The following is a 72,089-nucleotide window of genomic DNA, read 5'->3' on the forward strand; positions in this document are numbered from 1 at the left end:
TTTTCGAAAATCGAGTTTTCATCAGATGTCGACGTTTTGAGGTCCTAGGAAGCTATTCTGACTAATCTCAGAATGATGTCCGAGTGTGTGTATGTATGTGTGTGTGTGTGTGTGTGTGTGTGTGTGTGTGTGTGTGTGTGTGTGTGTGTGTGTGTGTGTGTGTGTGTGTGTATGTGTATGTGTGTGTGTGTGTGTATGTGTGTGTATGTGTGTGTGTGTGTGTGTGTGTGTGTGTGTGTGTGTGTGTGTGTATGTATGTAAACTCTTTGTAACTTTTGAACTAATGAATCGATTTGGATGGTTGAGGTGGCAATCGAAAGAGCTTGTTGGCCGTCAACTTTCCTTAGAATTTCAGATTATTTGATAGAATAGACTCGAAAATATTTGCGAATTACGAAAAAAAAAAAATTTTTTTTTTTAGTTTTTTATTGATTTCTCAAAAACGACTTATACGATCGACTTCAAAATCTAATCAGCTCTAGTACTCAATAAAACGCGTTGAGTGCCATGTCAACTATCAAAATCGATTTATTAGTTCAAAAGATATCGGCGTTGGAAAGTTAAACAAATAACATTTTATGTTATTTTTTCCGGATAAATCATAATATAACGTTCTAAAATGTGCCTGATATCATACCAACTCATCTTTTTTATGGTTTCTTTTGATCATATAATGTCATCGGAATTGATTTTTAGTTTAAATCATATTATCAACAAAAAAATCGATAAAACGTAGTTTTTAATATTTTTATCGGATATTTCATATTTTATTGTTTCTTACATGAGTCAAAACTTAATTAAATCTTGATTTTGATCCCTGACATTGATTTCTGCCTCAACACACTTATTTTACTGAACATAATCAGGAACTAAATTTTAAAAACCGCTTCATTGATGATTTTCGATTCTTAAATTTTCAAACTTCTGCATAACAGGTAACTTGTTAGAGCTTGAAAAGATCGTAAAAAAACAATTGCATGTGATAGCATTTTCGAGCTCGAAGAGCTCGAAAATATATCCACACTAATGTTTTCGAGCTCTTTGAGGTCGAAAACAGCGGGAAGTTTTGGGGCTGGCCCGCAGGGTCAACCGACGCCCAGATTTTTTTTTTCTTTCTTTCTTACTTTAAGAAAAAACTCAAACTATTGATTGAAAATAGTTATTTTAAAAAAAATATTTGAGTATCCATTGGGTAAAATAAATATTCATTTAAACACAAAGGACAGACAAAATAAACATAAATAAAAAAAAATTTGGGACTTACTAAAATTCGATGGATTTAAAAGAGTTGAAAAACCTTCTAAGTCCAGAATAGTTTTACAATTTTATTTTAGACTTCGGAAAATTTAGTCTGCTGACAGAAGTTGAAAAATTTATGTCCAGCAAAATACAGTCTTAACTTAAATTTTGGGCTTTGGAAAATAAAATCGCAGTTTTAAAATCACTTTGAAAGTATGATTTTACTCTCCCAATGCTACTTTGAGGGCATGGAAATTAAAATTACAGTTCAACTATGAGCGACAAGCCTGTTAACAAAAGAATTGAGGGTATCTAGGCTAAAACCACATTTCAGATTTCAACTCGGGTAATTGTGTTCGACTAATTTTTTCCTATGAAATAAGAACAATGATTGCTCTTAGGTTGTTGGGCAAAAATAATTCGGATATCAACGTTTGTTTGCTATTTGAATTACTATTTTTTTTTTTTCAATTTTCTCTCATTAAAAACGTTCAGAAGTTCGGGTCTATTCTACATGTATTGAATATATTCAAATTTACAAATATATAGATTGAGACAATGTGAATTGTCTTCGTTGTCCTCAGCCTCGCGGTTCCCAATTTTCTCCGTCTCGTTGCCACCTGAATTTAGTACGTCATAGTGCCATGGTCACATGACTTAATTTTCACGTCGACGCATGTTTGTAAGGGTGAAGAGGGGACAGAATCAGAGGCGAGTCCCAGACCCTCAATTATCGGTCCATCACTTCGATCCTGGATCACTTAGTACTTATACGTACCTTTGTTATCAATTTGCTATACTTATTAATTAATCAATTAATTAATCAATTAATAAACAATGTAATTACATTGCTATATTTTCTATTATTACTCTGGAAATTTTACTTGCAATCTTATTTTATTACTTTCATAAATTGTTATAAATATTCTAAATCAAGTTTTAATAAAATTATTAATATTGTACGTTACCGGTGATTCACTCGCGATACTAAATATTATAATATTAAATAAAAAAAAAGTTCTGTGTAAAACTGCGTCATTCCACGTGGAGGAATATTGTATCCGGCATCTACGAGGGTATTCTATACATTGTTAAGTGCAGAGCGTTTATTGTAAGTAGCTGAACTTTATTATAATTGGCAGTAAAACTTGCATCTTTCTAATTAATTCATTTCACTATATCTTTCACTCATATTATTTATTTTCCTATTTTACTGGTAAGAATTATTAAATCGTCTATTAAGAATATTATTAAGTAAGAATTAATAAATCTATTCATTATAAGAAATCTATTGATAAATCATAAGCCGTGAGGTGAGTTGATAAATTTTACATACGTTGCTGAGTTTGAATAAATGCGGGTCTTTGCTGTGCAAGAACCCTAGCCTACTGCTCTGTCGTAAAATTAAATATTGTTAGAGGCCAGCCTAAGCCAGGGTTCAACCCTTGAATTCTGGTCGCTGCTGGTTAAAATCGCAAAGAGAAAAAGTGATTTGTCTCGAAATATACACTTTCCATGCATTGAATCTTTTCTTTTTCTTCTATTAGAGTAGCATAAAATTATAAAGGGGGAAGGGGAGGTAGTGTAAACCTCAGATTCTTTGTCTGTTATACATATATTCCTAATAGGGTCATTAGGACTGCTTAGCATGCTAAAGTTGGGGAGAACATTTTCAACAAATCATTTATTTCGAAGGCTAACCTGTTTCTTTGATTTGACATTTTTTCAGTCAGGGTTAGCATTATTATTATTTTTTTTTAATTCTGTTACTGCAATCAGTTTACTATAAAAAACAAGTTAATAAAGAATTTTCATTAACCAATCAGAGCGCTTGGCCCCGCCTATCTTTTTTCTCTGTCTTTTAAATTAAATTAAAATATTAAAAATGATAAACATTTGTGCGAAAATGTTCTTGTCCAGAAAAAGGTATTCTTTTATTTATATTCGACTGTTCGAGTGTTTTGACTTTTTCTTAATATTTAAAAAATTGTCTGTCTCTCAGGTTATGGAGAAATAGAGCAAGAGAACTATAGATCTGTTTAACAGATAATAAATCAGCTAGAGATACTTAGTTTCTGGCCAGCACTATTGAATCGATCAAAAATTACATTGCAAACAATGTCTAGAATTGCTATTTCTAAATGCTGCAATTTTCACTGCAATGTCATAGATTCAGATCGTGTAATTGTTTGTTGGTTTGTCATCTCCGCGTTCAGTAAAATATTCCAGTGCATCGGTTATTGCAGACCATTCTTTTTCTAATGCGTAACAAGCATCATGTTGAGCAAACCAACGAGTTTGAAGAAGACTCTTAACTCTCAAATATGTACGCTGCACCAAGTTTTCCCAACGATGAGTGAATACAGTGAAGAAATGTTATAGTTATTGCAAGATAGAAAAATTCCTCCTTTTCTGTGACGGACTTAACTGTAAGACCACCAGAAAGATCACCAACAAAACCTTCAGCAAGACCACAAAAAAAAATCGCCAGCAAAATCTTCAGCAAGACTTTTAGCAAGAGTACCAGAAAGATTACCAGAAAGATCACCGGGAAGACAACCAGATAGATCACTGGCAACAATCATTAATACTCAATACTAGATAGTTTTATATTTATCTGCGATTCTACAATTATACCAGTGTATTATAAATTCATAGATTCTTAGTGGTCGTTTGTTTGAAGCAATTATGCTTTTCTTGACATCAAAAAACTTTTTCAATACACTTCTCGTCCGGGGTGTCCAACTCAAATATCGGATCTGTGCAATACGAAAAAAAAGTTGATTTTAAGCGAGAATTGCCTCTTGCTATATCTCTGTTCATATGAAGCAATATACTGGCTAGGTCAGGCGAAGGTTTGTTTGCTTCATTTGCCATTTTTTTTAGGTTCACAAACTTGCAAGCATATCCAACAAATGTCTGGCAAGACGTTCACTGAGCCGATAAGCCAGACGTTCAGCGAGATGTCCCATGGGGCAAATAGCGAAATGCTGCAAAAATTGACCTACAAGACCATCCGCAAAACCACAATCAAGACCATCAGCCATATGGTTAGCCAGATCACCAGCAAAATTATAAGAAAGATCACTAGCAAGACCATTAGCAAGATAGTCAGATAGCTAATCGCCGAGAAAGATCACTTGGAAAATGTTTAACAAGACAATCTGCAAGATCTTTAGAAATATGTTTAGTATGACGTATAATGAGCACTTAGCAAAGTCTCGAGCTTATTTCAAATTGCTTTTATCCTGGTAAGACAATTCAATTAGTTTTCAAATTTCTTTTTTAACTTCCCGCTAAGAAAGTCGACGATTTTCAAAAATTTCGGGAAGTTATTGTTTTCACCCCGATTTTCGAAAATCGAGTTTTCATCAGATGTCCGAGTGTGTGTATGTATGTGTGTGTGTGTGTGTGTGTGTGTGTGTGTGTGTGTGTGTGTGTGTGTGTGTGTGTGTGTGTGTGTGTGTGTGTGTGTGTGTGTGTATGTAAACTCTTTGTAACTTTTGAACTAATGAATCGATTTGGATGGTTGAGGTGGCAATCGAAAGAGCTTGTTGGCCGTCAACTTTCCTAAAAATTTCAGATTATTTGATCGAATAGACTCGAAAATATTTGCGAATTACAAAAAAAAAAAATTTTTTTTTTTTAGTTTTTTATTGATTTCTCAAAAACGACTTATACGATCGACTTCAAAATCTAATCAGCTCTAGTACTCAATAAAACGCGTCGATTGCCACCTCAAACATCAAAATCGGATGATCAGTTCAAAAGATATCGGCGTTTAAATATTAAAAAAATAACATTTTATGTTATTTTTTCCGGATAAATCATAATATAACTTACTAAAATGTGCCTGATATCATACCAAATCATCTTTTTTATGGTTTCTTTTGATCATATAATGTCATCGAACTTGGTTTTCAGTTTAAATCATATTATCAACAAAAAAATCGATAGAACGTAGTTTTTAATATTTTTATCGGATATTTCATATTTTATTGTTCCTTACATGAGTCAAAACTTATTTAAATCTTGATTTTGATCCCTGACATTGATTTCTGCCACAATACACTTATTTTACTGAACATAATCAGGAACTCAATTTTAAATACCGCTTCATTGATGATTTTCGATTCTTAAATTTTCAAACTTCGGCATAACAGGTAACTTGTTAGAGATTGAAAAGATCGTAAAAAAACAATTGCATGTGATAGCATTTTCGAGCTCGAAAATATATCTACACTAATGTTTTCCAGCTCTTTGAGGTTGAAAACAGCGGGAAGTTTTGGGGCTGGCTCGCAGGGTCAACCGACGCCCAGATTTTTTAATCTGAGTTGCTTATTATATAATTAAAAATCGGTTATTTTTTATGTCAAATCTCCGAAAGCTTTGATTTCAAAAAAAAAACTTATTTTCCATTTACAATTCTTTCTATAAAAAGAGAAAAGATAATAAAAAATATACAAATATATTCTAGGTTGTAATTGTGTGTTTTGTTACTCTTCTGGCAGAAATCGAACCTTTTCAATTAAATAAATAGTGTATAGCTCGAAGTTTAGTTACGGCGTTGTCAAACTTATTTATTCTTCTTTTGAATTTTTTTCAAATCCTAAAGCATGTCTTCGATTGATAAACTTAGATATAAAATAAGTCAAAAACTATTGAGAATTTTGAAAAATGGCTAATGAACTTTATGTTTCGAATCGTCTTCTCTATTCAAATTTTCCCGCTGTGAAGGTAATTCTGAATCACCCTGTATATATATATATATATATATATATATATATATATATATATATATATATATATATATATATATATATATATATATATATATATATATATATACTGTAGTGCCTGGTATCTTATAATAATATCACTTATACACTACAATGATAATACATTTATATTAGAAATAATAACACCACAATTAACAGCAGTAAAAGAATGGCAAGAGAGATATAGTTTTTTGATGTACAGATGTATGCTGTTATGCTGTCAATATAAGACTGACTGACTCTAGTCACGCATCTGTAAAGCAAGAAAAGAAGGCATTTCTTTTCTAGCTATTCAAATATTATAAAACATCAATTTCACATTTGTTACACTACCCCCTTCTCAATAAATTATCGTCCCGATAAAAATTCAGGTGGGCGAATCGAACTTGAAACTAAAATCATTTACAATTTTTGATCGATTCCGCTATGATCCCAACCCACTCTATCACCCTACAGGGAAAAAAACACTATAGCTAAAAAAACAACCCTGTAGGCTAACGCAAAGATAATAAAAAAATAGTCTATAGTTTAATTGAGATAAGAATTAATAAAAAAAAAGAATGCGTGTATCAGTGTGTACACGCGGAAGAAGTGAAACTTCTCCGGGTCATATTTATTAAATACAATGATAACGTTTTATTTTAAATTAATTTCATGGTAATCTTTAGATAACATATTTATCATTAATATAATTATCATTGTTTTGAACAGTATCTTAAAATGTTATTAGAACAGAAAAAATCAGTACACTGTAAAAAATTTGCAGACTGAACGCAAAGTGAATCCAGAGTGAACGTAGAATTAGTGACTTTTTCTTTATTCACTCCTCTTTGGGGTGAATTACACTCCGAAGGAGGCTTTCAGAAAATATTAATTATGATTAAAAAATTACTAATACACAGTCAGCTCAAGTCTTTGAGATTTTGACATTTATGATGAGTACGGAAATAATTACGAGTTCCCTTTCCATATATTTACACGAAATGATTTTTAAAAATTATAAGCAACGGATAATAAAACTTGCAGAAATATAATTCCACTTGGTCACAAACTGTCGTATGATTTACATGACCATGCCATGAGATAAAATTTCATATTGTTCCGAAATATAAAATATTTCCGTAAAAATTATGTCATTATAGCTATTCGATTATTTAATATTTTCACTATGTATGACATGTACGCAATTATGATTTAGTAAGTTACTAAAATATTTTATAAATTGAAAACGTAATATTTTAGGTTTAATTATTAATATCTGAATAAATTGATTTAAATAATTATGTATCTAATTAACAGCTGTTTCTATTAAATATAATTTTTTTTAAATACTAAAACTGCGGGCCGGAGTGAATGGGGATTGAAATAAAATCCGCTACACTCCGAAATCACTCCATTCATAAAAAAGTCCTTATTCACTCCGAATGCAAAGTGTTTTTTTTAAACTCCGGAACTTCAAGTGACTGTATTCAATCTGGATTTACTTCCGATTTTTACAGGGTATAAACAAAATTTTCTATTTCAATAAATAGTAAATTCTAAATATTTTATTGTCTATCTTTTCAAAAGTATTATTATTATTGCTCTATTTCAGTTATACTTTTGGGTGTTTCGATATGTACATTTGTTATCGAAGGATAACGATAACGAATAAAAAAAATCGGTCTATTGGTTGACCCTGCGGGCCAGCCCCAAAACTTCCTGCTGTTTTCGAGCTCTTTGAGCTCGGAAACATTGTCACGAATACATTGTCGAGCTCTTCGAGCTCGAAAATACTATTGTATGTCATTGTTTTCGGAAAAAACTGTTTTTTAGCATTTTTTTCTCCCACGATATCTTACAAACGAATCAACCGATTGAGATGGCTGCAACGGCAATCGACGAGCTTTCTTGAGTTCTAGAGCTAATCAAATTTTGGAATTGATCGGATAAATCACTTCGAAGACAATCGAAGAAAACCGTTTTTCAACATCTCGTTCTCGATCGATTTCTCTGGAATGAATAAACCGATTGAGATGATTGACGCGGCAATCGACGCGTTTTGTTAACTTATTGTGCTGATTAGATTTTGGAGTTGACCGATCGAGCCATTTCTGAAAAATTTGAAAAAAGCTAAAAAATCAAAATTTTTTTTTGTTTTTCTGCCATATCTTAGAGTATATAAAATCGATCGATTGAAAATTTTCAGAAATGTTGACGGCCAACAAACTCTTTTGATTGCCACCTCGAACATTTTAATCGGTCAGTTCGTTAAAAAGATATTAAGAGTTAACATCCATACACACACACACACACACATACAGACACTCGGACATCCTTCTGAAAATAATCAGAATAGCTTCCTAGGATCTCGACACTTCGATATCTGATGAAAACTCGAATTTTCGAAAATCGGGGTGAAACCAATAACTTCCCGAATATTTGAAAAGTAATAATTTTCTTAGCGGGAAGTTAAAATTATATTTTGCCCTGAATATCATATAAAAATTTCGAGAACACTCCATCGATCGTTGTATTTGAATTCAATGTTGGTATCATCCTGTTATTTCCTAAAGATAGACTCTAAAATCTTTTAAAAATTAAGTCAATTTTAATGAGTTGTGACTTTTTTCGTTAGAAATTTGCTCCTCTTTCAGGGGACATTTCGTCACTGGACTTCTCTCTCACTTTCAAATAAAAAATGGGGATATCTTTGTTGAACTTGTATAGTTAATGAGAATTTTAAAACAATTTTTTGGAGACGAATCAGAATTTTTTAAATCACGAAATTTTGAGCCCTCTACTAAGGTTTCGAAAAACGCTAAGAACTCTCTTCGGGGTTCCAGTGTTTTTCCATGAATTAAATTGAATCGTCAATAAGTTGACATTACCGATTAAGGATCATTTTTTAAAAACTTCAAAAATATTAACAGATTTTGAGCTATTAACAAAAAACTGGGTGCCATTGTTTATTTTCTTAATTTGTAAATAACAATTGAAATTTTTAAGGGGCTAATACATCCTCGAGAATATTTTTTTTAGACGTCATTCCAAATCGAATGAGCTATTGCTCAGATTTCGAGAGCTTTATCAAGAATTTTCGCGTTTTTGAACTTGTTGACTAGCCCAATAATTTCAAAATACAAACTTATAAATCGCTATACCACACTTTGGCTATGATCAAAATTAATTTTATAAACGCGCTAATTTTACCAAGGTGTCCATATGATTTACATACACATAAACAAACTAAATGTCTGGTATATACTGTAATATATATATATATATATATATATATATATATAAATATATATATATATATATATATATATATATATATATATATATTTATATATATGTATGTATATATATATATATATATATATATATATATATATGGGTCCGCCGTTTGTAACGAACATTTTTTTTTCTTCACTCCCCATCGAAAATCTCGTTCTATATGTTAAAATAAACATTTAGTCCATTTTTGAGCTCTTAATATTAATATTAACCACTGGAACAACGTCGTCGAAGTTTTTCCGTGCTAAAAGCACGTAAATTTAGTTTTTTTCCTTTTCAATGAATAAAACTCAGCCCTACATTATGTATCATATCGGTCCAAATTTTTTCTTGAAGAGAATTGTATGCTCTATATAAAAGCCAGTATCTGCTTAGCTCTGAGTTTAACCTTAGCTTTCCTGTGAGTCTCTAATGTCTAATTTTATATCAAATTGATGGATTTTTGCTGTTAACTCATGAACGGTCGAGTTTAGAGAAAAAAAGTGTATGACCTTTTTTGTAGGAAATTCAGTTTTCTATAAAAAAGATTTCATAACTTATGTCTGTAAAACTATTATTTTAAAAAATACATGAACTTAAAGTTTTTAAAATTTTTAATTTTAGCTAAATTTCGAGATCAATTGTAGTATAATTAAATAATATTTATATTTTTAGTAGTTTTTCGTCTAACTTTATTTATTACTTAGCAAAAAAAAAAAAATTTTAAGACATTCAAAATTAAGTATTTGCAATCTATTTTTGTACTGAATTTAGAATAAAATGGGTTTTTAAACTCATTTGGATTAATATTTCAGGGTATTTTTTATATTTTATATATTTATGTATTAATCTTTATCTTTCATAAATTACTGATAGTATATGAATTATTAAATTAAAATAATACATTTTAATTTAATACATACATACATACATACATACATACATACATACATACATACATACATACATACATACATACATACATACATACATACATACATACATACATTTTATTTCAATACATACATTTTTGGCAGTCTAATGATTTTACATAATAAAATATGATTTTTATGTCAATTTTTTAATGATTAAGCAGCGCTTTTTAGCTTTTAAACTATCGCTACAGTTGTATAATAAATGCTAGTCAATCATTAAAAGACTGACAAAAGAATCATATTTTATTATGTAAAATCATTAAACTGCCAAAAATGTATGTAAGTAAGCTATCATTTCCGTTTCAATTGATTATTCGATCCAATCTATACCAATAATTGGAGAGCCGACCTTTTCGTTCTGATATACTGTAAAAACTACTGAATCGATTGGAATAATGCCATAAGATGCAGCGTGTTTCGGTAAAGGTTTTAGTATATGATATGTTGGTGATTACTTATACGGAACATATTTTTTTGACTAAGAAATGATGAATTTTTATTGTACCTAAATTTATTCTATTCGATTGTCATTTGTTTAAAATAAATTTTTTAACTCTATTGGTCATGTTTATTTATTGATTTGACATTTGGTGAATCGAGAACTGTTAAGAATTATTTATATTAATACATTTGCGAGATACCATTACTTTTCATTATTGGTACATCAGGGCTAATCAGTTATATGAGTATGTAATGTTTTTTAATTTTAAAAATAAGGAGGTATTCTAGTAATTAATATACTATCAGTACTTTTTGAAAGATAAGGATTAATACATATATATATATATAAAATATAAAAAATACCCTGAAATTTCCACCTTAATGAGTTTAAAAACCCATTTTATTTCGAGTTCATTACAAAAATAGATTGTATATACTTAATTTTGAATGTCTTAAAAACATTTTTTTTTCTGTGCTAAGTAATAAATAAAATTAGACGAAAAACTACTAAAAATATAAATGTTATTTAATTATAAAACAATTAATCTCGAAATTTTGTTAAAATTTAAAATTTAAATAACTTCAAATTCGTGTATTTTTTAAAATAATAGTTTTACAGACATAAGTTATGAAATCTTTTTTATAGAAAACTGAATTTCCTACAAAAAAGGTCATACACTTTTTTTCTCTAAACTCGACCGTTCATGAGTTAACAGCAAAAATCCATCAATTTGATATAAAATTTGACATTAGAGACTCACAGGAAAGCTAGAGTTAAACTCAGAGCTAAGCAGATACTGGCTTTTTTACAGAACATACAATCCTCTTCAAGAAAAACTTTGGACCGATACGATACATAAATGTAGGGCTGAGTTTTATTCATTGAAAAGGAAAAAAAATAAATTTACGTGCTTTTAGCATGGAAAAACTTCGACGACGTTGTTCCAGTGGTTAATATTAATATCAAGAGCTCAAAATTGGACAAAATATATATATATATATTTATAGATAGATTTATCTTATTTGAGACTGCTCATTAACTATATACTATACGAAGTCCTGGAGTATATATACTCAACTGTACATTGACTCATTTTGGTCTCCTACTAGACCCTCACAGACACTCATACATGCTTATACACACACTCAAATATATACCTTCACGTATACTAGTTACAAGATTCGAGTTACAAGATAAGATCCACTCTAAAGATAAGGAGTTACAGAATTTTTTCCCTACCGCGCCTAAAGAAGTTTCACTTCAAAAATAAAATATTCTGCTAAGAAGTTAATCGACGCGCGTGTCTCCATTTTCTTATTCAACGAATCAAAATAATAAAATTAAAAATTGTAACAGGAACGAGATGGGAACAGAAACTTCTTCCTGTCCTCCTTGAAGGACTAGGAATTGACTCCTCTCCCTTCCCAATGAAATTGGAAATATTATCTGCACATAATAAAGAAAACAAAACGAGTATCTCTAAAATTTTATTAAATTTTATACTTAAACGTATTTTATCGTTACATTTTATTATTTATAAGTTGTTAATTTATTAACTTTCATTATCATGATCAATTCAATAATTTTGATCTTATATGCTTAATGTTCTACCGTTCGATCCATTCAGTCCATATGCCGGTGTGTTATCTATAGCTAACACATCAATAATACTGAAGAATACACGTTGCAACGAATTTCAATTAATTTCTTTTAATTTTTCTATTTAAGTAAGTTCCTCGGAAACTCTCCAGTGTATCCATCTATTTCTCAGAAGTCGTCGCCATTAACAAGAGAGAAATGCTGACGAAGTCAATCCCGGATGGATCCCGAAGCTCCAGTCAGGATACTGTTGACCCATGATAAGTCCTAAGAATTCGGACTTTTAATTCGAGCTGAGCTCACTCAAACCAAATGAAATATCCAGTCTATCATCAAAGGCCCAGGAATCCCGTGAATCCCCTGCAACGATCAATCGTTCCGGGCCCTCAGTCAGATTTCTCTCCAATTAATAATCGAACCCAGAACATTCCCAGTCCTAATAGAATCCCGGGAATTCCCAAATAGCGTTACCACCGAGATCGTTTAGAGCCCCAGCCAGGCCTCTTTCAGTATCTCGGGAACCCTTCAATGACATCTACAGTGTGGCCATTCAGGTTCTACTGCCAGACTTCTTTTATGGACTATACCAGTCTTTAGTAAGTCGTCCAGACAGATCTTTTAATTCTATCAGTTTGAAAGAGATATTCTAGACTTACCAACTGACTACAGAATCCCAGAAAGCCTTTACAACGTCTATGCTGAGATCGTTTAGCGCCCCAGTCGGACTTCTCTTTAAGTTTTCTTATTGATCACGATATGGTGCAAGACGATTTACATGCACGATTTTATATTTTCCATTCGGTATTTTCCTAATTCTGTAAACTACGTTATTTAATTTATTTTTAATTTCATAAGGACCTTCCCAATTACATTGAAGTAAACGAAATTATAAATTATTTCCGTTAATATTGACATTCCTTTTCTTTTTTATTTAAATCATGACAGTAATCTCAGTAGTTTAACAAAATTTCTTATTTATGCGTCTAAATTTATATTCATTGACTCAATAAAATACTTGAGGGATTACACAGCCCCGACAGGACAATAAAAAAATATTTTCAAATTGACTATCTGTACAAAAATTATTTTTCTTTTTTCTTTTTATATATCGTTCTTCAACACAAAATCATTAAATATACCCGGTTTATTAATCACGTTAATCGATTACAAAACAAAAGAGCGGTTGGATATCACGATATTTTTAGTTAATTTGTATCTGATAAAATGACATTTCTTTTATTTTTGATTTCACTTAACTACTATTATTAATAAATAATGGTACATCACCAAAGAATCCTTCCCGAATTTTCAGTTGTCCATAAGTTCAACTCCAACTCCTCAATTGATGCTAAGTAAATATTCTTCCAGCTTCACTGTTTTTTATTTTTTTGAAATAATAACAATATCCGGAATTTGATGTTTCGATCGCTATAATTTTACATTTTTATCACACACGAAATTACGCATACTCGCACGTTAACGTAAATTAATAAAAATATTTTCACAACATTAATTTATTAATCACGAACTTTTTTTTTTATATATGTAGTGTTAAGTCCGACTTTGGAAAAAAAAAAAAAAAATTAATTTAAAAAAATTTTATGCATATATATTTATCAACGCCAAGTTTCTTTGATCTCTTATTCTCTCGATCTTCCTCATGTCCCCACCTAATTCTTTTAAGTAAGTATGATGCGTATACCCACAATTAGCATTGACGTATATTGAATTGTGTCAACGGGACATCTCGTGCAACTTGTTTAATTGATCACTGAATTTATTCTTTAATTTATAATTATTTGCGTCTTTAGTAACATCAAACGAATCATGATCGTTTTCTTTCTAATCTTTGCCTTCCCCGTCACGTCACGATATTTTGACAAATATTTTCATTTTAATTTTATATTTGTAAGTTCACACGACACACGAAAGTTACGCGCACTTATCCTACTTCTGACACCAAATTGTAGTGACTGGTATCTTAAATTAATATCACTTATACACTACAATGATAACACACTTATATTAGAAATAATAACACCACAATTAACAGCAGTAAAAGAATGGCAAGAGAGATATAGTTTTTTGATGTACAGATGTATGCTGTTATGCTGTCAATATAAGACTGACTGACTCTAGTCGCGTATCTATAAAACAAGAGAAGAATGCATTTGTTTTCTAGTTATTCAAATATTTTAAAACATCAATTTCACATTCGTTACAATATATATATATATATATATATATAGATGGGCAGATTAATTAATTCTTGACGAAAGTGTGCGTACTGGAGTCAGCGATTTTAATGGTGATGTTTTCTCGAAAGCCCACCAAAAAAAGAGACGATCCTGAAAATTCGAGCCCGATATGTGCAAATCCGGTCGCTGGAAAATTTTTTTAATTTTTAAAAAAGTTGATTTTTCACTAATTTTTAAATATTTGTATTTCAGCTTTCATATAACTTAAAGACTCCTGTCCAGCGGCATTCTTCTCAGTAAGACTTTTACTTTTATGAAAAAAGTAGATATTAGGTCTTAACTTATATCGGGCTAAGCTAATAGCATTCAACTGAACAACTGTTTTGATTCAATTTTGCGTATTTATAAAACACTGTTATAAGTACCGTATTTGAAGTTGAGAATCGACCAGCAACTAATATCTTTTGTCGAGGTATATTTTACTAGAATCTAGCCATCTTTTGCATGATTGCTCCGATTTTGTAAAGTTAGAGCTATTCAAAACTAATTAAACTTTAGAAAATCGCTGTTTTTAAATAGCAGTAACAGTAATATCACACGCAGTTAGTTGTGTGTTATTCAGACAATTGTACCAGTGTGTGCTTGTTGTGGCAGAACTGATAATTATCAGTTAAATGAATAGTTATTTAGTCAGTAACTGTACCAGTGTTTCAGTGAATTCACCTGATTGTCCAGTCCACCTCCTTATAATTAAGCATAAGTAAAGCAGCACCTGAATACAAGCACCAATGTCCAAGAGGGGTATCCTGGAGAATCATTAATCAGCCAGTTCAAGATCACCAAGAACTACATTACCGAACTCCAGATTAGGCTAAGTACTAGTATTAGTTTCATTTGTACTGCCAGCTCGGGTATAATAAATTACAGACGATTCTTATGGAGAGCTAATAGGGCAGACTCATGAGAAGCTGTACATCGAACATCATAAATACAGTTTGTACGTCAACCCTAACGTAGCAATCTTATACATTAATAGAATCAATATTTATAGTCATGCGAAAAGCATGAGTTGTAAACGCCATGATGCGGAGTGCAACCGAACCACCATATATAAATAGATATATTAGAGTGCTTCATTTTAGAGTATTTTTTTTTATCAAATCCCAATTAAAAATCTTGTAGTCGGTGGAAAAACAAAAATTAATAATCCATTTTTTATTTTCCCCATTTAAATAACATTGAAAAATTACTTTTGATAACTTTTTCTTCCACTCACGGTATTAAATTTTTTTTTGCATTTTGGCTTATAGGCGTTTGTAGAGAACTAAATTTGCTGCAAAAAAAAAACCTTTGAGTCGAGGCCGTAACTCGATTAGATTTCTGCACAGTTCGCTTCTTAAATTAAAATTTCGTAAAAATAACACTAAATCTCATTTAGCGCCCAAACTATTGGTAATGGATAAAAAATGTAGAAAACAATTTTATAGGAAATTTTAAGTCCTACAATTTATGTAATCAAACAATTTGTCCTAAATCTCGAAGTTTAGTACCTACAGCATCTTAAAATATAAAAAAAGGCCATTCGGCAGCCGAAATGGAAGTAGATTTTTCATTATTTATATAATTATTTAAATCTGTAAGGTAGGTGGTGGCGTTTAAAAATCTATCTAAAGCTTATAAGATCAACAATATTTATGCTTATCAATTTTGAAAAAATACTTTATGTATACTTTAATGTTGAGATTTTAAAAGTGTTACACGGCAGGAATCAAAATTGGAACAGTTACATGAATTTATTCAAAAGTGGAAAAACGAATGCAACAGCTAACTTTCAATAAATAAATAGGTTATTTTCGTTGAATATAAAAAAAATACTACTGAAATATGAAGCTCATTCGATAAGCTACATGAAAATATTAACAAGATTCAACTATTATGTATCACTTGAAAGTTATTAAATGAGAACTTAAAAAAAAACTGTTTTTTTCTATTTCCCTGAAAATTTTGAAATTCATCAAAGTATTAGAAAAAATTATCTAAAGAGTAAGCAACATAGTTTAAATTAAAGCAAATCGAATGAGCATAAAGATTCAATCATCAAAAGTAGATTATCTCTTTAGGATCAAAAGTTATTTAAAGATAAATCAAGAAAAGTTAAACTTTTTAAAAAATTAAAAAATCTTTAAATGATTATAACTTTTAAACTTTTCGACCGATTTAGCTCATCTTCGAACTGAACCGAGCTCTGTAGCTAAAGAGTATGCAAAAAAATTTTCATTAAGATCGGTACAGAATTTTAGACACTATCGTGGGAGAACCGCACGTTATATCGTATATATATATATATATATATAAACTTTTTGACCAATAGTATTTTTGGAACCTACTTGACTCAAATAGATAGAAAATGTTAAAATTTTTGTAAAGTTGCGTCATGAGGACAAATACAAAAGTTAGATTTTTATAAAATCTACTAAATAGGGAAAAATTTAGTTTTTACGTCTCCAATAACTAATTTAATAGATCTACGTGAAAAGGTCGAACCGAAAAATTGTGATAGAAATACTGATACTACATAAGTTATGCATGAATTTTAGACCTAGCATAAATAATCAAGTTACTTAAATAGTTTAAAAAAAGTTTCTTAAATATATGGGACTTACAAAACCAATACTAGCTGTCGATTAATTGGTTAGAAAAATTTTACTGCCGTTAGATTTTAATAAGTCCGATGACATACAATGTCTGCGTTCAACTTTTTCACATAGATCCATTAAATTAATTTTGGAGACATAGAAAATAAATTTTTCCATGATTTTATATTTTATGAAGCTGTAGTTACTAAACTTCGAGAGTTAGGAACAATTGCTTGATTACAAAAATTGTAGGACGTAAAATTTCCTATGAAATTGTTTCTTATATTTTTTATCCATTATCAATAGTATGGGCGCTAGATGAGATTTAGCGTTATTTCAACGAAATTATAATCTAAGAAGCGAGTTGTGTAGAAATCTAATCGAGTTATGGACTCGAATCAAAGGACCTTTATTGTAGCAAATGTAATCCTTTACAAAAGCCCATAAGCCAAAATGCAAAAAAAAAATTTTAATACGGTGAGTGGAAGGAAAAAGTTAGAACAATAATTTTTTAATGTTATTTAAATGGAGAAAATGAAAAAGGGATTAGTGACGAATTAAAATCGGAAATAAAAGCTGCCATGCGGCTCAAAATTTTTGTTTTTCCACCAACTACAAGATTTTTAGGTGAGACTTGATAAAAAAAAATGTTGCTCTAAAATCAAGCACCCTAATAAATATATATATATATATATATATATATATATATATATATATATATATATATATATATATACATTGTAACATGATGGAAAATTCAACATCGACTCGTGGTTTGAATTTATTTAACATAATCAATGCTTACCGGATGAGCAATTTCTAGTGACATCTAGAATCGAAAATTTCACCTTAGACCAAGCAATCGATCCACCGCATGGATTGAAACGAGAGATCCGGGATAGACGCCATACTGAACGGCCACGTTTTTTTTTTATTTGAACAATTCGACTCGACTGAACGAACAATTTGGATTCCGAGTTTTGACCGATCCGGTATATGCCGTCACGAACAATCCGAGGTGACCAACGACTAATTCTTGCGTGAAGAAGAATCCGATTATTTCTGTGAGAACTGAGCAAGTGTACGATCGATTGATTTTGTTAATGGACAAGTGAAACGCGATTGGTGTAAATAATAACCCTACCAAAAACAGATTCTCTGTATAACATCGCGCCAAGTACACGTTTAAAATTTTTTACAAATAAGAAAAAATTATTTTTTACAAAAAAAATAAATCAAATCGAAAAAATACCAAGTACTTAAAATCCTACTAAAAACAGATTCTCTGTATAAAGTCGCGCTAAGTACACGTTTAAAATTTTTTAAAAGTAAAAAAAAAATTATTTTTTACAAAAAAAAAGTCGAATCGAAAAAATAGCAAGTACCTAGTATGATGCAAAATCATAACAAACATTTTCATAAAATTTAAAGAAAAAATTGTGTAACAAAATTTCAATGTACTTGGTGTGCTTACAAAAGAGTAAACAAAAACATGTTTGATTTTATTAGAAATTAATTTTGCTTGAGTACATGTAGTAACGCACACCAAGTACATTGAAATTTTGTTATACAATTTTTTTTTCAAATTTTATGAAAATGTTTGTTATGATTTTGCATCATACTAGGTACTTGGTATTTTTTCGATTTGACTTTTTTTTTGTAAAAAATAATTTTTTTTTTACTTTTAAAAAATTTTAAACGTGTACTTAGCGCGACTTTATACAGAGAATCTGTTATTGGTAGGATTTTAAGTACTTGGTATTTTTTCTATTTGATTTATTTTTTTTGTAAAAAATAATTTTTTCTTATTTGTAAAAAATTTTAAACGTGTACTTGGCGCGATGTTATACAGAGAATCTGTTTTTGGTAGGATTTGTTTTCTTTTTGTCGTGTTGATTGCGAATAGTTTTAATGTATTTTATTAGAGTTCGACTTCCAAACTAAACTCAAAAAATTCGTCTTAAAGTAATGCGTAGTCGTGATATATAACACGTGAGGGTATGCTGTTTATTGTATTATTTTTTAGAAACAATATAATAGTACCAACTAATAATTTAGTACTGCCAAACATTATAACGTGCTTGATCTATTTTTATAAGATAAATAGTTCCAGTTGTTTAACGACAGTTCTTATTAAAATTAACGTCAAAGATATTCATCAACGTCGGGCTTTTCTGTTAATAATTTTGAATATCAAATCGTTTAGTGGTTTGACCCCTCTTCCAGCATCTTTCACCTATTACAACTAGCAAATGGTGCTAAGTACTTATCCTCCCTCTCCTTTGACCCAAGGGTATGCTTTTCTTTTTTTTCAGAATTTCCATGGACATATAAATATATACATATATATATATATATATATATATATGCATTAGCTATTGCTTGCGCGCTTCGGTTGGCACGTCGTAATGTTGGATGAGTCTTTATTTTTTATTTATTATTGACATCGACATCTTAACATTTACCGTTCAAACATTCGTAAATATACTTATTCTCTTGCACTTTTCTACAGAAAAAAAAGTTGTAAGTGGTGAAAACACATGATAGAGACAATTTTACATACTCTGGCTAGCATACATATATATATATATACATATATATATATATATATATATATATATATATAAATGAGCATACGAAAAGAAAGTATTAATAATAATAATAATAGTGGTCATGATGATGAAAATAACGATAAACAATATTTTGAAGAAATTAAGTATTTATTTATTCAAGAACAGAAATTAAAATTATAAAATTACATAAAATAATCTAATTACAAAATTTATGTACCTGTGCATGCAAAGAGTATGTATTAATAATACATTTTAAACTAACATCATGATATTTGTTGTACGTAGGTAGTTGGACCCACACTTTTCCATCATTATACTGAAATTGAACTTGAAAATACGACGAATTTCATAAAGTACGACACTGTATTTACAAACATCCTATCTTCGAAAAAATTTATAGGATTTTAATAATAAATTTTTTTGTTATTTTTCACAAAATATTCTTTATAATATAATGTAAGAGACACGGTACTCGATCGGGCAACATGTGCCCGATCAGTCGTGTACTTGTGTATCTATATTTGTTAAATTTTAGTAAATATAGATATACAAATAAATGGAATGATCAGGTTCGGGTACTAGTTCTCTGATTAGGTGCTGAGTTTTTTACCATAAATAACAAAAAAGTCACGAGCAAAAATTCACAAAATAATACCAAACCAAATGATTAACTTTCAAATAATATAATTCTGTAGGTTACGTTGTATAATTATAATAATGAATCCTACTATTATAATAAGGTAATTATGTAATATAAAAACTGAATCATATAAATAAATCAATATATATTCACTTGACACATTAGTATTAATCTATTTTTTTACGACAAATCACAGTCACGTGTTAAATAATACAATTACAAGTCGATTAACTGAAGGCACTTCTTATTACACTTTCAGACAAAGCGTATGAGAAGAGTGAGCATCCTTTGGTAAACGACACAAACTTATGGTTGGTTTTACTCTTTTCAAATGTTATGGAATTTTAATTACACAATAATTGCGGTGGCATCTACACAAATTAAATGTTGTCTATAATATGCAAAATTTTTTTCATGTTACAGAAACAAAAAAATAAATCCTCGACTTTCCCTATAATATACATTTTCGGAATTCAGTCAACTGTTATTTTGTGTTAAATTTGTGTCAACACAAATAATGTGTTGTATTAATTCCTTATAAATGTAATAACACAAAAAACTTGTTGAGATCAGATAAAACATTCATCAAATTTGGTTAAATTTACACTTGATAGTAACAAATAATTGACACAAAATATTCAACCACTGAATTTTTACACACAAGAGCACAAAATTTTCAACTGTGTATTGTTATTTTTTAACCGATCGTATATCGAGTTGTCGAGTTACTTGATTATTTTTTTCTACTTCTTTTGTAAAAATAATACGTAAGCATTCTTAGCATTAGTGGGCCATCGAGCTGATTGCACATTCTTATCATCGATTTTGACCCATTTTGAAGCATCCTTAATCATAGCAACACAATGAGTGCAATTATAATTTTCTTCAGAGTAAAATATTGCACTTACGACACTATTGTTTTATTACATAAAGATATTTTGGCCTGTGGTACAAATTTTATGTATCCTTTTTTCTGAACCACAATATTATGTTTTACTGGTGATAAATCTAACTTCACTACTACTATTGATTGCAAGGTATGTAATAAAATTTTTGTGTGTGTTTCTTCAATCTCTTTGCAATTGTTACAAATTTTCAAAGTATCGTGCCAATGACCAAAGGATGAACCAAATAATTCTGGTAAATTGTATAGTTTTTTTTCATCAGTTATTGAAATACACATAATGTTTTCTAGAATTGTATTCGAATTAGTGTAATTACATTTTTTACAACGAACCATACATACTTGCTCAAATTGCACTAAATTTCTGATATCATGATTATCATTACATATCGTAGTGAATATTGCTACAGGATCAGACTCTCTATTAGGACACGCCTGTTTGTACACAGACTTTTTTATGTCACTAGATTTTAAAATATTTTCGTGACTATTGTATACATTAAATAAATTATTTAAGTTTTCGTTGTTGAACTGATTGTTTGGATCATGATTCAATGCCGTTCTGAGTATTGTATTATCAAAGATGCACTGTATGATTGAATTTAAACCACTAGAAATACAATCAGAACTTTCGATACCTCGAAATACTAATAACTTTTCACATGATTTTTTTAAAGTTTTTGTTTCAATTTCAACAGAATTTTCGTCAACAACCCAAATTAAATCCCAAATTTTATGCCAAAGTATAGTAGAAATTGAAATGGGAGAAAGGTCAGATCTATAAATTTTTCGTAAGCGATTGAATTCTTCGATTGCTAAAAGGTTAGATTTAACTGAATGAGGATCGAAATTGATTAAATGTAATCCTTCAAGTTCTGTAACCCGAGAAAGAGCTACATATGTTTGACCAACATTAAAAATACTATTGCCTGCTTCGATAAGAGCATTTTTGAGGCTTAAACCTTGACTCTTGTGGATAGTGACTGCATAACTTAAACACAATGGAAACTGTTTTCTTATGACGAAGGCTCTTTCCAGTAATTGAAATTTAACTTTAGCCCTCTCAATAGTGTTTACTTTACCTGAACCGAAATCTAAATTAACACCGTGTATCTTACGGCCATCTATGGATTTTGGGATTGATATAACTGTACCAATGGCACCATTAACTAAACCAAGTGTGACATCAATATTTCGTCGAAGCATAACTTTTGCACCAATTTTAATTACAATTGTTCCAGCAAGTCCAGCTGATCGACTAGCATCTTCTTCTATTTTAACCAAAGTGTCGTGTGCTTTCTTTTTTAATGATTCAGGACAATCGATATAGTCACTAGCCTTAAGAATAATTTCTTCAGAAGAAATTTTATTCGTCATTAACGAATTTATTAAATCACACTGTTTACAAGTGGGTACCAAGCAAACTGTATCTAATGGTAATTTTTCCATATAATTACATACTTTTTGCAATCTATCATAGTATGACAATGAAGAATCAATTGTAATTTTTCTTTGTTCCAATAATTTGATATCGTCAAATGTCATTGAGCTGACTCGTACTCTAGAGAGTAATTCACTGTAAACTTTATCAGTTTTTTGTCTCATATTAATGGCTAGTTCTTCATAGCTGAATAAATCACTCCATAAATTCACAGATGTTAATGATCTAATATATTTTTGCGCATCTGCTGACGATAGTGTCATATAACTTGGATCTTCATGTACTGGAGGAAGTTGGAGTAAGTCCCCGAAAACAACCACATGTCTTCCTCCAAACCAGTCATCAACATTAAAAATTTCTACTAATCTCAAATGTATGTATATTAAAGTTATATTAGAAATCATTGATATTTCATCGATGATAAATAATGTAACGTCTTTTAATTGATCACGTAATACTTTTAGGGCATTATCTGATAGTTGTTTATAAGCCGGTGTAAAACCGTGTTCAACTGGCAATTAAAATACTCGATGTACAGTAAGGCCATTAATATTAAAAGCTGCAATACCGGTTGGAGCAGTTACAATAGTATCTTGATTCATTTCTTCTTTCATCCAACGCTTAATTACATTTTTTAGAAAACTTTTTCCGGTACCCCCTTCTCCACTAACGTACAATCTAATTTTTGTATCGTTAGACAATACTTTATTTTTAATTTTTTGAAAAACTTTAGTCTGATCAGTGTTCATATTATTGATCATATCAGTTAAAGTGCAATGATTATCTATTTTTTTTTGCTGCATCATCTAACTCTTTAGCTGTTAAATTCATTTCAGCACCATTACAATCTGCTGATTCATTTTTTGAATCTTCATTATCAGCGTCATCCTTACGTTTATATTCAATTAGGTTTTTTATATAGTCTAAGCCTTTTTGAAAATCTTCAGTGTATTCATAATATTCTTTAGCTTGTTCGAGTATATGTTGCTGATATCTAAATGATTCAGCGTAAGTTTCATATCCATTTTTCAAATCTTCTGTATCATGCCATGGTTGAAATAATAACAACAATGAACAAAAATAATCTTCTGGTTGATTAGCAACATTATATCTGTAATGATTGATTAAATAACCTCGTGTCCTTCGTTTTAAATATAATGATGAACCTATTTCATAATATTCGGTGATATTATTTTTCGGCTCAGTTTTAGTCATGTCATACCATCTAGCAAAATCATACAAACATACATCTTTTAACTCTTTAGGGCGATTTGGTTAATAATTATCTATCCATAAAGGACTAAATATATCAGTAGATTTAGGATCAATTTGTTCCAATTGTTCAATTTCAACTTTTGTCTTTAATTTTCTGTTCCTTATCATTCGAACATCCAGCCACCTTACAACTGTGTCTGAATCTGTTCCACATAGAGAAATACCCAACAATATGTCAGCAGCTTCTAAAGCTCCAATTTCTCGATGATTTAAACTACGAAATCCTATACTCCATAAAAGTTGAGATAGAGTTTTAGTTGACTTATTTTCATCTACCATTTTCGATTTATTTAAAACAATTTCGTCGATTGTTTCTGACGTTTTAGCAGTTTCTGTTTTCGTAGCATATTTTGTCACATAATGTGTCAGTAACGTGGATTATTCTCCGATAAATTATATATCCATGTTTCCTTCCCATACACATAAAATTGTAGGATTATAGTCGTTAATATTGGATTCACTATCAGTACTAGGAAGATCATAAACTCGACTTTTGTTTCTTAAATTTCTACACCCAGCTACTGAAGTAGTAACGTCACGAAATATAAAATGTTCGGTAGTAGGTCGTGGAAATCCAAATCGACAAGATTTAATAACTTTACCTGATTTTAGTTTTTTTGTTTGTAAACAATAGCTATTATGATGATGTTGTTGATGTGTCGTCACACGTCTATACGGTGTTGGTGAAGTTTTTTTGTTAGGTAACTTACAAGTTACATATTTCATTATAAATTCAGCAACTTCTTCAGTAGTTGAGCTGGGAAAGTTCCCCCCCCCCCCCGACAAAACAGATTGTGGGTTCTAGTCCGCGCTAAGTTACTGACGGAGGGTAACCTGTCGGCGGTCGGTGGACATACTGGTGGTAGGTAAGGCCTGTTTTACCGGCTGCCCTTAGATTGGCAGTCGGTAAACTCTGATTTGGCAGTGAGCAAGCTCTATTTTACCCACTGTAAATCATTCTTGAGCTCATGTTCAGGTACTGTTTGAGCTTTATGGAGGCCATTTTGAGCTCATGATATAGCTCTGCCGGTTAAATTGACTAGTGGTCGCTTAGTCTGTTCGGTGCGGGAAATTTTGAAACAAAATAGACTTCCTGATGGCGATTAAGGCTGACGATTCTCAGTCTATCAGCTTTGAGCGTCATCACAAAGTACATTTACACACTCATCCGGTTTTATATATTGAAACTGGGGTGTGTAAGGGTACATGCGAGAAGCTTGCGAAGTGCACGCCATCTATTGGTTTAGTCACCCCCCCCCACTCTTCTCTTGAATATTGCATCATCTAACAGGCCTGGACTCGTTTTCCTTTGTTTGTAACGTCATTCGACAAGTTTGAACTTGTTTTATGGTTTGGGGTGGGGGATCCTGGTCTGAGCGTTGAGCTCGAGAGCTCGCATCCAGTCAGTCTACGCTGAGAAGAGTTGAAGAGAACAATTTGCGTGCCAGACCTTGTATTTATGGCTGAATTAACTGAAAGTGAAAAGATTTTTCTTTGTAATAATTACCCTTTTGCGGAAAGTTTTGAAGATCTCATTGGAGGGTTTTTTGGCGACGTACCTCCTCCTGAGTCTATCGGTAAATTTATTGACGATATAATTGCGTTTGCGAAAAACACGGAAATAATTCACAGTTCGATTAGCAGCATCATGTATAAGCTGCCACGATAGGAGAATTTTATCCAGAAGATTAATAAAAACTACGGAAAAGTTTGTGAAACTAGAAAAGCGTATGGCAAATAAATAATCACGATGAGTCGTTCGTCGAGGTATGTAGTAATTATTTTTTTAATAACCTGCTTTATAGTCGTTTAATTATGATAACTAATTAATTAAACTTCTTTTCCAGATCCCATGTGTGTACGGATGTATGCTTTCATGATGCGCAGATCGACTTCGAGGATGTAATGGACGACGACAACGTTAATGACTTTGATCGTCATAATGAAGATCGAGAAAAATTAAAAAAATTGGCCGAACAAAAGAACGAAATCGATTTACAAGTCAAGCATTGGTCAAGAAATTATTACTTAGCTTCAAAGATCGCCGTGAATACGAACAGGCTTGCTATAAAACTGCGTTCATGTTAACCAAGCTATTGTTTAATGCTAACAAACACCATGGACCTCATAATTGATTTTGTGGGTTTTGAGATGCCTGATGGCAAATTTGTGGTGAAAGAACTTTGCGCTACTGATATTTATGATAAAGTGGGTACATATGGACTTGCACGAAGCGAACATTAGTTCTTTGAACCACCTTTGGATCAAGCTGACGTTGCTGTAATGCAGAAAAGTGTTGATCACTGTGGACATCAACATTCAATATCATGGATAGCTGGTTTGCTACCATATGAATTATTAAAAGAAATTCTTGGAATTATGGTCAAACATGCACGATACTTTTACGTACAAGGTGAATGAAAGAAAAAATGGCTTGAACATTTAATGGACACTGCTGTACCAATTATTGACTTAGAAATAATGAGATTTTTCTCACTCTATCAAAAGAATGATTTTTTGAAAGATCAATGTCCATATTATGCTTATCATTTAAAGAAATTGGATACTTCATGCGCATTTCAAAATGTCCAAGAGTTCAAGAGATGGTTCTGGCATTTTTATGGAATTCAACCAACCTACGAGAAGTCAGTTCAGATATTCAATCAATTGAAGAATTTACTGTGCATGGATGATCGAGATATCGCATGACTTGATGATACATTTATCCTTAATAATGCAGCCCAGCAAATCGATTTCGCTTGGCACAAACTACCAGAAGAATTGAAAAATAATAAAAAATTAATGGGCTATCAAAGGTGTCAGGATCATTATATATTCAACGATGATATCCCTGATAGCTTTGCATATCCATTTGAAAAAGATTGCTCTTACTGTAGTGCATTTCTTTAGGTTAAGAAAAATATCTATAATTTATTATGTATTTGAGGTTCTGTACGGCTAGAATGTATATTTTTTTTAGGTTAAGAAAAAAATACTATAGTTTATTATGTATTTGAGGTTATGTACGACTAAAATGTATAGTTTTAAGATTAAGAAAAAAGAGTATAGTTCATGTAAGGCTAAAATGTATATTTTAGGTTAAAAAAAATATCTATAGTTTATTATGTATTTAAGGTTATGTAAGACTTAAATGTATATTTTAGGTTATAAGTAATAAAAAACACTATATATCAATATAAAAAAAGTTTATTCATTTATAAATGTAAGTTTATTAATTAATACAGGTTCAATAATTATATTTAATTTATTAATTCTTTGTTTAAATCGTTCTCGATCTCTTGTTGCTTGCTCCCATTTGCCTCTTCTTGCTTGCTCGTGTGCAAATCTCCATACATCCATGTGATGTATGGTTGGCGTTGGATTAAATTTAACAGTCTTTATATTAGTTTTCGTACGATGCTGCTTATAGGATTATACTCGACTATGCGATCATGTATTCTGAGGCAGTAAGCTGATGTCTGTGCAGGGAATTGATTCGCGGATTCAAATTTCAGACGAATGTCCACAGGTCCAGATTGTATCGATTCGTATTGTTTTGAGCAATCGATAACGTACAGCGGCGCTTGTTCCAAAAATTTCTTCTTCGTTAGCAGTGGCTACGGTTCTTTGTTGTAGTATGAAATTTGGAAATTTATATACATGTCGTACAACAGAGCAAATTGATTGTTTGCAATGTTGAGGTTTAAATTCCCATAAGGATAACTCTGAGAGTTTAAAAATAATTTTATATCTCTGAAGTTGCAATGATCAAATACGCTGGCATTTTTAGTTGCGTCATTTTTTCTTACTGTTTGAAATCCAAGTATCACAAAACGTGGTTTCTCAAGCTGCGTAGAAGTTTTTACTGCCCAAATGTGCTTCGAAGTATTTGGCAATAGAGGATACTCGTACAGCTCCCAAGCACGGAAACTGATTTAGATAGCTGGATCACTTGTGATATAATTCAAAGCTTCCATTTTTTGTTTATCAGCCATAGTCACATATGGTACAATCCACTCGATTTTTTGCAGCGTAATTTTAGCAGCTTCAGCATGAGCTCCAGCAGCAGGTGTGGCCACAACGTAGGCATTCAAATCAGCATTTGATCTTATTAATATTAATTCATGCTTTGCATTGATGACAACTTTATGGTAATCTTCAGCAAATCCAAGCAAAAGACTCAGTGGTATAGATACATCAAAGTAGCCATTGTTATTGTGTAATTTGTTTACAGCTTCATCCACAATCCAGCCTGAGTTCTCGAGTATATTTTGTTGAGCAGGACTCAGTGATGTGTATCCTTTCATGAGACTTGTGATACCAACATTTTTATTACGATCAATCTCAACACCATTAAGCTCGTAGCGTATTTCTTCAAACATATGACAGAATGTCATGTTGACCATGTGAGTAGTTGCACTTACAGCTGTACCATCAGACTTTGTGAATTTTTCGTACACATGTAGTGTACTCTTACTTGGAAGTAGACACAAATCTTGATGTTGAACAGCAATTCTTATTTCATCGCTGTTGTTGAATGTTGATGAAGCATACGGGAGATGAGCATGCGCTTCATAGTGCGCAATTGACTCATCAAAAATAATTTGTCGTTGAATATTTAAGATTCCCACCGCCGCCATGGTCGTGTACACGTCAAACAACAAAAATAAATTTTTATTTTCTTAATTTTCTACGTAATTTCAGTCCTAGGCTCTGTAGAAACTGAGCGTTCTGATGTGTTGACACCCTGTGAGGTACTCGGCGACTGATGTTGCTCGACCATGTTGCTATCTTTTCATAGCCAGCACCACTTTTTGTCTCATACACGATACCCATTATTTTATAGACTTTATATGCAGTCTTATGGTTATTGTCTGACCTCTGAAATTAGCCAGTTTTCCGTCTTGATCGACAATTCTTAGTCTGAGATTTTGTATTGCTTGTACGGCGATTGGAAGATAAATGACGTGAGATGGCAATTCAACAATCATATATCCTGGTGGTACACTTGGAAAAAATTCATGAATTGTGTGAACTCTGTGCTCATTTATGTAAGCACCTGATGTAATGTTGCACTCAACTCTCAGAGCATTGAGTTTTAATATTTTCACTGGTAAATCTGATGAGTGAGTTTTATGTGGTGTCAGCTTTCGGTTTGTAAATCCCAGTAGTGTACCAATATAATCTTGGGGTGTAAAATTTACAAATTGATCACATTTAATTTCACTTTTTAATTCATTATTATTGGCTTTTATGCTGATGCTAAGTCTTTGTAATTTCTTTTGAATGTATTTTTCAATGTCAGTGATTTCGTAACTTCCTGTTGGTATTGTCAAGACTCTCTCTTCAACAGTTTCATATTTTCCAGCTTCTATATTTTCACTCATTATATTATTATTATTATTATCGTTAGTTACTGCGACATTGTCATCAAACTTTGTAATTATTGCTATATTTCTTTTAGCTCTTTTTTTCTTGACTATTTTTTTCTCATCAACATTATTTTTATCATTTGTATCATTTTTTTCGATATCAATATTATCCACAGGATAAGAGACATAGAATTTATTAGCACCAACATCAATATTGGGTATTGAATTAAATGTTAATAACTCTACAAGTCCCAGGACATAATTTTTATTCGGTGATAATTCAATTGGAGGGAAATAATTGGCCTCCAACACGGATGTGGATCCTGTCAGTGTTAATATGAATGATTCAGCCATGACTGATGTGCTCTACACAAAGTCACATCAATTTATAGTTGTCCTGTGAGAAATTTTTGACATAAATGTCCGCACATAATTGTATCAAAATCCTGATATCTTCTGTGATTATATTTTACGCTACCAACATCGAGATACTCCATAAGATCTTGTGGTGGTTGTAAATTACCAAAACTGTCAAAATAAATAACTTTATGATTATTTTTCTTGTATGCAACCCAATGAGTACTAGGTCCGAATTTATCATCAAGATTAATGATAGCTGATTCGTTTTTTCTCGGTCCAGTTTTAGGTAAATCATTTCTCATAAAAACACCACGAAAGTTTGGAATTTTTAGAGCTTTAGCGTATTTCAATAAGTCGATGTTTGTAAGTGGTCGATGTGGTAGCTCTACTTGTTTTTTGACTTGCATTCTCTGCCTACTGGATATGGTCTCAAAAATAAACCCATACCACCTCTGTAAGGTCTCAAGTATAAACCTTTACCCATAGATATTTGCTCCATTTTCAAATTATGACGTTTGCTCTCTTCCAATCGATTTTTAACAGCACTTGCATCATTTACAGCTTTCGCTATACCAGCAGCACCCTCAGCCAAATCTATTGTTGCACTCAGGCCGGTAAAAAGTGGTATTAAAAATGGTAGTACACCACCAACTTTGGATGGAACCGGTAGAATTCGTGGCAGCCGTATATTTTTTTCCCACCAGATTTTTTAACAGCCTGACGAGCTCCTTTCAACGCCGTTTTAATTGGATCACTTCCAGGAGTCATGGAATTTTAGGCAGCTGTGACAACTTGTCTTAATGCTACTTGCTTCTTTACACTAGTCTTTTTCTTGATAGTCTTCCTCTTGCTAGTCTTTCTCTTGCCAGTTTTTTTCTTAGTAGGCTTTTTCTTGCCAGCTGTTCTTTTCTTCAACCCCATTCCGAATCTTTTTTTTCATCTTCATGATTCTATTTACACTCCACGCAGCAGCTTTATCACCAATACCAACGTCCTTTGCTTGATAACGTTGCCACGCCTTCTCAGCAAGTATTTGATCAGCCTCGTGATGTGCCGCTAAATTTTCGCGATTATACGAGTATGCGATATCGTGTTCTTTACACACAACGTCCAGAGGATTAATTCCGGGATCACCAAGAGCTAATCTTTTGGCTAGCTTTGTACCTGGTCCATAGTACTGGTATCCAGGTATGTGTAGTTGAACTGGTAGCTTATTAATTAGACTGTTTATAGAACCTTTCCACTGGTCTTTACACATGTGCACTCCATAGTAGCAGCATCATGAGTGTTTTAAAATGATATAAAACCTGGTACTTATAGCTCGCTGAGTGAGTTGTTGTTATGATCGCAAACTGGCAACATGGAGTTTAAAAGTCAAGCGGCCAAGTTACCAATAACAAATTTTGATCAAATTGTTCAAGGTACCGGAGTGAAAAAACTTAAGGGACACGGCGCTTTATTGCCAAACAGTGTACGCGCTATATTTTGTGGTCCATCAAATTGCGGAAAATCAAATGCTCTACTCTCACTCATCATACATCCCAATGGCTTAAGATTTGATAATATTTATCTCTACTCAAAATCTCTGAACCAACCGAAATATAAATTTTTAGAGTCACTACTTAAACCCATTGAAGGTATTGAATTTTATACATTCAACGAGCACGAAGAAGTACTAAAACCTGAAGATGCAAAACCAAACTCATTGATGATATTTGATGATGTCGCTTGTGAAAAAAAAGATCATATCAGAGCATACTTTTGTATGGGTCGACATAAAGATGTTGACAGTTTTTATCTCTGTCAGACTTATACACGTATTCCTAAGCATTTGATACGCGACAATGAAAATTTTATAGTTCTCTTTCGTCAAGATGAAATGAACTTGAAGCATGTGTATGATGATTATGTAAATACTGACATGTCATACAATTTATTTAAAGACTTGTGTTCAGCATGTTAGAATGATGTTGATGGTAAATATGGTTTTGTAGTAATTGACAAAGACAGTGAGCTAAATAGTGGAAGATATAGAAAAGGATTTGACTGTTTTATATGTATAAATTAAGTTGTACTTAATAAATAGCCATCAGAGATTAAGTGAACTTTAACCCATCAACATGAAGACCGAGGAGCTTTCAAAGCAGAGAGATGTCTTACATCAGATATCTCAGGCTAGTGATGCTATCCGACGAAAGCACAGAATGCTCAAGTTGGGTAAAGACACAGCTGAGAAGGCAATGGGTGAAATGTTTAAGCCTATTGTTACACCTCTGCAGAGTCTAGTCGAGTCGTCTAAGGATAAAATCAAACAAGAAATCAAGCAAGAAGTCAAAAAAGAATTTAAAGATGATAATTCAACCGTGAATAATGATAAAGAAATTGATGATGTCTGTAATTATAATAGTATTATCTCCTCTTTGTATTTTTTTTCCAAAAGTACATAAGAAAATGATATTTTTTTATTCATTGAGTATTTTAAAGTACGTATTTTAAAGCACGAAAAAATAAATTCAAAGTCGGAGACAAAGTTCGAATCAGCAAGTACAAACATGTGTTTGAGAAAGGTTACACACCCAACTGGACGACGGAAATTTTTACAATTAAGACAGTGCAGAAAACAAATCCAACAACGTATAAGCTTGTAGACTATCAGGATAAGCCAATTGAAGGTGGATTTTATGCAGAAGAACTCAGTAAAGTCAAATATCCAGACGTATATCTAGTGGAGAAAATTATGAAAAAACGTGGAAATAAATTGTACGTAAAGTGGCTCGGCTTCGATAGCTCCCACAACAGCTGGATTGAAAAATCTGATCTGTAAATAAACTTATAAAATACACTTATATCTATAAAATAAAAAAATTATTTTTTTCATTTGTGTATAAATGTTTTATTCATTTTTATTTACACACATACCCTTAAAACTAATTTTTACATACTTAAAAAACTAATTTTTTACAATATTTTTCATTTTTTTTTTTTTTACAAAAGTTTTCTTTTTTTAATAGATATAACATTTTCATCATCTTTATCATCATCATCATCATTTGATGTGAATCCCCATGGCAATGTGTCGGTTGAGTTGTCCAAAAGTTGCCGTTTGTCATCTGTCCAGCTTAAGGCTATTTTGTGCTGTGCTACTGTCGTCACGTCATGTTTTGAACTTTTAATTAAGTACTGTTTTTTCGTCAAGTTAATGTGATCGTGAAAACATCTCTCGAAATCATCAAACGTGATAGTTCGCAACGTCGGACCTTTGATTCCCTTTCCTCGTTTTTTAGTATTGCTATCATTCATAATTTTGTATGCATATAGTTTGGCCCTAAGTCCGGTGAAATGAGTCATAATTTTCTCATTATTCTCAGCTTTCATCAGACCTGGGACCTTTTTGTTTGCTATTGGCATATTGTACGAATTTTGAGGGGGGTAGTCCGACGTATCAAATTTTGAAATATCACGTTTCATGATTTCGTAGATGTCTGGTACTGCAAAGTAGTAAATTAAACTGTCAGTGTCCGTGTACATCAACTTAGATTGTTGGTTTGTAAAGTTCTATTTGACATAGTTATAGTGGAAATCATAGATAAGTATTTTTGATAGATCTAAAATCGCGAACCCAGTGTAAATAGGTTTGTCAAAATATACCTGGGTTGTTTTCATTTCCACTGTAACCATGTCTTTGTCAAAGATAGTAAGACTATGGAAGTTAGGTTTACAAATAAGGTCTGATGCACCATATCGACCAGACTATCTTGCAACCAATTGAACATCTTTGTGTTTTCTAACATTTTCCATAGTCTTACCGAAGACTGCGTTATTCATGAGTTTGAAGAAATTCTTCTCAAACTCATTTTGGGTGGCCTTCCTACAGTCTGTATTCTTGTCGATGTATGTCTTTAGCCATGGGGATTGCTCAAATTTAAGTACGCGATGAATTTTTTTCAACTGCTTTCCTAAATCTCAACATTGTTTTAAATTTTCACAATGTATTATGTATTTTTTTTTATCATACAGTGTTGTACATAATTTAGTAGACTTGCTACCCGGTGGTAAAAAGTGCTCAGGGCACAATGGTAAATCTTTGTGTAGCTCATGTAGCTCCTGAGGATAGTGCAAGTCTACTTCTAAAATATATCCTACATTGTCATTGGCATTTACAAAGTTATTCACATTATTTAAATCATGTTCATCTACCCACTCAAATAAGTCTTTAGGTAGTGGCATACTCATTGCCGCGCCATACAAATTATTGACGTCAAAGTACATCGAGTATGACTCGGGTTTGTTAACATCAAATTCATTACCCATGTACCGATTGTTGGCCTTCGCATACCTATTAGTACACTGAGACACTCCACCTCGTATACCTTTCTCAATGAAAAGTACCATTTCGGGGTCAGTCTTCAGTTCCAGTTCCACATTAGTGTACTTCAGCATTGCATCAAAAGCTAATCTGGGCACTGTGTAATAGTGCAGCGGGTCTAAGTTATAATTATTTAAACAATTTTGTCTGAAATTTTCAAATACATCAGCCAAGAGTAGTACATCAGTCTTAAGATATAGATCAGAGTACTCGCCTAATGTACTGATGTTAAATTTATTCCAGACAAGTTGAGCAAATGCATAATTATCGTCAGTTATACCATTATTAGATAATTTTGAAAAAAATGAGTTTTGATCGGGCAACTGTTTGTCATTGAGCTTATTAATGTCTGTAATGTATTCATACGGGAATACACCCTTGCGAGTAACTAATTGAAATTTTTCCGGATCTGGGTAATGAAGTTTTGTGCCATGAATCTAAATGAATCTATAAAATGTAAAGACACAGATATATCATCAATAGATTTTGTAAATGAGATATATCGCTCTTTATTAATTGGCAATAATGTGACTTTACCTTCAAAAACAGTTGCTAATGATTTAATTAAAAAATGAGAATCATACCCAGATAAATTGTAAAAAACTACCGGTATTATATGAGATTTTGGGTAGTTCAAATTGCATGAGATGGGTGCAGGTCCGCGATAGTTACCCGTAAAATGGCAATGATTATAGCACTTCTCTTTATCAGAGGCTATTGTTTTTTCGCAAATATGACAAACAGTTGACCGATCATGACTCCTTTGTTGCTGTTTGTCAAGTGGTTTTATAGGTATAGGATTTTTTAAATACTGCTCAACTTCAAATGCGAAATTTTCAAGGTTATTGACAAACCACTTCACGCACTCAGATGATCGATTAATTTCAAATTTTGACAAATTATTGTCATAATTACAGTGACGATAAAATGCAATGCTGTGTGGAATGTGATTTTGAATATCATCATTCCCCTGAGGCTCTAGTGTACACTCTAAGTCTGCGTAGACAACAAGCGGTACCGAGTCTTTATTACGATAGTTTTTAAATTTTAATATTTTGTTTTCATTAGTGGGAAATTTCATACGGACTTTATTTAATTTGAAACAGTCATCATTGTGATTATTGGTAGATGTTTCTGTTTTAAAGTGACTTAAACATCGATCACAGAAATATAATTTACAATGTGCCTTAGAAATTTGATTTTTTACTAATCGCGATAGTTTTTTGATTAAGGCAAAATGATAAACAAGCTTATAATTTTTATAATCATTCTCCTTAGACATATTTAAATTTACGTTCGCCTGCATCATTAAAAGATGAATTTTTTTTACATCAGACTTACAATTTTTATTAAATACAATGGTATAATGATACTTTTTTTATCTCCAAAACCGTTAAATTCTGACTCAATCCCGTATACATTGATTGACAAATTATTTAACGTTTCAAATTTTGGAATATCTTTCGGGGTAGTTAGAAAATCAATACCTTCATACTGAAGTATGCTGCTGTAATGAGGGTACGATGTTGTCCTCTCCGGATGTCCAGTGTGAGTTTCGTGTGTTGCTGCCACAACACACTAGAGGATGCAGTACTCGTCGTGGTTCTCGATGTTTAAGACTGCACGTTTCATCTGGATATCTTTGGGCAGTCTAACAAAAGTTGATGCTCCAGCTTATAGAGGTACGTATCTGGACATTGTGATGACCAAGCTGTGGATCTCAAGTAATTTCCACCCCGAGTCCTTTTGATTGAACTCTTCAACCTTTTTTAATAAGCTCTCGTTGACATGGTCAGCATACCAACCAGCGAGAGATGTTGTGGGTGTAATTTCCCGACTTGTAGTGTTGAAAGATTTACATTCATCAACGACGTCATTAATTTTTTCATTTCTAAATTTACATACAAGTTCGACGTTGATTTTCACCCCAGCAACATCACCCAACATTTCTTGGATTTTTTCAAAAATCAAGTCTCGAGAATCATTCAAAAATTCTCTCAAATCTGTGTGAGCAAGATTTGTGACACATCCAGTACAAATGTTGTTTGAGAAAGCATTATCGAGATCTTGCCACTTGATGAGTCGATGACGTATTCTCAAATCACCACCTGTAGCCAGGCCGCTGAGTTGAGCAAATTGATCGCCATACCAGCACAAAAGCACTATACTTGCTTGATCGCTTCGCTTAATTTGAACACTCGATTGTGGATCTGCCAAAATAGTCTTAAAATAATCAACTGTCTCAACACACACCTGATAGAACCTCTGACAATATTCTTTATTCACTGACTCTAACTGTAAATCATTGTATGATTGTGCAACAGAATTCACCAAACCGTGAAGTGCATCAACTAATCGCACCATTTTTTAAATAATGTTTTTATCAATTGTTCACAAAAAAAAATGTGTCTTTTGCACTAAAAAACTATTAATAAGTGTCAGTTGCACAAAAAATTAAAAACTAATTAGTGTCAATTGCACAAAAAATTAAAAACTAATAAGTGTCAGTTGCACAAAAATTAAAACTAATAAGTGCCAGTTGCACTAAAAATAATGTCTTTGCACTTCACTTAAACTAAAAATTGTTTATAATTTTTTGTAAAAAAACTATTTAAAAAACCGTAGAGAACTTCACAGAGATCTTCACAAAAACTTTAACACAGTAAACGTCAGAGAATATTTGAGCAGAGATTCGTACTTCATTCAGAGACTCGTACTTCTTTTTTGTGGAGTATGGTCTCACGCGCCTCTTTTAAAGGTTGGAAACGGCTCATCAACTGCGCAGTAGAAAGTTCCAGAACAACCTGTGACGTCATAAATGACGCCGTAAAAAATAGATGTCGCCCCAAAAGTGCCAACATCACCAAACAAAAAGTAGTGAAATCCCCTAGAATAACGTGTCAACATAACCTAAAACGCTAGATGGCGCGACAAATGGTATGACGTCACCTACTACCCAGTTTGAAAATCAAACAAAGAAAACGAGTTTATTCCTGCACATGGATGAGTCATCAGTATAACAATAGATCTTTTCGAACTTTCTACTGCGCAGTTATAAAATCAAACAAAGAAAACAAAATTATTCCTGCAGACAAATGAGTTATCAGTCTAACAATAGATCTTTTCGAACTTTCTACTGCGCAGTTATAAAATCAAACAAAGAAAACAAGTTAATTCCTGCAGACGAATGAGTCATCAGTCTATAAATAAATTTTCTGGAACTTTCTACTGTGCAGTTTTAAAATTAACCAATGAAATTAAAATATAATTAATTTAAAAAAAGTTTGTTGGGGGATAATGAGAAATAGCTGTGCTGAATTTTTTAATTATTCAGTGATTAATTGTCTGTTGTCGAGATATGAGCTATCAAAATGGAAATGATAATAGATGTGCAAGGATTTAAAGGCTCACACGATCAGTTTAATGTAAAAGAACTTGCGTCAATTACAGTCCAACATAAAATTGATGGTGTTAAAGAAATGTCATGTACATTATACAAACAACCTTGTGATTGGACATTATTATCAAATCAGTGTCAACGCTTAAATACCTGGGTAACATATAATCATCATGGAATTACCTGGGATGCTGGAAAAACGCAATATTTAAAGCTAAAAGAAACAATTGAACATGTAACTTATAATTACAAATATATTTATGTAAAACATTTTGAGAAAAAATTATGGATCCAAGATTTAATTGGAAGCGAAAAAATTGTAATTGATTTAGATGATTTCAAAGTTCCCGCGTTGAAAAATATAAAACTATTGAACAATAATTTTTGTGAATATCACTGTAAATTGAACAACAATAATTACTTGTGTGCTCTGGAAAATGGAATAATTTTAAAAAATTGGATTTTTAAGTAATTAATAAAATTGAACTTGATGTACTTCTACTTTTTCTCTATTTTTTTTCCCCCTTTTCTGTTTATTGCACGCCCCAAATGCGAAGCATTAGGTGGGCTTTACTGTCGAGTTGCCACCGTTTCGCAAAATGCTTGCATAAATACCTGTCAATAACTCAACGAATCAGTTAATTGTGTACTTAACAATGACTTTTGGAAATCTTGAAGTCTGATTGATGTGATGATCGATTTTTTTATCAAATTTAATTGTTTATAATTAAAGAAAAATTAATTCACAAATTTTTTCTTGTAATGTCCTTTAGGATGTATGTCTGTGGGTCGCCTGGATTCACGCCGTCACGAACAATGAATCAACATTATTCTTATTGTAGAAGTTGCCATTCATCCTTGGAATGAACCCTATTGATTATCAGCAACTACTTCTTTCCCGTTTAGAAGATATCAATGAAAGTTGATGAATTTTCTGAGATTTATCATTAAAGTTTATCGTCCATATGTCTTTCTGTCCTTTTTTTTCTACTTTTACATTCGTATACATCTCGCTTTGTTTTCCCTGAGTATACTGTATGTTTGACTTTATATGTACTACTAGCGCCCTCTAGGAAAAAAAACTGAACCAGCTGTCAGATTTATACTTTATTGTTTTTATTATTATTATTTTTTTGCATACATAATTATTTTATTGCAGCTATTTTTAAATAAATTGCAATAATAAAAAAAAATAATTGTAACTTATAATTAAAAAAAAAACTATCCATCTATTTTTTTTTTTTTCAATTCAAATTTAGTGGCGGGTTTATTTCGATCGACATCGCTATTTATAAAATTTTTTTTTTAATATACCAAATACATAAATAAATGTATTAATATATATATATATATATATATATATATATATATATATATATATATATATATATAAATAAATATATATATATATAATTATATATATATATATATATATATATATATATATATATTTTTTTTTTTTTTTTGGTTTAAAGGTTACAGTGCATTTAATTATTAAAAAAAAATTAATAAAATAAACGTTATTTGAAATTCATTTTACAAAAAATCTAGTTCAGTCCAGTAAGGGGGCTAATATAGTCAATTTAAATGGATTGACTTAGAAGTAATTCACTTGACGATAAAATTACGGAATGTAAATAATTTATAAATTAAAAACACAATTAAAATCAGAGTTTTAATTTGCATTTATTACAGTAATAATCAATATAATATAATATAAATGAATGATATTAATTACAAACCGTAATTACTATTGATGGTTCAAGCACGTGTTGAAAATATAGTTTTCTTATTTTTTTTTTGTTTATTTTATTTTATTTTTTTTTTTTTTTAATTTGTAGTTGCAGTATTTTTTTTTTATATTTTATCAAGCTCATATGAGGTCACTTTCAGACAGTGTCCCTCATTTTTTTCAAATATTCAACGACTTTCAATTGTAATGAACGCATTCAAACTTTGGTAATTAATTAAAAAAAAAAGTTAAAGATTTAATCTAAAAAAAGACAACGCAGTTACAGTTTCGCCGAGACATAAATTAAAATAAAAATTATTTACAGCTCATATCAATTAGGAGTTAAACGAAATTTAGAGAATAAATTTCAGTAAAATCTTCATGTCACTATTATAATTTGGGATCTCAAATCTTTAAGGCTAAAATTTTTTTACCAATTTTTTTCGTTCAACTTTTAATTGATAACGACTGTGAGTTAGTTTTCTTTCTAAATCTATATCTTGGCTAAATTGTAACTGCGTTAAAGGCCCTTGAATATTTTTAAAACGTGGGGGGCATTGTCTTTTTTGTATTTCACTGTGGCAAGTGTACCTTGAGTAAAGGAAAATTGTAAAAATAAATTTATAAGCGATTGCAGATTTATATGAAAATGAATATAAAAAATTCAAAGGTCGCATTGTTTCATTTAATTGAAAATATAAAAATTTTAAAATTCAATTTTTCGGATAATTTATTCATTCTAATAACGGAAATAAATTTATGGTTATGCCAAAGTAAAATTTTAAAATTCATTTACTTTTACTTTGATCAGATTTAGATTTAATGTTCATTAGTTCATTCATTATTTGAATTCAATTTTTATATTAAGGGAGGACTATAGTTTTTATTGAAAATTGTTTGAAATTGTAATTTATTATTGTCACACTTATTTTCAAGTAAATTAAGATGCTTAAGTTTGGGGAGGGGGGGGGGGGCTCCTGAGAAATGAAGACTTATATGTAATATAAATGTCAGCTCATTTTGCCTCAATCCCCCCTAATAGGGAAGGGGGGGGGGCTAATTAAAATTTTGAGTCTCTCGAATGATTTGGGGCGAAATGGGACCCTTAAATTTTGGGGACCCATTTTGCCCCCATTCCTCTAAATGTTTTTTAAAAATTCCAAAATCACTTGTAAATATAATTGAGCATTATTTTGGATATTGTTTTACTGTTTTCGAGAATTTTTGTAAAAAGTATGAATTTGATTTTTTTTCTTATCAATTTACAATAAAAGAACTCTAGTCAAATTACTTCAGGTATTTCAATAACCAACTGGAAAATATTTACAATTTTTGAATTTTGAAATTTAATGAGCTTTCAATTATTTCTTAATATATTAATTGCCGTAATTTACGGTAAAAATGAGGTAATTTACGACATGTCGCAGTGAGTCACGTAAAAATGGGGTATTTTACTGCAATGTACGGTAATTTTTCCGAAAACCGTAAATTACGGTAATATACCGGAGAATCTGCTAGGATTACCGCCAAAATAAATATTTTATTGGAACATGGACGTTCGAGGCGGGCACTTTTGGATTTCCAACTTTTTATTTAAAGATATTAAGTAATTGTTTACATTTTTATAACCTAAAAAATAGTTTAACTTTTTATAATTAATTATTATTATTTTAATTGAATTATCAAATAATTTAAATGCATTGTGGTAGTCAAAACTGATGATAAGTTGACATCTACCCACTAAAATAACTTGTTGTCACATTTTGATGACAACAAGTTGATTGAATTTACCGCCACTATTAACGATCCGATGTAACGATTTTAAATTTCCCGCGTTTGAAAAAAATAATTACTTGCATTTTTTTTTTTGGAAAATGTAAAATTGGTATTTAAAATTAATTAATAAAATTAAATTTGATGCAACTTAAGTTTTTTTCTAACAATTATTATTTTTAAAAGATATTAAGTAATTGTTTACATTTTTATAACCTAGAAAATAGTTTAACTTTTTATAAATAATTATTATTATTATTTTAATTGAATTATTAAATCATCAACCTAATGCTCCCACCATGCTGAATGTAATAAGTTGATGACAATATAACGTCAACTTACGGTCAAGTTTCAGTCATTTATGCCAACTTGCTGACTACCAGAGTATATATTTTTTACGAATTTTAATTGTACCACAACTAATGATGAGATACATTGATTATTACTTAAGAGATTTATCTTTTAAAAAACAGGTAATTATAATTTATATTTAAATTTATTTAAATGATTATTGATGTATTTCAATGAATATTGATAGTTCCAAACGGCTGGAATTTTATAGCGGATAATTCAAATACAATGTTGGTTACATTTTTTACTCGAAGATGGCGGTATTCTATTTGTCTGAACTTACGCGCGCAAATTTTTTTTTCTAAGATAAAATTTATTCATTTTTTATTAATTTTTGTATAAAAGAATAATGATTACGATCATACACTATGATTTTAATTGATATTTTCATATTATTTTTGTAAAACATTGTTTAAATCGATTCCTTTAAGAATGTAAACAAACCAGCGTGGGTTTGTTACCCACGTGCTCATAGTGATCAAGAATAAAAGATATGCAAATTTCTATGATTGGTCAGGAAAAAAAAATTTTTTTTTCCAATTGGCCCTTTAATTTTTTTTTTGTATTCGTTATAAGATTTTAGAAAAGTGGTGGGGTAGTTTCTTGTAAAAACCTGTCACCACAGACAAAAGGGGTGCGAAAAGAAAAAACAAGTGCGCAGATAAAATAACGTAAAAAGTTATTAATCTATTGGGATCGTTAAGCATTTTCAAAAACTGTAAGTAATTAAAAAATTATTTTTCACATTAATCATTAATAATTTTATTCCAATTAATGAAAAATCTTTCGTTAAATAATTAATTATATCGAGACATTCAAATAATTGGAAGGGAAATTAATTTTTAAAAACTTATTTTGTGTTAATAATTAAATACATGATAAATAAGTCTTTTTTTGTTGGTTTAAATTTGTTATGTCTACATAATTAAATTTTTTATCAACATAATTAATTGTATATCAAAAATTTATTCATAAAGTATTTAATTATTAGCATAAAATATTGTAAGAAATTACTTTTACTTATAATAATGTTAAAATTTTTTTTAAATATCAAAAATCCAGCAATTATAAGTAAAAAAGTTTTAAGAAAAATAATTTCCTTCAGATTATTTTTTAGACATCTAATAAAATTTGCAAGAAAATAATTTTTTTACACACATTAAAAAACTTATTTTATGAAATAAGTATTCAAAAATTAATATTCTTATCATTTTTTTATTGAAAATAATTAGTTGAAGAAAAATCAATTCTTTTCTAAATTTCTGTTGATAATTAAAATAATGGAATATATTTTTTTCTTTTTTTTAATTTGCTATTGAAGAAAAAAAAATTAATTTCAAAAAATCGTTTTCTATGGTATTAATTCAAAACTTCGTGACTAAAAAAATTAAAATAATTAGAGAGATATGCACATGATAAAAAAACTTTAACAATTTCTTTTTTAATTGCAGGAAAAACATAAATGGATCGAGAATTAATTCTCGAATTAAATTTTATCGAGAGACACCTCCTTTATTTGATGGTCGTACCCTTAACAATATACTTATCATACAATGAAGACACATTTTTTTTTGGCTGGTGATGTGGGGAGGCAAGTGTCGCAGTTATTGGTTGGGGGGAATCAATTACCGATGGACCGATACTTGTGATGGCCGATACATCGGTGGTATTAATTGTAGATGACTCCCGGCAAGAATGGATACTACAATTTCCAAATTCGAACCGGGAGTTAAGGGTTCTGTTAGATACGGCCGTAGAGTCGATTTTTAGTTGGATCGGTGATGACATCGTCAATCATCAGCAACAAATCGATGCCAACATCCAAAACTTTTTACAACAACAACAACAATCATATCACGAAGAACAAGAACCACAACAACAACCATATCAAGAAGGACAAGAACAAGAACAAGAACAACAACAAAAACAACAACAACAATAACAACAACAACGACTACAAGAACTACAGCAGGACCATGATCTTCAATGTCAAATAAGGTCAAAGGGCTGTGAAGATCGTTGTTGTTGTCACGAGCGATTTTGGCAGCAGCATCAAAGATCAGGCTCGCCAACGCCATCGCTGGCCTCGACGTTGCTGTTGTCTGATCTCAATGACGATGACGATGCATCACCACCACCACCACCACCGTCGCCGTCACCATCACCACCGCCAGCATCACCTCCGCCGTCACCAGCTTTAAGATTTTCACATTCGGATGGTGAAGATTCACCATCTGATGATGAAGAATAAATAATTATTATCATTTTTTTTTTTTTTTTTTATGTAATTATTATTATCATCATTTTTTATAATTATCATTATCAGCATTTTTATAATTACGATAATTATGATTATTATCATTATTTTTATAATCATCATCTTTATAATCATCATTTTTTATAATTATAATTATTATCATTATTTTTATAATTATTACTAAAAACACACACACACGCACACACACACACACGCACGCAGAAAAATTATTACAAATTAAAAAAAAAATAATTACATTAAAACAAAAATTCTTATTTCAAAAAACCCAATAATAAAAAAAAAGCACTCAACGCATATCACGTTGTATGTTGAGAAATCCTTATCCCTACTGTCCACCATACCCCTCTCGCAGTTTTAAAGCGGCCTTAAATGCCACGCGCTGCAGAGAGCATGCGCAAACCAACTTCGGTTGTTTTGAATTTCCCTCACATATATACATATATATCTCTTAACCCACAACCAACTTGAGTTCAGCGTTGATTTTTTTTATCCAACTTTCGATAGCGCATGCTCAGTCGGATTTTATTCTTTTGAATTCCTTGCATGAACTTTAATTTTCTTTTAGACCGGATTATTGTGATTTTTTTAATATTACTATACTTATTATTAGTATTATTGATATTATTTTTATGATTATTAATATTATTATTTATATTATTATTATTATTATTATCATTATTCTTATCATAAATAATTGTAATTAAACAATAAATATTACAATAAATATTCTAAAAAACTTTAGTACAAACTTTTCACTTAGATGTTTCAGCAAAGACTGAGTGCCGAGAGCTCAAAAGCTCAGAAATTATTCTTCTATCCCCACTACAACTCAGACTTGTCGGATAATGCAATCAATGACGTCATCTAGTAAAAAAAAGGGAAGTGGGGGCAATTAAACCAATAGATGGCATCCTCTCCGCATGCTTCTCGGATGCACTTGTCCACACCTCAGTTTCAGTATATAAGACTTGAAATAAATACACTTGTAAGTACACACACTAACACAACCTGTAGATGGTAAGCAGCTAGTGCCAGCTCTGGGGGTGATGCGAATAAGTCAACCACCTTTAATCTGGTAGGCTGCCCATGACCCAATCTAGTTTGTAACTTGATGTTACTTTTTACGCAATCACCACCGTACATAACCTCAAAAAGCATTTAAAACTAACCTCAAAAGCGTGTTTTAGTCGGTATCTGCCGAATCAAAGCTTGTCGACTGCCAAACCGAGCACTGTCGGTAAAACAGGTCTTACCGATCGATAGTATATCTACTAACCGTCGACAGGTAACCCTCCGTCGGTAACTTAGCACTGACTAGAACCCACAATCTGTTTTATCGGGGGGGGGGGGGGGGGGTGAACTCCCCCAGCTCAACTACTTCTTCATTTGTATTTAAACCAATGATTGGGGCACCTTCCACCCAAAGTATAAGATGAAAATGCTGAATTCCTCTACCTTCATATTCCCGTCGCCAAAAGTAATGACTTATTTTACCCAGAGGTTGACTATCTGACAGAATGAAGTCAAGAACAGCTTGAAATTTATTGTCTATAAACCTTGAGACTGATACTGGATCTGCTGCAATCACTGCGCTAGCAGATAACTTGTCAAAACGTGATGCATTTACTTCTTTTACGTATTCTACTAAATCATCCCAATGCCATTCAGCAGGACTTACTGTAAAAAAACATGTTGCAGGGCCATAGTACCGTGACATACAGTGTAAATTATTTTTAGGTTTACTCCAAAATTGTTCTGAATTTCGAAGTCTAGCAAAAAGAGTTGTTAAATTTGCATCAAGTTGACCACTTTTTAAATGCTTTAAATAACCTTCAGCTGTATATTTTTCACGAGGATTTGTAACATTCAATGTATGAAAAATACCTTGACCAAGTGGCCGAATATTAGAATCATTCAATAAATAAAAGAGATATTGTTGATTTAAACGAAAACGTGGATCGGCTGACATTAATCTTGCTTTAATATATTCAAAAACAGTTATAGGTACTTTTCTGTCTTCATGTTGACCATTTTTACCATAAGGATATAAATCTGGAAAACATTGTAAATCGAGTGTTTTTATTCGTTTATCCAATGCTTTATCATTGACTTTCAACATTTAATACATATTCGTTGAAGAGTCGTTCATTCTTTTATCATGAAGAGGATATATAGTGTATTGGGCATATTGCGATCTATCTGGATCTGATACTGGAGTTAACATAGCTCGCTGTCGAGTATCTTTACACTCCTTAATTTCATCAACTCCAGTTTTTTCATCCATATTTTTATCGTTATTTACTGATGGAGGTAACTTATCATAGCAGTGATCTCCAACAATATTTTTGTGTATAGTTGAAGATAGCTTGGTGTAGCTATGATCTTGATCAATATCTTTTCGCATTGATCGCAATAAATTACTATAAGAATGATCTTTAACAATACTTTCTTGCGTTGTTGATAAAGACGTTTTTCTGTTTTCATCAATATCATTTTTTTTTGCTCTTCAACTTCAATATTGTTCTTTTTTGTGTTTTTAGTGTCATCACTTTCTATTTCTTCTGCACCAGCATTTTCAACAGTTACTTTAAGTTCAGAAGTTTGACTATTTTCAATATTCACTTCATTCTCGTAATTTTTATCTTCACTTGTTTCGATAGGAAATTCAATATTTTTCTTATCTAGCCAATCACGTAAATTATTAGAACATTCTGGCAATTTAATTTCAGCATAAAGAGGATTATTCTTCTTTAACCATATTAGTGTTTTAAAATTTTTTCTAAGTTAACTAAATTTTCCCATATGGTTTTAGACTTTGAAGGTATACTACGAACTACGATGTATAATTTGTGATTTATGTTTATTGAATCTGTCGTTAAACAAATTCTTTTTAACGTTTCTTTTATGGGTAAAGGAAGATAAAATGTTTGACCTTTCAGTTTCTGTATTCGCGTCGTATGCGGTAAATTTTTTTTAGCAACCGTTCCTAATCTTTGAACTACTTGAAACGACTTCGCTCGTTGAATAAGAATTTTTTCTAAATTATTTAATGTAACTAGTTCATTTGGCATTGTTCCAACATACATATTATTCAATACACAAGTCGGAGGTAAAATTTTTGAACGAATTTTCACTAAGCAATAAGAACAAATGAAATTACTGTTCAAACTCGAGTCTTGTTCAATAATGAAATTAGTTAAATTATCCCATATTTCACCTGATATAGGATTACGCATTTTACTCAGATCAACGACACTTTTTAGAAAACATAATTTTTGACAGGATATGCATTTATAACGAGGTAATTCCAAAGACCGTTTTGTAAAAGCTATAAATGCTGATTTAAACTCATTCTGTATTTCATCTTCGTTCAAACACGATTCATCTTGTTCTTTATCCAATAAATTACCTTCTTCTTTCATTTTATTCATTATACATATTAAAAATTTCAAGTCTTTAGTTTCTAATGCTCATTCTAATTCACTTAATTTATTTAGAACTTCTTTCATTGTACATATAATTCGTTTAATATACCTTACAGAAGGAAAATGAGATGATAATAATTCAATACTAGTAAATTGTGATTTACAACTGAAATCTTGATAACAAAAGTGGTAATGACCAAATTTATCGAGTAAGTGATTCGAAAATAATTGATTTAAAAATTTTCCAAAGTTATTTAAATTTTTTGTTTTCAAACTTTCCAGGAAGTTTTCGTATTGCTGACTCTACTTCTAAATTTGTTAGACAATAGATGTTGCAATGCCATTTATGTTCAATTTTTTTGATCTTTTATTAACGGTAAAACATTTTCAGATTGACCTGATAAATTGATCGCAATACTTTGGTTCTGTAAAGTATCAAATGAATATGCTGTATCATAATAGTATGATTCAGTAGATGTATAATGAAGTGATTTACCACACATATTTTGGTAGTTGTCTACCAATTTAATATAGTGGAAACCTAAAACATGCAAACCTTCTCAATAAGACAATTTATAGATAAATTGAGTAAAATATAAATAGCCCGAACTGGGAATCGAACCCAGACTATGTCGGTATCGCGCCGAGTGCTCTACCAGTTGAACTATCCGGCACTATACTATATTCCGTTCAATTTGATCTATAACTTATTTAGCCACACCGTCCATCGTACGGTATTACACCAATTTAATATAGTGGAAACCTAAAACATGCAAACCTTCTCAATAAGACAATTTATAGATATTTTATTGAATTTGGATTCAAATTTGAAAGATGGTATTCGGCTTTATTTCTTAATTTTTGTTTCGTATCTTTTAATGTATTCATGTAAAGTTTCCTCCGACACATACACCATTTAATAATTGATTGAGCTTCCAAATACCTCTCAGCTGAATTTTTTATGTCCATAGCTAAAACTAATCGCTTAATACACTCGTCAGTGGATAATTTCATTTTTATGTAACTTTTATTCGTATCACTCCGAAAATATTTTGCCACAATTTTTTCGGCAGCAGTAACTTTTTGTTTTAGTAAAATTTTATTAGTCGTATTGTAACAATGATCAATCTTTCGTCTTTTAAATCTCTTTTTGCTTATAGGAACGTCAGTTGTTGCTACGACATTTTTCGTCCAACAATTTGGACTAATATTAACAATTGTCAGCTCAGCGGCAGTTACTTTATTAATAAAATCCAAAGTTTTCGGCTGCACAAAAATTAAGTTGTCGTCATTTTGATAAGGAATTGTTTTTTCATTCAAACCTAATAAGTCATTTTGTTCATCATCTAACAATGATTGAGACAGATCGTTTTTTGAAATTTTTATATTTCCTCTACGAATACCGGAACGCAGAGCTCTTCTTTCTGCTTTTTTTATTTGGTTTAAAGTTTTAATTGCTGGTGAATCTGTATTATTAACAGTTGGAAACGATTCTAACACATTTGTTCGAAAAATTGTGAATAAATGTGAACGCATGAGACGATGATCATAGACAATATTTTCTGGCTTTTGTTTGTATAATAAAGGTACCGCAAATGCAATAGCAAATACACCACAGTCACTACCATCTGGTTGGTGTTGTACTTTAAGATACACAATTGATGATGCTAAATTGATATCTATGTAAGGATATAATTTTTGTAAAAAAATTTTTTGATTATTATTTATAAAAATTTGTTTAAAGAATCGTAAATATAATTTCTTTTGTGTCATAATATGTACATATCCAATATTTATCGTTGCTATACAATATTTGAATGTGTTTTTCAAGTCGTGGAACGGGTACAATATTTTCAGGTCTTGCTAAATACAATGTGTCACGATGATCATAATTGGAACAACTAGCTAAGATTGATTTAAATTGATACATGTGTTCATCTTGTAATTGATCTCCATTTAACACCGTATTTAAATAGGTGTCATGTATTAGAGGTAAAGTGATATTGTGTCACGTAACGATTCAAATTATTCAATCTTAGTTAGTTGTCAGTTAATTATTTTAATTATACATTTGAATTTGAGTCGTTACGCGGGCATTCCGCCATTTCGCCGATGGAGACAGCGGTCCGTGCACGGTGCTAGCGCATGCGCGCTGAGTATGAGAGAACACGTGTGCGAATTAATTTTAATTTATAATTTAAAAATACAAATAATTTTAGAGTTATGAACGTTTTTGACCGATTCAATTTTAATATTTAAATTCTGATCAGATCGTTGATCATTCCTAAGAATTGGCTCTATTAACTGATAACGTTCATGACTGTAATTTTTTTCGTTTAGAATTATGAACGTTTTTAATCGATTCAGCTTTAATATTCAAATTTTGATTATATTCCTTGTTATTATTAATAATTGGCTTGATTGATTGATTATATTCATGTATCTGTTCTTTTTTTCGTTTAGAATTATTATTTCTTTCGACTGATTTGGATGTACAATCATTACCAATATGAGGATTGCATTCGTTGGTAATTGTTGAATACACTCTATGAGAAACTGACTTGTTATTTGTCTTTCGAAAACTAGAGATAATCTTCTTCTGAAATATTCCAATCAAATGCGGACGTATTTTATTATGATCATAAAAAAATAACTTGTTACTGGTCACTCGCCCAAAGCTAAAGACGTAGCGAATGCTATCGAATAAACACCACAATCATAATTATTCGGCTGCGCTTGTACATCAGGGAATTCAATTGTACTATCACTAAATACAAATTTAAGGTAAAATCTTTCTAGAAAAATTTTATGATTATTGTGAAGAAGATTTTTTTTCGCTGAATCAAAAACATAAATTTTTTCTGTATCATGATAGCAGCAAACCCAATGATCAGTACCATATTTATCATTTGCATTATAATCATACGCCGTATCACGGCTATGCAATATATGAATATGAGCTTTGTTAGGATCTAATTCAATAATCAATTCTGGATGTTGAACATACCAACTTTCTGAAAATGTATACCCAAATTGTTTATGAAGAAGGAATGCAAAATAATCGATATGATGATCTTCTAATAAACCATTTGTGGCTATGGTAGAGAAATCTTGTTGATTTAGTGGTTGCATATTTTTAGAGGAGTATTTAGGAAAGTTAGGTTAAGAATTAGGTGAATCAATAAAATTATTTTGTTGAGTATGAATAATGCTTTATTATTATTGAAATTAACGAAAATAATTTTGAAAAAATCAATTCAATTCGATAAAAAAAATAATTATAAAAATAAAGAAACAATTTATTCATGTAAATACATTAATTCACTTAATGTCAATAAAAATAAATGAAATAAAATAACATATTTTCATAAAAATTTAATTCTATTAAATATAAACTTAAAAATAAATAGCCGATTTTTGAGTCGCACGGCAGACTATTTGTAAGTGTCGCACAGCAGACAATTTCTTTTAATCGCACCTCAGACTATTGTTCAATGTCGCACAGCAGACAGTTTGCATGTCGCACAGCAGACAGTTTCTTTTTAGTCGCACAATAATTTTAAAAGAATTTTTTGTTATTTACGGAACTTACTACAATAAGATAAATAGTAAAATATTTTAATCCAAAATTGCAACTTAGTTGCTAATTTTTCCGGATCAGTATAATTATTATTCAAAATTAATAAATATCACAATTTATTAACATTAAGTTTAAACAAAAATTATTTGGATGACTGTAATTATTATTCAAAATTAATAATTCTCAAAAACTATTAACATTGAATTTGAACAATAATTACAATCGTAATTTTTAATATTTACCACTTACTTTTCACAAATATAATAAAAATATTATTTAATAATGTGAAACCGCAGGTTAGTTGTTTGTTATTGTTAAAACAGTTATGACTACATAAGGGGGTTTTCCATGAGAACGCTTGTCGCAATCATAGCAGCTGCACTTGTTCGTCAAATTTCTGAAGTAACTCAAATAGCCACTTGAGCTTGAAATTTCCAGTTATTTGACGTTGAAATTACCTGAAATTTGCTAGCCGAATTGCCAACAAAAACAATACTTTACAATTTTTTTAATTCAAATTAACCATACAATGAAATAAAATTTGCCTGAAATTTGACGTCAACTTTATTTAGTCAACTTTTTAAATAAATTGAGATTTTAATTCGGGTAGTTAATTTACACCAAATTGTATAGCAAGTTGTATAAAAATTGTCATCAATAACGGAAAAGTCCGAAGTTGACGGATATTTGACGAAAAATTCAAAGAAACTTTTGTAAAGTAAACTTTTGCGATGGCAAACCGTGCTATTACGGGAAGGTTTTAGATCAATTTGACGTCAAGTTTTGAACAAGTTTTTGATTGACTAACTATTGCAATAAATTTACTTGTTTGACAATTCGTATCCTACTTACTATCCAATTTAATATAAATGTACTACCCGAATATGAATCCCTGATAACGCCATTCTAAATACAATCGCTGAGCAAGTTTTGTAGTAAAACGTTTTCGGCTAACTTAACGACAAGTTTTTGAGAAGCCTCGGCTGCATAATAATTGCGTGCAAGTTGATGCAAATCAACTGCCATCATCTGAATGTAATTAGACAGAAAAACTTGCCGTCAATTTAAAGTGAAACTTTCAATCAACTTAACGTCATTGTCTGCCCTGATAGTCTCCTTATCCACAAGCAACCCTAATAGCACAATTTAATTTAGGAAAAGTGTACTTTCCAAAAGTTTCCTTCAATTTTTTGTCAAATTACCGTCAACTTCGGACTTTTCCGTTTTTTACGAAAATTTGTATGTAACTTCCTACAATTTCACGTAAATTTACTACCCGAATTAGAATGCAAATCTACTTCAAAAGTTGACGAGAAAATAGTTGTGGTCAATTTTCAGGCGAATTGTATATCAATTTATTGTTAATTTGACTTAAAAAATTGTAAAGTATTTATTTACCGTCAAATTGTATACATTTTTAAGTATAAATTTGTTTATGTTCTCAAATTGAAAAAAAGTTAACCTCAAATTTTTCTTTTTAACTTTTGCTGTAAAATTGTCAGCAAACTCGAGAAGCAGATTTCAGATAATCACAACATCAAGTTACTGTCAAATTCAAGCTAAAGTGGCTATTAGGGTAACTTCAAGCTACTGCCGTATCCTAAAGCCAACTTAAAGAAAAGTGTTGAAGAGCAAACAGTTACCTTTAAGTTGACAGTAAATTGCCTATAACTTGAATTCGATCTGACCAAGTGTTACTGTCAAACAATGACGTTAAGTTGATTGAAAGTTTCACTTCAAATTGACGGCAAGTTTTTTAGTCAAATTACATTCAAATGACGGCAGTTTATCCAGTCGAGGCTTCCCAGAAACTTGTCGTTATAGGTGAGCCGAAAATGTTTCACTGCAGAACTTGCTAAGCAATCATATTTAAAGTGTGGCTATCCGGAGAATTCAGTGATTATGCTTAAGTTCGGCTAAATATGCCAAATTAAATTATAATTTCTAAATTATTAATATTCAAACTTTTTTACTAGATAATTTAGGCCATTTATCAATTTCGCACTGAGAAATTACCGTTAAGTTCTCGTCAAAATGGTCAAAACTTAAGGGTACCAACTTTTACTAAATAAACTTTAGTTATTGGAATGTTTACTTGAAATATTTGATTGATTAGTAAAAAATAAAAGGCGATAAATCATCAATTATAATCAAACAAACAAGAATTATGATGGAACATACGAAAATGTATATTAATTCATTGATGAAAAAAAGAAATAAAATCAACATAAGTTGAGGAGGTCTCAGTTAGAATAAAAATTTAATTATCAAATTATTAATCAAAGGATAATGAACAAGCAACAACAATTGACGAACATTAACAAACAAGTGACGAACAAACGATTAGTACATTAAAAAGGTAAATAATTGTGAAAAATTTTGAATCAAAGGGGGCTAGCTAGTGATGAGGAATGACCGTCATTTTGAGTTTTGGTCACAAGACGGTCCGCTGACGGTCTTGTGACCGATGGAAATAAATGACGAGCCTGTTCTAATATGAAATGATCCTCACAAATTTTTCGGTCAGAATCCGTCATTTCGGACCGTCAAAAAATTTTTTATCAAAAATTTGGTCAGTCGCATCTAGTTAGATGATTTGTGACGGTCGTAAAATTTTTGGTTACAAATTTACGTTTAATCAAAAATGTTGTCAGTCACAGCCAACTAGATCATTGGGCACAATCTTTTTTTGTAAATGATTGAAAAATTTATTTTTTCCTTCGTATTCTTATCTCGTGGTATTTTTAAGAAAATGGCGGTTTCAAAATTTGAATTCATATAAATGTTATGATGGCGTTTGTAAGATGTCGCCACAATCGTGACGGTCCGTCATTTTATGAACGGTCCACTGATGGTCTTGTGACCATGAAGTGACGGTCAAAAAATGACCTGACGGTCAGCTTCACATCACTAGGGCTAGCTTTAACAAGCTGACCCATTGTTGGTAAACGCCCTCATAGCCACCTTAAGACTCGGCCGTACCTAACGAAATCTCGAATGTAAGAGTTCTTTTTGAATGAAACTACTTTTTGAATATTTATGGGTCTCGGATGATGAAAATCTTTCGAGGAAGTTCGTCTTCTGATTTTAGTCGGAAGCCAAGAAAATTGCTGTTATGATAATTATTTAGTAAATAAATAAGTAGAATTCTTAAATTCGAGTTTACGTTAGGTGCGGCCTAGCCTTAACCGTAAGTTAACTTCAAGCTACAGTCGTATTCTGAAGCCAACTTAAAGAAAAGTGTTGGAGAGTAAGCAGTTGCCTTTAAGTTGACTGTAAATTATCTGTAAACTTGAATTCAATTTGACTACAAGTGTGGCTGTCAGGCAATGACGTTAAGTTAATTGAAAGTTTCACTTCGAATTCACGGTAAGTTCTTCTGTCAAATTACATTCAGATGACGGCCGTAGATTTGCATCAACTTGCACGCAATTACTATCCAGTCAAGGATTGTCAGAAACTTGACGTTAAGCTAGCCGTAAATGTTTCTCTGCAAAACTTACTAAGCAATTGTATTTAGAGTGTGGCTATCAGGGCAGAGATTGAACTGAATATATATATATATATATATATATATATATATATATATCAAAAAATACTTCCTATGTATCAGTAATATAACCACAACCCTGATAGCGATACTCTAAATACAATTGCTCAGCAAGTTCTCCAGTGAAACACTTTCGGCTAACTTAATGAAAAGTTTCTGGCAAGCCTTGGCTGGATGATACTTGCGTGCAAATTGATGCAAATCAACTACCATCATCTGAATGTAATTTTACAGAAACACTTGCCGTCAATTTGAAGTGAAACTTTCAATCATCTTAACGTCATTGTCCGACAGTGATACTTGTAGTCAAATTGAATTCAAGTTAACAGATTATTTACTGCTAACTTAAAGGCAATTGTTTGCTCTTGAACACTTTTCCTTCGAGTTGGCTATAAAATACAGCAGTATCTTAGTTAAATTACGGTTAAGGCGGCTATCAGTATATGTCAAACGTTGCCGGTGGCGGCAAAATTGAACGCTGCTGGTGGCGGTAAAGTTGAATGCTGCTGGTGGCGGCAAGTTTGAATATCGCAATAAAAAAACTGCAACTTTAAGCGTCGTCAGTAGCGGCAAAATTAAGCATTGCAATACGAAATGTCTGTTAATGATTAATTTTTAATTTCTAATTTACTTATGTTGATTTTTTTTTCAACAACCATAATATTATAAAAAAATAATTTGTCGTTTACAATAAGAGGCAAACGATGAACAATCAAATTGATAAAATGAAAAAAAAAAAAAAAATGAAAAATAATTTTCTCCTACCAGTTATTGTACCTAACTCATTCTCCGTTATCAACAAATAACGGCAATTTAACGATGTAGCTCGTTACTGAAATGACAGCAACTGTATAAATTGCAGATAGTTAATGCTTATTCACGTATGAAATTATTGGTAAAAAAAATTAAAATGAAACTTTTGAGATCTCGGTAATCTACAGTATGTATAAAAATTCGTACAACTTTTTAGCTCTCTTATACGTACAACAGCATATAAATTTGATGTTATATTTAACTGTTACTTGTCTCGTTTATATGAAATTTCATTGTGAGAGAGCAAATAGTTGAAATGAAATTCTTTATGGGTACTAGACGTCATCGAGATGTCAAATGTTTCATTTCAATTTTTGAGTTAAAATTTGGGTCATCTAGAGAGTTCCTCATCAAAGTCAATTTTTTCTACCATAATTTTTTATTTCACGTATACGTGAAGAATATCTGATTTAATTCGACTGTTGGCTGAGCTCAACCGACTATTGAGGCGTATTAGATACGTGGGTAATTTAATTTTAGTCATCATGTAACCATCAGGTACATAGGCTAGAATTGCTGTCAGCTCCGTGATAACCAGACTTTTTGGTCAGAAAATTAATATTAGTAAGTTGCCATCAAGGGCCATCATATCACCAACTTTTTAAGAAAATTGAAGACAATTTTCTGGCAACCACCGGAATGTTAACTTTTACCACCAACTTTTTTAGAAAGTTGACGATTAATTACCGTCAACTTATAGAAATGCCAATTTTTACGGCCAACTTGGTGACAATTTGCTGCAGCAAGTTGTCGCGAACTTGGCTATTAGGGATGTTGTCAAATTTATCATTATTATATGTGATAAATCATTTTGAATAAAGAACTCTAACGGTAACAACCATGAATTACCATACGAGCTAACAGTTTAATTGATCAGTTTATTGATGTTAATTTTACAAGTTGCGCGCGAAAATTAAAAAAATAAACTAAAACAAAGGACCAACAATACAACTTTGAAAATCTAGTCATCTCATTCATTCGCTAATAACGAAGAAGTACGTACAGTGTTCTATTCTATTTTTTTTACTTAAAACATGTTAAAAATCCATAATTCTGAAAGTAGCAAACAATTATAAGTAGATGACTGTTAAAATATAAATAATTTTTTTTTAATTAAAATTTAAAATTACAGACGAAGCTTTTATGCAAATTGCATGTCCAAATTTTTTCATTCACAATGAACTTGAGGTTATTAAAAAAAAATAAAGAAGCGTCTGAGGTCTGCTATTTCATTGTCATGGATATTTAAAGTGAAATAATATTTAAATTAATTTTAATCATGGAAATACAATTAATTATATTACAAAGATAAAAAAGTAATTTAATTATTCATTCTTTATTTATTTATTTATTTACAGAAAAAAATGGACAACGTAAAAAATGATAATGGAGAGTGCATTCAAAATTGTTCGGCATACATATAGTTGTATAACCGGCTGCTTAAAAATTATTTATTTGGCATAAAATTCTTTTTAGCCAAGGCAATATAATTTTCCATTTGTTCAAAGATTTGTATACTTATTTATATATATTTTTACACATACAGAAAATAAGACTGTCTTGGTCGAAGAGAATTTTTTTGTCAAACAAATAATTTTTAAGCCAATGCAGCGTTTTATTGTGCATACACAGTGAAAAAGGATTCGTCAAAATTAATACATATCGTGTGTAAAACTAACGGCTTATGCTTATTTATATGTTATTTCAATATGTCGCGAGTGTTAAAAAAGTTACACACGTATATTACGAAAGTAAAAAATTTTCCAAAAATTCTTTTGTGATTGTCAAAATTATTTTTTATATATATTGAGTGTTGATAAAACAGTAACATATAAAAAGTGCTACTTTCGTATAAAATAATATTTTTGTGTTTTAAAAAACCAATCGATTGCGACAGTTCAAACAAGATAAATACTGTGTTAAATTGGCATAACAAATTGTTAAAAATTCCACACACGCTTTTTTTACATCTTGACAATTCGTTTTTTACTGTATATATTTTTATATATATATGTACTTATTGACTTTAATGTTGAAAGTCATTAAACTGACATTCATGGAATTTTGTTTTCAGAAGAAAGAGAGCTGAGGAAAGCTTTAGCTGTTGCTAAAGCGGCCATGGAGGCTTACAATAGGTTGGCTCGTGGACGTGGTCGACACAACTACCTGCCACCGTTCCGGGCCAACCTGAATTTCGGGCAGCTACCACCACCATCACCGCCGCCATCACCACCGTGCCTGGCAGCTGAAGGTAGAGGAGGGATGCCGGGGGGAGCTAATATTGCTATAGCCGATATCCCTTTACCAGCTCAAGGAGCAGCACCAGCAGCACCTGCAGTACCAGCAGCACCTGCAGTACCAGCAGCACCTGCAGTTGCAGTGCTAGCAGCACCAGCAGCAGCTCAAGACGCTGTTCCAGTTGCAGTTGGTAAGTTCGATAATTTTTACTTAAAAAATCCGATAAATTTTGAAGCTGTACGTATAAGGTCTATACTTAACTATAGCATTTTCCATAAAACTCATTCATTTTTATAGAATTTCAATGGGAATTTATGAGAATCTATTGAATTTTATGAGATTTTCTAACCAGGGATATTATTTTTTTTTATTATTAGATTTAAAGAAATGTAAACGTTTGATTTTGTTTTTCAGATAATCCACGTCGATGGGCTGCTAGAGGTGTAGCCAGGGGTCGGGCAGGGCGGAATCGTCGTGGTGCCAATAGAAATTGGCGGAGGGCTAGAGGTGGCCGCGGAAAAGGGGTGGGGGGGGGGGGGGGGGTAACAAAAATTTATTACATGTATTAAAAAAAAAAAAAATGCAACAAAAATCCCCCAAAAACCGATTTTCTGTTTAAGTTCTCTTTTTTTGCTCAAGACTCTGTATTATTTTTCTCCCTATTCGCAAGTTGATGAACGGTACTATCTTTGTTGCACTTGTATAGTAAATAGGAAATTTGTCCAAGTTTTTCTCGTACACAAATGGAAGTTATCAAAAAATTGAAGTGCACTTCGCCAGTTCATAAAGTAAAGAATCGGATCTGTGTCTTTATTTTGCGTTTAGGTCTGTTATTTCAGAGAAAAGCTTGGACAAAATTATCTAATAATCGTTCTTAATCTACTGTTCATTTAAAATTAATAACAAACTATGTGGGAAGAAGGGTATAAATGGTTTTAGCTTTAGCATCTCAAATGTTGATTACTTATTAAATAATTAGTCTTAAATGATCAAATTATTGCTAAAATCTACACACATGATTTCCAATGAAGTAAAAATAAATTTATTGTCTGTTTTATTAGAGAGGTAATTTTTAAATATAGGCATTGCGGGTAGCTATAGTAGATAAAATATAAGAAAGTAAAAAATTTTTAAGTTCATCACGTATTATATTTTGAAAATTTTTAGAGTCATCTGATGCGTCATTAGTTGTTAGTCTATAATAATGACTTAATTAGAGAGAATTATGCGTATTTTCGACGCAATTAGTAAGTTAAAATATTTCAATTGATCTACATATATATATATATATATATATATATATATATATATATATAAATATATATATAGCACTAAATTGCCTGATTTTGGTTCTGTCTAGCGGATATAACTATATATACAACGAAAGGGTTTGAAATTTTGACGTAAATATTGACTGCAAGTTGTTACCAACATTCGTAGAATTTTGACGATTATCTACTACTGCAACCTGTCACCAACTTTCTGAGAAAATTGAAGGCAACTTTTTTTCAATTCTGCCAACTAAGGGAATGCCAGCTATTGGCATACATTGGAACAGTATTTGCGGCCAACTTGATAGCAAGTTGCTATAATTGGTTGCCACTAGCTCGCTTCCAAATTGATTATCAGCAATCTTTTAATGAAGTTGTATATTTGAGCTCCAACTCAACTCCTCATTATAAACCAACTCAATATAAACCGATCCGATTTTTTTCAATTGCAATCGTTTGTTGGTCGTTTATCGATCAAAGTTGACCTATCAAAGTTGTTTGAGGGTTAATTGCTTAATTATGAAAAAGTAAATAAAAATTAACCTTTAATTTTTTTCATTGAACCCCTCTATTTCGATAGTTTTTTTATTTTTTTATTTAAATTGCTAGGAAACCGTTTGTCGGTGATTGTTGGTGAAAACAAATAAAACAATAATTTATTTATAACAAAAATGTAATTAAATAACTAGAATTTCCATTAGTAGTCTTCAATAAATAATATTTTTTTTTTGTATAATGATATTTTGTTTTTGTATAATGCTATCAATTCTTCCGTTAAAAAAGTAACTTAAAAAATAATTATTTGTTTCTATTGATTAAAAACCTGATTTCCAAATTTCGTCAATAAGGTATTGACAGGTAGCGCCACAATGTTGTTAGGTGTACGAAATTACCCTAAAAGCCACTTTAGATTAAAACTGACAGTAATTTGACAATTGAAATTATCAAAATGTGCTGCCTGAATTGGCCGACGATTTGATAGCAAAACTTGAAAATAAAATAAGCGGTTAATTTTTTTTTTTTAATTCAGCGGTTACTTTTTTTCACGAGAAAAAAAACCTAATAAAAGTTCCCATGAAATTTTTGTCAAATGTCTGTCAAATTCGGGCTTTTCCGTTATTGACGATAATTCGTATACGACTTTCAAAATAAATTTGCATTCGAATTCGGATAGTAAATTTACGTCAAATCGTATAGCAAGTTGTATGCAAATTCTTGTCAAAAACGGAATAGCCCGAAGTTGACAGACATTTGTCAACAATTTGATAAGAACTTTCCCTAGGGTTTTTTTCTAGCCAAAAAAAAGTAACCTTTAAATAAAAAAAAAATTAACCGCTAATTTTTTTTTTTTCAACTTTTGCTATCAAATTGTTGGCAGATGCGGGCGGCAAATTTCGGTAATTTCAATTGTCAAATTACTTTCGATTTCAATCTGGAGTGACTGTTCGGGCAGTTACGGCAGACGTCAACTAACCCTAATAGCACAATTTGCTTGAGCAAAAGTTTACTATACAAAAGTTTCGTTGAATTTCTCCTCAAATTTCCATCAACTTTGGACTTTTCCATTTTTTACGACAAGTTGTATGCAACTTACTATTGAATTTGACGTAAATTTACTGCCCGAATTTGAATGCAAATTCACTTCAAAAGTTGACTAGAAAAAAGTTGTCTTTAATTTTCAGGCAAATTTTATGTCAATTTATCGTTAATTTGACTTGAAAAATTGTTGAGTATATTTTTACGCTCAAATTGTAGACAATTTTACGTATAAATTTGCATACCTTTTGAAATGGTAAGAATGAACATTATCGACTGTTTTTTTTTCAAACAAGTTTATCTTAAAATTGAAGAAAAATTAACCGCAAATTTTTATTCTCAACTTTTGCTGTGATATTGTCTGCAGATTCAGGTAGCAGATTTCAGGTAATTTCAACATCAGATTACTATCAATTTCAATGCTATTAGGGTAAGTTTAGTAATTCCAGGTATTGACCGTGCTTAGCTGAATTAAGTCCTCTGTAAATTAAGTTAAGATTTAGCATAGGAGAAGCAAAGCATACTTATTAGACTAAATCTTAACTAAATCTTATGAGGTACACGTATAGGATTCAGTTCGGCCGAATACGGCCATTAATGACAACATCTGTACCTATCATCGCGTTAAATGACACGATTTTGGTACCACCTTTAAAAGCCACACTCTAAATATAATTGCTTAGCAAGTTCTGCAGTGGAACATTTACGGGTAACTTAACAATAAGTTTCTGGGAAATCTTGGCTGGATAATACTTGCGGGCAAATTGATGCAAATCAACTACCGTCTGAAGGTAATTTGACAGAAAAACTTGCCATCAATTTGAAGTGAAACTTACAGTCAATTTAACGTCATTGTCTGACAGTAACACTTGGTCGAATTGAATTCAAGTTACAGACAATTTACTGTCAACTTGAAGGTAACTGTTTGCTCTCCAACACTTTTCCTTCAAATTGGCTAATACGGCAGTAGCTTGAAGTTAACTCACGGTTGGAGGCTATCAGTGACCTCGCGAATATAACTAGAGAGAACATACAACATTCAAAATTTTTTAGCAATCTACAAATTATATTTCCTAATGAAAGGTATTATTTAACGCAAAATTTAGTTTTAGTCAATAATAATAACTTAATTAGAGATAATCATACGGATTTTCAACGCAATCACTAAGTAAACATTATACTTTAATTGATCACTACATAAATATATAGACATAGCACTAACTAAAAAGTTGGTGCCAATTAAATGCGACCAAATTTGTGACAACTTTCAGCTTTTGGAAGAGTTCCTATAAGTTGTTATCAAGTTTCTTATAACTTGTCAACCAGTTGCGGCTAATTTGAGGAAATGTCAATTTCTGCAGTCAACTTGATGCCAAGTTGCGGCAATAGATTGTCGTTAGCTTCCTGTCAGCTTGGCTATCAAGGTTGATACTGTTTAGCGAATAGAACTACACCATAAGGACGTTAAACATGAGTTTTACATAATCGTAAAAGTTTTTTTTTGCAACTATATAAAAGCATTCCTCACAGTACAGTATGCTTTAGGAAAAGTTCACTGATAAAATTTTCCTTCAATTTTTCATAAAATTTATGATTATGAAACGAATTTATTTATGCTCATAAAAAATTTGCATACGAAACTATAGTAAAAAATACAGACTGAAGCACCGATGGTGGCGAAAAAACAAATCACTGCTACAGAAAAATTGCAATATTTACTGAATCATGGCATTTCTTACAACTTTTTATTCTCTGGCAGTGCCCTTTCGCATGAAAAAATTTGTAAAAGGATTAAAAATAGGGGTGCTATAGTATATGCTGGCCTAATTTAATTATTTAAATTAGTTCTCATAATTAAAATGGGTAAAGTTTCATAATTTTATGACGAATAATCAATCATCTTTCGATTGCAAAAGGAATTTTGTAGATATTCTGTTTTTTAAAAAAGTTTTTAAAAATTGGAGCTAAATACCGTTCTGTCTACGGTATAGAGACACGGTAGGCTAGCGCCATGACACTTCACACATACACATGTGTTTGAACGTGTACTTGGGGCGAGACACTACCGTGTCTCCTGATCGATTTAATAATTAATTACGGGTACTAATTACATGATAGTGCAATTTGAACGCGTTACCGAAATAGAATATTATTTTAGATTTCATTTTATTTCTCCGAGCAATTCTGAGAAATCCGGATTATCTCTTTCTCAGTCTTTGTGGCAGCTGTGTCATGCCATGTAAAATACTCTGACGTCACCGGTCGAGTACTTTCGTTAAGAACTACGTCGTATGTGCTTGTGAAGTAAACTAAGTGGATTTTCTCTCGTCAACGACTACAATTTTTTTTGAGTACGTACGGACTGTGTTTTAAACAAGTACGATTTCTACGAGCAACGTATTCAGTTTTTTATTATATCGAGCCACGCCGATCACAGCAAATTAAATTTATATTTTGTAACCGATTATATGTGTGAACCGATCAATTATTGTGTTTATTTAATATAGACTAATTCGTTTAATTCTGTTCAATTATTTATCGTAATCTTAAGTGCCTGACCTTTCCCCGATCCGCCACCCCGAGCCGACATTTTTGATAATTGTTTATTGGTGAGTATAAACTTACCTGGCGCCCAACATTTGAATTTTGAACAAGGTGGCCAAATAGTAAGTGTATTCAGACTCCACTCCGGTAGATCCCCGGCGGTGCAAAACCCGTTACAATATATATATATATATATATATATATATATATATATATATATATATATTGAGACAATGTGAATTGTCTTTGTCGTCCTCAGCCTCGCAGTTCCCAATTTTCTCCGTTTCGTTGCCGCCTGAATTTAGTACGTCATAGTGCCATGGTCACGTGACTTAACTTTCACGTCGACGCATGTCTGTAAGGATGAACTGGGGACAGAGTCAGAGGCGAGTCCCAGACCCCCAATTATCGGTCAATCACTTCGATCCTGGATCACTTAGTTCTTAGACGTACCTTTGCTATCAATTTGCGATACTTATTTTATATTAATTATATTGCTATATTTTCTATTATTACTCTGGCAATTTTACTTGCTATATCATTTCATTACTTTTGATAAAATGTTATAAATATTCTAAATCATGTTTTCATAAAATTATTAATATTGTACGTTACCGGTGATTCACTCGCGATATTAAATATTATAATATTAAATAAGAAAATTCTGTGTACAACTGCGTCATTCTACGTGAAAGAATATTGTATCCTGCATCTACAAGGATATCCTATATATCGTTAAGTGTGAAGCGTTTATTGTAAGTAGTTGAACTTTATTATAATTGGCAATAAAACTTGCATCTTCCTAATTAAATCCTTTCACTCATATTATTTATTTTCCTATTTTATTGGTAAGAATTATTAAATCGTCTATTAAGAATATTATTAAGTAAGAATTAATAAATCTATTCATTATAAGAAATCTATTGATAAATAATAAGCCGTGAGGTAAGTTGGTAAATTTTACATACGTTGCCGTGTTTGAATGTGCGGGTCTTTGCTTTGCAAGAACCCCAGCCCACTGCTCTGTCCAAGTAAATGAAAATTTGTTAGTGGCCAGCATAAGCCAGGGTTCAACCCGCGAATTCTGGTGGCTGCTGGTTAAAATTGCAAAGAGAAAAAGCGATTTTTTTCAATATACATATATATATGTATATATATATATATATATATATATATATATATATATATATATATAGATAGATATATAGATATATATATATATATATATATATATATTGTAAGATGAAGGAAAATTCTACATCGACTCGTGGTGTGGAATTATTTGAATCTAATAAATATTTTACCGATGAGCAAATTCTAGTGATATCTAGAATCCGATATTTCGTCTTTGTTTGAGCGATCAATCTACCGGATGGATTGAAACGAAAAATCCGAGATAGACTTCGTACTAAACGGCCACGTTTTTGTATTTGAACAGTTCGACTCCGAAGAAAAGAACAACTCCGATTCCGGATTTGAACAATACGGTTTACGACTTTCAGGAATGATCAACCGAGTTCTGATCAACTGTAACGGGGCAAATTTAAATTTACCGCGTAAAACTTGAGTCAAATTAAAATCTAGTATGCGCACCGTAGATCACCTGACAGAACCCCCTAGGGTTATCTCGGGTAGGATACGACTAGTCGATCAGAAGTGGAAATTTCAAATGCTCGACCGTCAGTCCCCAATTAGAATTATTTAGGAGTATTCTAGAGCGAAGACGCCCGAAGTCGTGCGGGGAGCAAGTAATAAAAAACGACAGTTGTCACGGGAACAACCGGACCAACGGTCGTCCAAAAGGAGAGTAAAGGGAATAAGTTATTGAAGGGAAAGTTCAACACCTAAGTAGACGCCATTATCAGATGCTGCAAATTATCAGGTAATTATTTAATTAGGACTTTGTTTAATATTGTGGAACCAAATGATAACGTTTCCAAAATTAGTACAAGATACTAGGCAGGTAGCTGGTACCCTTTATATTGAAAACTGATTGCGTCTGAATAACAGGTTGAAGGAGAATACGCGAGTTATTAAGAGAGACAGAGGAGCATAAGAGACCTAAACGATGTAAGGACGAGACCTGGACAAGAATTCAAAAAGAAGAACCATCATGAATACAAGACCAGGACGAATACAACGACGAGGAAAGATCAGCGTAAAATTATTGTTAAGGTATTCATATTAATTTTTTTTAGGCAAAAAGTCGGAAAAATGAATTAAGTATGTAGTTGTGTGTTGTGCGTTAGACATCGTCATGTCTAAATTAGGTGTCTGTCAATAAATTAATTCGTAATTTATAATTAAATAAAATTAACCAGAATTGTCAGATATAAAAATAATTAAAAAATTAACTCCAGGCAGGTAGCCGGAGCTTTTTGCGCCGTAAATATTTCCAGTCAGGTTGACGGAAATATTCTTGAAGTTTCCAGGTGGATCGTGTAACCTACGCACCGAAAACTGTCGTTTATCCAGTCATATTTACTATTCAATATTATTAATTAATTGAGTAATTATAATTACATAAATGTAAATCAAATAAAATAATTCTAAATAAAATTATAAAGTGTCTCGGTAGTAGTTGTGAAATTTCTGCGGTCAAGGACACTGGTCTACGAATAATCAAATAAGTGAAGTTGGATTTATAAGTGATTAACTAGAAATTAATTTAAAGTGAAATTAATAAATAAAATGATAATTAATCATCGTGAAACGAAAGTACCTGAAAAAAAAGGCATCGTGTAGGGAAAAGTGCATATCAGGTTTTTGGATGAAATTAGTCATGATAATGGAGAATGACGTCTTCAAAATTTAAGTGTAAAAATAAAAGTAATAATAAATTGAAAGGAAAAGCAGTTTTAAATAATCTATAAATTAATAAATTTCTAATTCCTTTTAATAAATTACTTTATTTATTTGGTGGAAAATTTATTTTAGGCTCAGTGTGTGTGTTGAATAAAGTTCAGGGGACTGAGTGAGTGTGTGAGTGAAACGAATCAGGCTTAATGATAAAATTTATTGTGATATTTATTAAGGTTCACGAAGGTAAAGCGATTTTAATGTAGTTAAATAAATGCCAAAGGTAGTTAAATTAGTTGATTAAGGTTTAGGAAATCGTCAAAGGAAGTTGACGAGAGTAAGTTTTGAAATCATCAAAGGTCGTTGACGTTATTTATAAGGTTAAAAGGTCATGAGATAATAAGGTTAGTAAAGTTCTGAGGTTTATAAAGGTTTATAAAGTTTATAGGGTGAAAAGGTTCAAAAAAGTTATAAGGTTTATAGGAGTTTATAAGGTGTATAAAATAACAGGTCAGAAGGTTATAAGATGAAAGGTTTATTAAATAAGAAGGCCAAAAGTGTGAATTAAATACATTTGAATTATTTATAAATTATCCTTCCTCTTCCTCCTCTTACAATTAAATAAAATCACAGCGACCCTGATGATCTAAGATCTGGCTCTGGGAGACCGTTATTACTTCCAGTGGCACCCTTAATAAGGACGATGAGAGTAACAGCATAGCCCTGTTCCAATCAAATCAATTCCAAGTGAACAATAAACCGCCTTTTATGAACAAGCTGAAGCATCGGCGTGAGCCTAAATAAAGAGTGCAATTTAATTTGTTAGAGACCAAGTGAGATGTGTTCGCGTAATAATAAAAATAAATTAATTAATTACGTGTAATAATTATATGGTAGTGAAATTTAACGCGTTACCAAAAATAAAATATTATTTTTATTTTACTTTATTCCATTCGAGCAATTCTGAGAATTACGGATTATCTGTGTCTCATTCGTGCGGTAGTAGAGTCTTGCCGTGTACAATACTCTGACGTCACTCGTCAAGTATTCCGTTTATACGCACGTTGTATGCGTGTGTGTGAGAAATAAACTCAGTTTGTTTTATTTCGTGAACCGACTGTTTTCTTTAGTACTAACTGATTTTGTGTTCCGATCAACTACAACGTTAACGAAAAATTTTTTTGTTTATATTGAGTCAGGCCGACAATGCCAAATTATATTTTGTTGTCACCCATTATTTTTGTGGTACCGATCAATTTATTTTGTTGTTTAATATACGACTAATTATTTCATCCAATTTTGATCAATTATTTTATCGTGATCTTAAGTGTCTGGCCTTTTCTCGATCCGCCGTTAGAATATATATTAGACTGTTTCAAATAAGGGTATATTTTTATTTTTTTGATGAAAATTGGAAAATCGAAAGGGTATCTCAACATATGGTGTCAGTTAAAATTTGAGCTCTCAATATTGATATTTAGAGGTGGCTATTGATAATTTTCGATTTTTTATTTAGTAACATAGTAAAAAATACACAACTTTCGAAAAAATCAAGATACAAAAAACCTCTTCCCAAACATTTTCTAGCAAATTTGCTGATCTACAAAAAAGGTCATTTATGATTTTTGCATAAATTTAACCATTCACAAGATATACAGCGTCAAAGTTTGATACAATTCGAAGAACATGTTTTTGCTCGTTCTGAATTATATATCATGTCAACTAATGAGAATTCATGAATTCTCAATATTGTTTTTTTATAGAAAATTGAATGCTCTACAAAAAAAGTCAATTGTCATTTTTTGATAAGTCCATCTGTTCAAAAGTCATTGTAGCTTGAAGTCAAGTTAGAGTTAATTTCGAAATCTTTTCACTCTATCGGTGAAACTATCGGACTAATTACAAAAAAAATCATTGAATCTTTTTTGTAGGCAATTTTATTTCCTACAAATTATCTCGGATAAATTATTTTTGAATTCGGCATTCTCTTCTAGTTATTTCCATTTTAATGCCAAGCTCCTGAGAAAAGTGTTCTGATCGATTTTAAGAGCTCGGCATTAAAATGGAAATAACTAGAAGAGAATGCAAAATTTAAAAAAAAATTATCAAAGATAATTTGTAGGAAATAAAATTGCCTACAAATAAGATTCTATGACATTTTATGATTAGTCTGATAGTTTCACCGGAAAAGTAAAAAGATCTCAAAATTTACTCTAACTTGACTTCAAGCTCCAATAACTTTTGAACAGATAGATTTATCATAAAATGATCAGAGATTTTTTTTGTAGAAAATTCAATTTCCTATAAAATAACTGTATTAAGAATTTCTGAATTCTCATTAGTTGACATGTTATAAAATTCAGAACAAACACAAACAAGTTCTTCAAATTGTATCAAATTTTGACGTCGGATAACGACCTTTTTTGTAGATCAGTAAATTTGCTACAGAATGTTTGAAAAGAAGTTTTCTGTATCTTGATTTTTTTGAAAATTATATATATTTTACCGAGTGACTAAATGAAAAATCGAAAATTATCAATAGCCACCTTTAAATATCAATATTAAGAGCTCAAATTTTAACTGCCGCCATATTTTAAGATACACTTATGATTTTTCAATGCTTATTAAAAAAATAAAAATAGACCCCTAATTTGAAACAGCCTAATATATATATATATATAAATATATATATATATATATATATATATATATATATATATATATATATAAATATATATATATATATATATATATATATATATATATATATATATATATATATATTGATGAATGTGATTAGCTCAAAGGGGTTACTTACATTTTCCTTCGTAATCAATGCCTTTAGAAAATATTTGCTTCTATCAACTTCCGTTTTACTACCATCTGATAAATTCCCTTCTGTCTGGAGTCGGCAAATTGAAAGGAGCGATCTTATAATTTTTTTGTGCACTCTGGAGTCCTGCTAATGATCAGTTAGCTAATCGCAGCTTTATAGAAAATACTGACATGCGGGAGAAAAATTTTAAGCAATTTCACTTAAGTATTTATGAAATGTGCGTTATCTATTCTAACGAAGCATTGTGGTACATTCAGACCGTAACAAGCATCGGCATATTCATCAATTGTGAAATTGTCGTAAACGCTCTAATGGAAGCTGTAATTGTAGTTCTACCACCATTAATAACTACTTCTTGAGGAGCAGAAGCTCCAGATCTAATCCATTCCATCAACCAGAAATGTAACGTGTTTGTGTTCTGTGTGTCACTTTTCATTTGTATGACAAGAAATTGACCTTCACTCAAACGCATTACACTGTGATACAAATGAATACATTTGGACTTTGCATCATCATATTTTTGTCATTTTTCGTATGATTGAACCAGTAGCATCTATACAAAGACAACCCAATTCTCTTGTAGCATAGTCACGATAAATATTTATTTGGTGACGAGTCCAATAATGTACATAGTACGGGTCAAGTCCTATGTTTCTTATAATGTAAGCATGCTCTGTGTTCAGTCACGAGCTTGACTAAATTGAATCGAGCTTCGTGCATTTCCGCTAAGTCCGGGAGTTGCCGAAGTCGCTACTGACTGAAGGTCAGAATAGTGCCGGGTCACTCGCTATTTGGACCCGGTACATACAATTTCTAATTCAGGACCGTGTCAAGACACCTTGAGAACCCGCTACAAGCTGGCCAATCACATAATTCGATTTATAGTGGTCAGCCAATGAGAGAGTTCGCTATCAACTGCTACCTGTTGGCGCGCTTTTAAGACAATGAGAAAATTCGTTATATGCAGCAAGGCAGCCACATCGACACCAAGCTTCTCGACGACTCAATGACGCTACCATCTTTGCTTTTACAACGTGCTTCGCTACTTGCAACCTCGTGCTCTTGAAACCGCTTTGCTATTATTAATTCTTGTGTGATATTAAATTAAACCGCTACGCTAATTTTTCTCTTCATTTAGTCAGTATACTAAGATTGCTATTTACTTAGAGTAAATTAATTAATTGTGATTTATAATTTGTCACGATATTTTAATATCGCGGCAGTCTCGCATCAGGTCGGTGAGCAACAGAGGGCAGCACACGCTGCTCACACGTCTCATCCGACACTGTATTATAATTATTGTTTATTTACATGTAAGATTTTATTCAATTATTGTATTAATAATACTTCATTAATTTATTAGGTATAAATTGTATGGAAGCAGGAGATTTCACTGAATAATTAGAGTATATATCTCGATTTTGTAGCGCTGGGGAAAATAGTTGCGCATTTCATTTACGTGCTTATGATTATTTTGAATTGGTTGGCGCATGCGCGTCAACGCAACAGTTGGCATCCGTAGGTTTATTTATTATAAATAAATCTACTAGTTTTATGAATAAATCATTGGTTGATTTATCGGCAAATAATATTAAGAATTAATTATGGAAAATAAAATTGGTCATTTAGCGTCGGGAACTTGATAAATTACACGGCCACAGTTATGTAGTACGTTGGTGGTACTGTAAAAAGAAATAACATGCGACAGTTGTATATCTCCATTGGTCAAAGTCAGATATACGACAAAATGGCGTCGGCCTAGGTGCCGGCGTGAGATTCACGTGCTGCCATGGTCAGACGTGGGATAGTCTCTGTAAGAGTAGCGTGTGTGCTCTGTTACATTAAACTAATTATAAATTTGTCGCCATTTGGTATTTTGTTTAGATAATATAAACCCATTGGCATTAGTTTAGCATTTTGATAACTCACATAAAGGAAAATACATTTACCGTATTAGCGTGCAACCAAGGGAGTTGAATAATACGTAAACTGTAAGTACTTTTTTGGCTAATACATTGGCGTGTAATTTTGGTTCCCGAGTTGGTGATCATTTGTATATAGCCTAAGCGTGAGAGAGAGAGATAGTAAATTCTGAGTATTGTTAACTGGTCATAAGCATATGATGGAATGCGTGAATGTTATACTCAGTAAATACGAGTACAGTCAGTGAAATTATTCAATATTTGAGTATTATTTATGAATTATCATTGATTTGAATTATTAATTATTATTTATTTGAATATTGATTATGAATTATTATTAACTTGCGTATTGAGTATTATTAATTTGAGTTATTAATTATTGTTAATTTGAATTATTATTATATTCAATTTGAGTTGATTCATCAAATTATTATTTAATTATCACGTGAGAGTGATCAAGGTATAAATACCAGGCATAAGTATTATACCCAATAGGTGATATTTATTTTATTATTTGTGTCCAAAACAATATTATTTTGAAATACCGTAAATTCACCATTGGAATCTACTGGAAAGTTGTATTGGAAAATACTTCAAATTCTTATCTAAGATTATTTATCTATTGTATCCTAATTTACATTTGTTTATGTTCACGTGTGAGTGAGACTATTAATTATTAATAGCTATATGTTTTACGATACATTAATTGTTTATGCAATAGTAGTATTATTTGAATTAAGTTTATATGCGCATACTATTACTATTATTTTCTTTCGTAAGTGATTTATTATTATTTTTTTGAACATTATTTATGTGAGTATGCGTTATATATTGACTGATTATTTTAATTAATTAATGGATAATTAAAGCAAATGGTCATCAACCCGGTATTTATTTAATTTTATTATTTTGACTACTGCTATCTTTCTTGCTATCCTAATTCCTAAAATCTGAAATCGCTATCCTGTTATTTATTTTATTTTTCATTTTCATTTTCTCCGTTGTGTTATTCTCGAGTTAATTTTGTTCGTGGGGCACACGAACTGGCGCCCAACTAGGTTTTCTAACCCAGCCTGAGCAGAGCAGCCAGTCCAGGGAGATTCAGGATATCTCCAGGTGGGACATTTGGTTCTGGGTTTATTTTATTTTCAGTTTTCGACCAACGGAGAGCCATAACGGCTATTGAGCGCCAACCACACTCCGCCGTGGGACGCGTGAAATAGAGGAGAACGTTATAAATTATATTATAAATAATTGCCGCTTAGGTAATCGTTCTGACCATGTGTCAGTTCTATACGTAAATCTTATCACCAAAGTTGCATTCGCTATCGCGCGTCTGTTTTGTCGCATTCGCTATTAAATACAATTCCTGCAATTTTTCAGTGTACATAGTGTAAATAAATATCTAATTAATTCCTCGATAAAACTGTGTAATTTTTAATTGTTTAATTCCTCACGCCTAAACCAGATCCATTTTAGTTTATTCGCTCATTTCACACTCTGTGTATTTCAAAATTTGTAGAGCTCTGACCGGGTCAGGATCTATAAATTTTTTATTTCAAGCCTCGTGCCTTGCAAGTGGAAGAACTGGTAAAGAAGGATATAAATATTTTCTCAAAAATCGACTACCTATTCACTACTGACAATTATTTTAACTAAGATTTTCAATAATAATCAGTTCATAAATAGCATAAGCTAGAACGCAATTTTCCTCAACTTAGGTTACTCCAAAATAGGCATGGTTTATAAGTAAATAGGACTTTTTTGTTGCAATGACGAGTTATAACGAAGAAAGCTTTTTAGCGGCTAAGATCATTGAAACCGATCTGTAAAAAATAACCTGAAAAATTTGAATAACATTTTAAACTTCGAAACGAATATAGTGAAATCAAAGTGACTCCCAATAATTTTAACAATTGTGGCGCTTTAAAAAGTACGAAAAAATCGCAAACAATAAATTTTTAGAAAACAAGAGTTAATTTATTCAAATATTTTTTTAGTTCAGAAAATGAATGAACGTATATAAGT

General features: G+C 31.3%; 1 protein-coding gene across 1 annotated transcript; it reads right to left on the reverse strand.

Annotated features, from left to right (window-relative positions):
* Positions 1 to 21,465: 21,465 nt before the first annotated feature.
* LOC128668027 (ATP-dependent DNA helicase PIF1-like) lies at positions 21,466 to 23,245 on the reverse strand. Its single transcript, XM_053740178.1, has 4 exons — positions 23,212 to 23,245; positions 22,664 to 23,154; positions 21,545 to 22,540; positions 21,466 to 21,489 (listed from the first exon to the last, which is right to left on the reverse strand). The coding sequence occupies exons 1-4, from the start codon at positions 23,243 to 23,245 to the stop codon at positions 21,466 to 21,468; spliced, it is 1,545 nt and encodes a 514-aa protein (XP_053596153.1).
* Positions 23,246 to 72,089: the final 48,844 nt, after the last annotated feature.

The sequence above is a fragment of the Microplitis demolitor genome, chromosome 6 (genome assembly GCF_026212275.2).
Source record: "Microplitis demolitor isolate Queensland-Clemson2020A chromosome 6, iyMicDemo2.1a, whole genome shotgun sequence".
NCBI classification, from domain to species: domain Eukaryota; kingdom Metazoa; phylum Arthropoda; class Insecta; order Hymenoptera; family Braconidae; genus Microplitis; species Microplitis demolitor.

Bases quoted from the DNA above. Each gene is read 5' to 3' on its own strand.
- LOC128668027 (XM_053740178.1), bottom strand. From the start codon at position 23,245: ATGAATCAAGATACTATTGTAACTGCTCCAACCG. The intron at 23,155-23,211 runs GTATTGCAGCTT...TTTAATTGCCAG, and splicing joins TATTGTAACTGCTCCAACCG to TTGAACACGGTTTTACACCG. The intron at 22,541-22,663 runs GTATGTAATTAT...ATTATTCTTAAG, and splicing joins ACTATGATAGATTGCAAAAA to GCTAGTGACTATATCGATTG.